General features: G+C 31.9%; 4 protein-coding genes across 4 annotated transcripts; all 4 read left to right on the top strand.

Annotated features, from left to right (window-relative positions):
- The first annotated feature begins 38,696 nt into the window (after window positions 1-38,696).
- LOC135955416 (uncharacterized) lies at window positions 38,697-40,517 on the top strand. Its single transcript, XM_065505766.1, has one exon. The coding sequence runs from the start codon at window positions 38,697-38,699 to the stop codon at window positions 40,515-40,517; it is 1,821 nt and encodes a 606-aa protein (XP_065361838.1).
- A 4,710-nt stretch (window positions 40,518-45,227) lies between these two features.
- LOC135955414 (uncharacterized) lies at window positions 45,228-47,021 on the top strand. Its single transcript, XM_065505765.1, has one exon. The coding sequence runs from the start codon at window positions 45,228-45,230 to the stop codon at window positions 47,019-47,021; it is 1,794 nt and encodes a 597-aa protein (XP_065361837.1).
- Window positions 47,022-49,966: 2,945 nt separating this feature from the next.
- Window positions 49,967-51,760, top strand: LOC135955413 (uncharacterized). Its single transcript, XM_065505764.1, has one exon. It carries the CDS (start codon window positions 49,967-49,969, stop codon window positions 51,758-51,760), a length of 1,794 nt encoding a protein of 597 aa, XP_065361836.1.
- A 2,641-nt stretch (window positions 51,761-54,401) lies between these two features.
- LOC135955412 (uncharacterized) lies at window positions 54,402-56,204 on the top strand. The gene has a single exon (XM_065505763.1). The coding sequence runs from the start codon at window positions 54,402-54,404 to the stop codon at window positions 56,202-56,204; it is 1,803 nt and encodes a 600-aa protein (XP_065361835.1).
- Window positions 56,205-64,102: the final 7,898 nt, after the last annotated feature.

Below are 64,102 nucleotides of genomic sequence, written 5' to 3'. Positions count from 1 at the left end.
TTGGGTATTTATGATTATGACAGGCCGTCTGTAGACCAAGGCTCATGAAATGTGCCTTGCAGGTGGTCCTGGTTTGATTGTTCTTTTCTTGGGTTTTTGTTTTAGCCTGTTTTGTCAATGACACACATTTTATTTTTGCCACAAATGCATCCGTTGATATGTGGTTGGTTTAGTGTGTGTGTGTGAATGTGTTTTAGAAGGTGCAAGTGTTTGTTGTTTAAATTCAGAAGGCGTGTTCTCGAAATATCCAATATTTGTCGCCGCTACTTAAGCATTTGTTAATGTGATTTTAATTACATGTGTATTTATTTATTTGTCTATTTATCGTCACCTTTTGGTTGCTTGCAATTTGTCTTTTTTTTTTTTTTACATAAACAGCAACTGAAAAAGTACTGTATTGTAAGAAAGAAGGTGTAGACTTTATTAAGTCATTATTTAGATTTATATTTATCAGAAATATACATAGTTCGTATTTTAATTCTCATAATTATAGCTGATGTTGTGCAAAGAGTCAATGTCAAACTTTTTTTAAAGTCTGCATTTGAAGGTCAGACATTTTAAATGAACATTTGTTAAAATTTTACAATTTTTTTTAATAAAACTTCTTCATGTTATAGTAAATTTCAGGGCAATTTCTAACTCCAATCATAGGTCATATTATAGTCAACTTCTATTTCCAATCGTAGATCACGTTGTAGGTCATATTACAGTAAATTTTTACTATCAATCGTAGGTTATATTATATGAAATTTTTGCTATCAATCGTAGGTCATATTAGAGTACATTTTTGCTATCAATCGTTGGTCATGTTATACGAAATTTTTGCTATCAATCGTAGGTCATATTACATTAAATTTTTGCTATCAATCGTAGGTCATATTATTGGATATTTTTGCTATCAATCTTAGGTCATATTATAGGAAATTTTTGTTATCAATCGTAAATCATATTGTAGGAAATTTTTGCAAATAGTAGGTCATTTTATAGGATTTTTCGCTATTAATCGTAAGTCATATTATAGTAAAGTTTTGCTATCAATTGTAGGTCATATTATAGTAAATGTTTGTTATCAATCGTAGGTCATATTATAGTAAATTTATGGTTCTAATCATAAGTCACATTATAGTCAATTTCTTGTGCTAGTAGGTCAGATTATAGTTAATTGATGGTACCGATTTTGTGCCATATTATAGTAAATCATAGGCCACATTATAGTAAATGTGTATATTATAGTAAATTTCAAGTATCATTCATTGTCAGAAATAATCGTAGATTACATTATTATATATTACTAGCTGACCCGGTACTATTATGTTTCACTTTGTGAATCTAATTGTAAATGTCTAATTTCATATTTCTGGGTCCATTATTATAGAAAATGCAAAAGAAAGTTAACACTAAAGTCACCTTTTGTGAATTCAAATTCATTCAGAATCATGTGTGCGTAATTTAAAATTTTTAGGTTTATTATTATAAAATATTCAAAAAGTACCATTGCAATAAGGAAATAGTACCTGATTATCACTTTTAAATTCGCATTCACTAAACCATAACCCGTCAAGTTTGAATTTTAGATTTGTATATCATTTCCTATACTATCAACTACTTTTCTTTCTATAACACTTAATATTTAATAATTTATCACAAAACCGAAACCAATCGGTTTTCAATTTTTTAAACCCGAAACCGCGGTTTTGAAATTCTTCGATTTTTTGGAAACTCTAGGTCCATTATTATAGGAAATTCAAAAAAGTACCCATGAGAATAAAGAAAAAGTAACACGAAGTATGCACTCACTTGGGACGATATACGCCTAATTTCATATTTCTATGTCCATTATTACAAAAAACTAGAAAAGTACCATTATAATATATAAAAAGTACCAAAAAGCCCCCACTTGTGGTTTCCCACTCACTCGGGTCCATATAAGCTTTATTTCATGTTTCTAGGTTCATTGGTGAAGAAATTACAAAAAGTACCATACGAATAAATAAAAAGTACCAAAAAGTCTCCCCCTAGAATTCTCACTCACTTTAGAACATATACGATTAATTTCATATTTTTATGTCCATTATTACAGAAAATTCAAAAAAGTACCGCTACAATATATAAAAAGTACCAAAAATCAGGCACTTATGGTCACTCCGGTCCACATGTTTCTAGGTTCATTGGTGAAGAAATTACAAAAAGTACCATTAAAATAAAGAAAAAGTACCAAAAAGTCTCCCCCTAGAATTCTCACAGACTTAGGACCGTGTATGCTTAATTTCATGTTTCTAAGTCCATTGTTATAGAAAATTAAAAAAGTACCATTATAATAAAGAAAAAGTACCATTTCTGTAACGTGGTGGAAGCTCATAATAAAATATTCGTATGTCTATGTCAAATTATAGAAGAACATATTTTATGAAAAAGTACCAAAAATAAACACAATTTTTATCTCTTAATGGTTCGAAATTCCAAAAAGTACCAAACTTATATTTTTTATTTTTTGATAAGTAAAGAATACGATTTAAATTTTTTTCTATGTTTATTGGTTTAAAAGATACATAGGGTGCCAAAAAAGTACCAAAATACAGTTTTTACCCGTTTTCTTCCCTAAAAGTTTCGAATTTCGAAAAAGTACGAAACACCTGTCAGCTTATTTTTTGCAATTTTAAGTTTTTTTGTATCTTTATTAGTTTTGAAGATATAAGGTTTCCGAATTTACTCGTTTTTACCCTTTTTTACCCCCTAAACGTTCGAATTTCCAAAAATCCCTTCTTATCGGATGGTTTTGGGGATGGAGGAACCCACAGTGATTTCGTGATTCTAGCTTCAGCCATTTGGGCTGTGCGATGATGAATCAGTCAGTCAGTCAGTCAGTCAATAACGTTACTCTTTTATATATACAGATAAAGAAATGTTAAATATTATGTACTTTGTTATCTTTGTATCATTTCTTTGCCATGGATTTGTTAAGTAAGTTAATTGCAATATTGTAAACAAGTGTAGGCGGATGATTTCATTGAAATATTGAGAACAGATGTAAAATTTGAAAACGGTATGTTGTCACAATGTTGGTCAATACCGTAACCTTTGAAGGCTTTAAATAACTGAATAATTGAAATCACAGGGAGCATAATTAAAATTTAGAGGGATACAGGATAGAATTCGCACTAGCAAATGCTGTTATGATCGGTCCATACTCATTTACTGTAATCGGTTAATTTTAATTATATTATCCCGGAATGCATTTCATATTAAAAATGTAGAATTTCTGTTCTATAATTCATTTTTCATATCCCTTAACTATTATTGAATGCCAACCAAATATTAAACAATATTAATACGAGCACAATCTATCATGCCAGCGAAACACAAACAAATTAACAAATCTCCCAAAATAACCATGAAAATCTAAACAAACCATATAAAATGCCTTAAAATCAACAACCCAAACGACTTTTCATCATAATGCCAAAATGAAAAAGAAAAAAACAACTGAAAGACAAATGATTAAATAACGACAACACTATGGGATAAAAACGAGTGAGTACAATAATGTTTCAACACTGAAATCAAATCGGAAATAATGAACAACAAATGTCAACTACTAAACGTTTTTAAAAACTGGGGTGTTTTCTCGGCGCATAGATGTCAAAATAGTTAAACAAAATGTTAGAAACGACTAATGATTGTTTAAAAGGATCTGCAACAGCAATAATTATAGAATAGAAAACCAACAATCAAATACCGACATAAATGTAAGGAATCAACCCTGATAATTTGCACTTCAAATAAAAACGAAATGAAATGAAATTTTATTGAAAGTAAATAAAGCACTCATTCACTCACTCACACATGCTCTTTTTAGTGATATGACTTTGCATCTTGTGTCAATGTAACAAAAAGTATCCATATAGTCTAGTACTAGAGAATGAGCCAAACTAAAAAAAAAAAACAGCCGCCACAAAAAGTTGCACAAAAAACACACACATTTACACGCACACCCGGTATCAGCAGCAGCAGCCGCCGCAGTAGCAGTGGCAGCCGTACTCTGTTCTATCTGTCTATCGAGTTGTTTAAATAACGCTGCAATAAAAGGTGAGTGTTTCTTTCTTTCTGTATGTTTGTTTGTTTGTAATGCAAAACCAGGTGATGAATTAAAATTTTGGAAACAGCAGAACAAGGAAATTCACAGTTGCTGTGCTACGATTTTAGGGATTATTATTATAGTTGATTATTGTTGTTGTTGTTGCACGGCATTTAGAGGGTTACGATTATTAAACGCAGTTGTTAAGCGAAAAATATACAAACATACAAATGCACGGCTGGACGGACAGAGGGACAGACAGACATACGCACATGCGTTTTATTTAGAAACAAAAACAAAATAAATTGGGAAAAAAGGATAACAACTGCATTGATGGCTTGTTGATAAAGGACATGTGTGCAACATTTATATTTTAACTTTTCTTTTTATTTCCATCAATAGAGGTGACATATGCCGCATTAATATTATTATTATTATTACTACTACTGCATATGTACTATTTTAAATGTTACAATTACAAGAGGCTCTCTTCATTAGGGGTTTTTAAGGACACTGTAAATTAGCGTGAATGATAAGGACTATTGTAATAATATAATGACTTGAGAACTGTACATTTAAGAAAGCCGTAGTGATATTTGTTTATCGATATTTATTTGTGGTTTAACATGAAATGCTCACACATGTGAATAGGATGCCTTAATCGGAATTATGACGATTCGATTGCTCGTTTTTTCTTTAAAAAACTGTTTTTATAAATTTATTTCACTCCATACTATCTCGCCATAACATTAACAGGATCTATGTTCCAGGGATTCGTCTTCTTCCTTACACGCTCTGCAGATCGTATTGTCAGATCAATTCGAGGCAAATAAGCTTTCAACTGTGTATGTCCAGTTAACACATCTTTACAGTGGTAGTCCATTTGGGTTCAGTATATCCAAATCAAACAAATCTCTTTAGGTTTGTGAATTTAGCCATATGACTTTTGTAATTTTGCCGACTACATATCATTCCATTAACTCATCCTTAAACTTTAGCACTTCCAGGGCGACTACCCCATTCTTGATAATCTTTTCGTGGCTTGGGAACCATATTATCTTAAGATTTTCTTAATTGAAAATCATTACAAGATTTAACACTAACTTTGAACATCCCTAAAAATACCAGTTATAGTTTTATTATCAATCCTCTTCGATCATTTAAAACAATCCGTAATCGGCATGATCTCAATCTGAAAGATTATGATCTGAGAGAAGTGAGTGTTTACCTATAATTCGGCTTCAGAAGTATGACAATCCTGATAACAGGGACATTGCGTACCATTATTCACTATACTTAACTGGCTACTAGTAGATATAATGGACAGAAAGCCGGTATTGAACACGGCCTTTAGACTCAACGCTTATAACGCATGGAATAATAGATCATATGGAAATGCTAGCATAATATGAGGTATTCAAAATCTTCCTGAATACAGCACACCCAAACCCTTCTTCCTGAGGAACTTCGGTTTCTTGGTGCAATGGGGCTATCCATCTATACGGATGGATCCAAAAAAGGAGATAGAGTGGGCGGAGGAGTCTACATTCCTGGGATAACAATGTCCTTGCAGGAGCTGTCAGAATGATTAGGAGGATGAGACTATCGTACACTTCATTTTGTACTTGACCGACACTGGGTAATCTACGTGCCTGGCTTTTAGGAGAGCGATCCTTTAGTAATAACTCCGGGTTATCTGGTAAGGACTTAAGGACCATAGACGCCTTTATTAGGGAAAGAAGGTGGTTGATAAGACCGAGCATGCAAACTGCGTTATTTGAATTCATAATAGCTAATTTTACTCTCACTAAATCCACAGATTTCCCTATTCTTTTACTCTTTCTTCTTTACTTTATTTTTTAACTTCTCAGGTACCACAAAGGGTTCCATGAATGGACCCAAGTGAGCTGTACGAGATGAAACATTTTGGACGGCATAATTTCAGCTATCGTTTAAGGAGCCGTCACTTTGAAAGTCTGATAACAATTCTAAAATTTAAATTTTCCTTGCCTGGTATTAATGCGGAATCATGTCCATCTCTTCCAATTTTTTGTCATCAACTATTCGGAGCATGACTTAAAAATGCGGAATTTGTTAAAATTTTTAGCTTTTATTTTGAAACATTTGTACAATATAAATTTATTCAAGGTATTGGCCATTGTTAGCTATAACCTTTTCCCATCTTTCTGGCAACATATGGATTTCGTACCAAAAGAACTGCTTATCTGTTGAGGTCAAGAACAATTTCGGATACTCAGTTCTGAAGTGAAACGAATCCCAGAGAGAGCATTCTACGTCGATCGAAACAAATAGTAGTCGGATGGGGCAAGGTCTGGACTATAAGGCGGGTGAGGCAAAACTTCCCAACCACTTATTTCTAAATAGTTTTTAACAGGTATTGCAATATGTGGCCTAACGTTGTCATAATGGAATATTACGGTTTCATGTCTAGCCCCATATTCTGGATGTTTTTCGCCCAAATCTCGCATCAAACGAATCAGTTGTGTTCGGTATAGGCTTCCCTGTGATGGCCTGGTCAGATTTCAAGAACTCATAACAGATAGGACCCTTTTGCCCTCACCAAATACAGAGCATTACCTTAGCGCCATGGATATTTGGCTTTGCTGTTGATTCGGCTGTTTGGCCGGGCTTCACATACGATATCTTACGCTCCAGGTTTGCGTAATGAATCCAATTCTCATCGCAAGTAATAATTCGATACAAAAAATTATTGTATTTTATGGCGTTAAAGCAGCATTTCAAACATACAAAATCGTTTTCCAAGGTCTCACAGCTTCAAGTCGTATGGTACCCAATATTCCTTCTTTTGGATGAATCCTGCTGCTCGGAAATGTTTTGAAATTGCTGCTTGAGTAGATCCTAATGATTTAGCGAGCTCTTGAAAACAATATTCATGGAAAATATAAGTCATACATTTGTGCCGGATTGCAGTGATCCAGACCCCTCCTTGATGTACATATAATAAGATAACTAGAGAATATCCCATAAGCTACACAATTTTCAAGTGTACATATCCATTCCCAAAAGATGATGCCTCGTATAGAAAAATTAGTTGTTCTAGGTTGTCCGAACGAACTCGGATAATTCCATTTCGCAAAACACTTCTAAAGGCCAAGGATAGATTACTTTCTTATGATTAAATTCAGTACATATGAACGAAGATATATTATACGATCTTTCCGAGGCAAGAGAAATATAACTAGAATATTTAATGGAATATACAAGAACATGTGACATAGTTAGATTATCAATACTGCAGGCTAAATCTAACACAGGAGTTATTGACATCCATTTGATTTTTCCATGCTGATATTTAACAATTATTTTCGCATTTTAGAATCATAAAAGTCTTTAATGATTTAGTTAATAACCACTTCCTTTAGGACATACATATTTAAGACATTTCCATACCTCTAAAATATAAATAAAATCCTTTACTACTCCATGATCATTTGAAAGTCTAATTTCTACTTTATAACTAACCATAAATATAAAAGAAAGTGTGTGTGAGTGTGTGACTACTAACTAAACAGATTTACAACAATTTCACAAAATTGTTGCTTAAAAGTGTTGTCGACAAATAAAACTAATATTTCAACGACAATTGCAGAGCATTATTGGAGTTAATAACCAAGCAGCAAAAACAACCATCTATGTAAAAAAAAACCTGGAAGTCATACAGTAAGAGTCTATAAACACCGAAGATCATTGTACGATCATACTCGTACAACATGAGTAAGTGTTTTTGTTTTTATACACAAAAACAAAACTAAAGCATGTGGTTTTCAAATGCTTGCAGCAAATACAAAATGCAACATGAAATCAAGAAAATAAAGAAAAAAAAAATGAAATGAAAATATTAGCATTTGTAACGGCAGCCGTTTAGAAAAACACACATACAACCGCCTTACAGCAGAAAAAAACGGCATCGACAGCATTCGAAAACAACAAAACCAACAACAACAGCAAGCTACATTATGCACAGCTGCAACATACTAAATCGTTTGCTAATACGAGCTACAAGTAATAACATTTGCTTTCTTTTCTTTCGTTTCATTTCATTAGTGAGTGCTTTTTTTTTCTATCTTTTAACTTTTTTTTTCTACTCTCCTTATAAAACTAGATCACATTCATGAGATGTTCACAACACTCGTTTGTATGACTATGTATGTTGGCTTTCCACGTGTGTGTCTGTCTGTCTGTCTGTACGTCTGTCTGGCGATCGTTGAAGTTGTTGTGTGTGAAAACAACGCACAAGTGAAAATGATTTCCAGCTCTAAATAACGACAATCTGTGAACGGTTTTTTTTACCCTGCATTGACTATTTTTTCTAATAAATGACCAAATGCATATGTGCGATTTAAGTGGGTTAATTGATAATTTGTTAGTGGGGGAAATAGTCTCTATGAACTATCGGACATGAAGTTAAAATGCATCATTAGGAATAGCAATTGACTACTCACGCCTAACACGGGAATCTCCACACGGTGGCCTAGTATCCTTCAAATGACTGATGCACACTATTCTCCTTACTTCCCCTCTTCTGACCGCCTCCTCTATATTTCTTCTACTCCTTTACTATATCTGATTTTCCTCTTCTTTTCATCTCCATCTGGCCATCTTTTATTTCTTGTCTCTTCCAGGCGGCTGCCTGTTAACCTAACCTAGGAGGGGAATTTTAAAGTTATGCCATTTTTTCAAATATACTTTGACTATTATAAAGGTTATGAAAGGTAATTTCCTATATGAAATGAAAATATCATTAGCTAAATTTAGTAGGTTAGGTTAAGATGTGTTTATTAGACCAAATTCCAATACACTTATACCTATTGGTATACTGTGGTACAACGGAACTCTGTCCTCATTGTAGCACCAACCAGAAATCGCTATTTCCAATTCAATGTCCGATGGTTATGACAGTTCAACAAAGATAGCCAGCTCCAAGAAGATCATTCGTTTACTCGCCTTCACAGAACAATAACATAAGCAGTAGTCAACAGTGTTGACTACTGCTATTTCGCTAACTCTCCATGAAATATTCCAAATATTGAAAAATTTGACGTTTGACCTTCACGATTTAAGGGTTAACATTTTCCGATTTTAGTAAAAGTTTCAGAGTATATTTAAAATTATCTGGACTATAATATTCTGAATAAGTTTTGCTTAAAATTCATAAGAGTAAGGAAATAAGCTCATTCGTCAAAAAATTACCAAATAATTGGTTTTTCTCGAAAATTTCAAAATTTAAATCGCAGGTACGGAAAAACTATACGAGATATTTTCATAATTTTTTCACATTTTTAATCCCTATTATATTCTTAATAAATCCCAATGAAATGATCAAAAAATTCTGAAATTTGTTTAACAAAATTTTTAAAAATTTGAAAATGGAAAGTGCCGTTAAAAAAATTTTATTTTTTTGTTCATACCTAAGAATAGGTTAACGGTATCCTACTAAGACAAAAACTCATATACAAGTAAATATGTACATATTTTAAGTAAAAATGAGCTTTTATTTTAATATATATATATTTATCAAAATATGTTAATTTTGTTCCTACATTTCTTGTTCTAGTGGCCTGAGACACGTTAATGGCCTGGCGAATTTTTAATAACTTTAACATTTTTTGACCAATTTCAGTTTTTTATGTCTCATTAGAACGACAATTGCGTACACATTTCTATTCTTTTAAATTAAATTGCAAGAGTAATTTTTTAATGGCAAAATTTTTACAAAAACTGAAAAAATGCATTTTTTCCCCTTGTAAATGCATCTCAAAACTTCAGAAGGCTTGCGGCACGTCTTAACCCCAACCGATTTACCTAAAAATTTTTCAGGATGATTTTTTTACTAAATCCAACTTTTGTTTATTAAGGGCCACCCTAGTCAACACTCCTTCTCATCTCAATAGCTTTCAGTTAATGTATGTATTTGAAGTTCAATGAGACGATGTCCGACAGACATTCGAAAAGAATTAATCTCATAGTCATTGAAAGTAATAATTTGATTCTCTTTGTTCAGGGCACATTCACTGGATCTTCCTCATTCGCCAAATCTATAGAGCTGGAAACCTGTCAAAGCCAGAACTGCCGTAAACTGGTCAGACTGAGTATTAATTTATATATTTGGAATATGTTGCTATACACATATTCCAAAAATAGTGTAACCTCAACTGCAATGAGCAGTTGGAGACTACCTGTCGATCAGTCTGCTTCGGCATTGACATCTGGTATTTCTTCTCCATTTGCAAGTATATCATAGCATAAGGAATACAGAAATACAAACTCTTGTCAAAAAATTGGTTCATTATAAGGAAATTTCTGTTTAGAAGATTTAAGAAATGCTAAATCCGTCTTGTGAATTACACAACTCGAGAACGATGATTACGATGTAAATTCCGGCATATATAATTAATACTCATGAGCTTTCTTTAAGCTCAAAAGTTATTTTTCTTCGAAAATGTCGAATTTTTTATCATATGCGGGAAGTTTTGCTTTACTTCTTTAATTTTAATTTCACAGAAGCTTATGGTGAATGTGTTCCAATGTGCGAGAGATGGTTAGTCCGGTTCTGAAGTGGTTATTTTTGACACGGAAGACAAAGATTAAGGCGAGCCAAAAAAGTTTGAAGAATTGAAGGCATTACTCCTTGAAGATGGTTGTTAAACTCATCATAAGCTTGCAAAATCATAGGGAGCTACTCACGCATCAATTTCAAAACGTTTGCGAGCAGCAGGATTCATCCAAAAGCAGGGAAATTGGGTACCATACGAATTGAAGCTGAGAGACTTTGAAAGGCTTCAATTCGTCCGAAATTTTGCACCGAATCATTACTTGCATTGAAAAATGGATCCATTACGTTAAGCCGAAGTGTAATAGATCGTATGTGAAGCCCGGCCAACCAGCCGAATCGATTCCAAAGCCTAATATCCATTGCTCTAAGGTAATTCCCTGTATTTGGTGGGGGCAAAAGGGTTCTATCTATTATGAGCTGCTGAAATCTGACCAGGCCATTACAGGTAACCTGTAATGAACGCAACTGATTCGTTTTAAGCGAGCATTGGCCGAAAAATGCCCAGAATATGCGGCCAGCCATGAAACCGTAATATTCCATCATGACAACGCTCGGCCACATGTTGCAATACCTGTTAAAAACTATTTAGAATTAAGTGTTTGGGAAGTTTTGCCTCACCCGACTACAATTTGTTTCGATCGATGCATAACGCTCTCTCTTGATTGGCTTGATTCGTTCTTGTCCTTAAAATATGAGCAGTTCTTTTGGCTCAGAATCCATATGTTGTCAGAAAGATGGGAAAAGGTGGAACAATCAGTTGAATTGAAGTCAACCTTATATCTTACATTCAACGACATTAAGAGAACATCCTAGATCACAGTGTTATCTGAAATGCTCTTGAATGTAGAGGTTTGCCAAGAACATTTAACCAACTGACCAAAAGCCAATATGCAGCAGCAATCTACTGAATCCTTCACTAGGTCTCTCCTTCGTGGTACCGTGAGTCAAAGAATGATAGAGAATTGAGTAATTGTATGGAGACTTCACGAACGACTGGAAGATTTTGAGTACGCTGACGATATATGCCATAGAAGTATCAATGAATGCCGGACTGAAAATTAACATGGACAAGAAAACATAAAACCTTTCCTAATAAACGATGAAATTCTGGAAGATTGTGAATATTTCTGCTATCTTTCCTCCATCATTACTGGGGGTTCAAGTGCAGATGGTCACTCCATCAATAATATCGCAATATACTAATATAAATATTTCTAATTTCAATGTAAAATCAAAACTATTATATTTCTGCGAGTCCTGGAACATGAATCCTAAAGATTTCCAATAATCAAAACAGTTTATAAATCGAATTCTCTGTAGAATACTACGAGTTTTTTTGGTCTCATGTTCGCGAATAGAAATATGAGGCATGAAACTTACCAATATCCGCAGAAGTTCGAAAAGTTCTGTGGAATTGGATCTGACATGTGTAATGAAACCCACAAAGAAGTTGGAGACAAAGTCGAGCAGCACTCGCGAAGGCATGTGCAAACCCAAACTAGGAAGAAGTTTCAATATATTATTTTACACTATTAATACCTGTCATTTCAACAAATAGAATTGGAATTTGTACAAATCTTGTTGCAAAAATATTTAATTATCAAACAACCCACATACATTCCATACTTTATTTAGGAGTCAACTGCAAGTATGTGTTTAAAAGTTTAATTTACTTGTAGTTGGTTTTGTTTTAATTGCTTTCAGTGTCCATAGAGAAATGAAGCAAATGAACAGGGGTAAAAAGAAAACAGCATCTTATTGCACGTGTGGGTTTTTTTCTGTTTGTTGATTATACAAGCCTACAATTATTCCTACACTCTTCATTAGAGAATTTCTTAGTTAAAGTGGACAACCAGGCAGCAAAGCAGCAACAAGATGAAGGCAATTGCAATTGCAATTTTACACTTGCTCATCCGGTTGACGCCATATTATCAATATAAATATACTTGCAATTATGTACATAACTCTATACATATGTTTGTATATAAAAATATCTATAAGCGTCTATTTGCTGTTATTGATGTCTGCAATTGAACAGCTGCATTTATGCAAAATCCCATCTATACCATTTCTATATGTAAAACTGCCTTAGTTTTTCTAGAGTTTAGCCATACATAGATAAAAGAAAACTTCTGCATTAGAAGACGTATAGAAAAAAATACACTCTTATTCGTTGGTTTTGTCATATTTTGTGTTTTTTGTTGGTTGGCTTTATTAAATTGGTTTCAATTTGCTGTAGAGTCGACGGCGACAGTAGTGGTTTTTCAATAATGTTGACATGTGTTTGACAATTGCGAAAGAAAAATCTCTATTAATTTATTGGCTGTTGTTCGTTCATACATATGTATGTATTAATATTCATGTATTTGTGAACGTGACATTTTGGAGGAAAAAGAAAATCTTGCAAAATTTATTCAAACAATTTGTTAATAATTTTGAGACAACTTGAGTGTGCAGATCAGTGATCTTACATTGTCATTGAAGTTGAATTTGCAAGGGGAATAATAATAATATGATGACAAAGATTGTAGATATACATAGTTATAATTTTAATATAATATTACGGAGTCGAGCAGCAATCAGGGTTGTAGTAAACTTAGTCCTAAATAAATCACTAAAAACTTTGAAGTCTGAAGATCTTATAAAAATGACCCAGATGATGACTTGAATTAAGTAGAAAACACTTATCTCATTGCTCGATTTTGCAGAAATTTCCATTACCATTTCGTATATAATTGGCCGAGTTTCATTAAAACTGCGTTGAATTGTTTTCTTCAATGTAGTTGTGGGTTTGTCGGCAAAGAATTTTGACTTCAAATAACTCCATAAAGAACATTCAATGTTTTTAAATCACACGATCTATGCGACCAATTTTGATCATCGAAACGAAAGAGTAGTTTCTTTTTCTTGGAACTACATGTCATCCACATCAATAGCATCCAATTGAGGCATAATGAACACTGAGCTCCAGTACTGGGTGCAAAAGCTTTGGCTTCTATCCTGTTCACCCTAGCCTTACATATTTTAGTAATGGAGGAGTGCTTTCAGACTAACGGGTATATCCCGGATAAAGCCGATTGATTCTACACAGAGAAAACCGATTCGTGGTAGCAACCGAATTTGTAGCCAATCGAATGATTCTACCTTAGTGACCGAATTTTACAGTTGTGGCTACAAAATTTTAGAAGGGGTAACAAAAGTTTGGTTGCTTCAAGCGAAATTCTTCTTAATCAACTGACTTTCTGTTGATAGAACCAAAAAATTCGATGTGTGCAACAGAATCATTCCATTGCCAACAAATTCGGTTGCTACTACGAATCTGTTTTCTCTGTGTAGGAATGTTAGGGGACCGTAGTATTGCTTAGGACTTTTGGAGTCCTTATACCTGATAGGGATCAGACTTCGTGTCAAGAAAATGCCGATCATGGGCAATGGTGACACTGAGCCGGTACCTATCCATTAATATTTCAGACGAAAATTTTCGCCATCCTAATCTGCTCTGATGAGTGCTTCAGAAGGAGATTGAGAAATGTTAGGATAACCAAGCGGCACTTAGGTCCTTATCTTCCTATAAGAAGACGTTTGTTGTCATCATGGACTCATGAAGACCTCGTTGGATAAAGGTGCCTGGCCCGCCTTCTTAGGACCTGAACCTTTCTTTGGAATCCCGCGTGGATACGCTACGAAAAGAATTCGTTCTTGAGTTGAATCCGAATTAGCCCAACTTGGGGTAACTTAAGTGGGCTCAAACAGTAAAAACAGTCATTATTCCATCCAAACGTAGATCCCAAAAGTGGCTTTCACTCAGAAAGGGCGAATTGAGACTACTTACTGAATTATTTACTGGTCATTGTGCCTTATATTTAGTTAATGTTGAGACACAACAGTGTAAGTTTGGGAGCAGGACGACGAAACATATTTCTTTGTGACAGCCCAATGTTGGCATCAAGTATAGCGAAATGGTTGGGAGGGTCTTAATAGTTCCTAAGGATGTATTTGTTATTTAATAAAACCGGTTAATTGGCTTCATACGCTGCCTAAATATGTTATGAAGAAGATTAGGGCTTCAAATATCCTATGGGTCGTTGTGTTTGAAGCCTCTCTAAGAACTACTTGATTAGTCTCCTTGTCGAAGAAGTACTGTCCAAGGATGCCTCTACCCCAAAATCCCCACCAAACAGTGACACGTTGTCAATGAATTAGTTTTTCGACAATTGCATGTTGGTTCTCTCCTATAGAAATAAATCTAACTATGAGAGCCAATTATGATCACCAAAACGATCACAATAATAGGTGATGTTTCAAAGGTCGTCCACATCAATATCATCCAATTTAGGTAAAAGACTGTTAACATGTCGCAATATCGAGCCCCAGTAATAGTCACTGTTTGACAAGCCCTAGTCAAGGAAATATAGTCCAATGATGCTTAAAATTCCTTGTATTTTTTGTTAATCACATGTGGGTTCTCTCAATCCCAAATACGACAATTTTGACGATTAACAAAACCATTTAGGTGAAAATATGCTTCATCGATAATGAGAATGATTTTGTTCAAAACAATCATTATTTTTGCATGAATTTTGGCGCAACCTTTATGACACATTTGACTTCATTATCTAAAGCACTGGTTTCTTGTTTTACATTTAAACATTTTTGTATTACTTAAACATAATTGATTAAGATCAATGATCTTAAACATCCTTAGTTCCCTATATTTCTAAAAATCCGTAAATCTAAATTCCTAAAAATATGTTAAAGATTTTCCACCTTTCTTATCTCTAACATTCAAAAATGTTCCTCATTATCTCAATAAATCATTACTGATAAAAATTCAAACCAAAACCAAAAAAGATGTGGTTGATCCCCATATTTTAATGATCTGCTAAAAAGCAATCATCATTTTAAGCATGTGTTCTATCCATAACCGATTGTGTGCTATTATCGACAGAACCCTCTGAAATAATTACGAACAAATTCAATTTAAAACAAAGGAGATAAGAAAAAACACACGTGTGTTTCATGTTTTATCACCGGCATACGCATGAGTCTTTGAAAGGATCTCTGCGTACAAGGACGTGTGTTGTGTGCAAATGTGTGTGACTGCTTTCACTTTTAAAAAGCAAAAGCTGTTCGAAAACACACTCATATGCCAGCCAGTACGCATGTGTCAACTTTTATAACCTCACATTGGTTTTACAACCCTAAAATGTGTCCCCTTTTTTTCATCCGGCTGTTTAGTTTTTTCCGTAAATTTTTTTTTTGATGAATTTTACAAAACGGGACTTTTAGTTAAAGGCATTGAGGAGAGACATGTGTGAGTTTTAGTGTAAGCACACATATGTTTTACACTCGTCGTCATGTACATATGTATGTATGTTGCTGATCAACGTCATCATCCATCGGTGTCTGATCAACTTCACACATGCTACTTTTTATTGACTATTTGCAGCAGCATTTGTTGAACACATGATTTGTGCCATAAGAACAAAATAAAACATCCAACATTTGCAGCATAAGTTTCAAAACAGATTCACATTAATAAAATAAAAACAATTCAACTTAGAATGTTTCAGTACATTATCAACATCTGCAATTTGTTTTTCATCTGGTTTTTTGTTTTAAAGCCAAACAAAATAAAACAAAAAAACAATTCTCTGTAATTTGTTCAGTTTTATACCCGAAACTTAATGGGCAACCAAATAAACAGATTTATATACTCATTCGTACTCGTATTCGTACAAATGTATTGTAAAATAAAATATTTCCTTTGATTTGAAAATCGGAAGTTCTATAACGTGTCGTCATTTCAAGGGCTTAATGCAATGTGTTAAGTATGTGCTTCACATATGCGTGAACAATTTAAAGTTTTCAACAATTACAGCATTTATTTATCGTTCCTTTTTTATATTTTACTCTATTTAAAACTTCAAGTTTATTACATCTGTTTTGTAGGTATTGATCCGTGATAATTATGTGTGAATGTTAAACATTTTAAGGGCTACAAATTAGTTTTTGTAGAGATAAAACAGATTACAAACATTTGATAATGTTAAATTATGCAGATTAAGCAGACCCTTAGAATACTTCAGTAGTTTTTTAATGAAGTTTATAGGGAGTTATTGTTAAATTAATACTAATTATATAGCTCTTGTTTTAAACGAATAGTTATTAAACCATTTTGCATTTGAAATAAAGAATTTTACTTTCGTAATGACATTACTTTCCCAAATGTCGTAATAAATCTGGTTGTTGTAACAGTTCCATTGTTGTCGAAAGTTCTTTTCTGGGAAGAAAACTTCAGGTTAATAAAGCTGTCACAGGATTGACAATATATTGGCTAACGAGGACGTTATGGAGCGTAAATCGAAGTTTCTAGAGGAAGTGGTTCAAGTAGCTCATATTTGTAATAAAATTATCTGGGATTACATCATTACAGATGTTTAAGTTAGCTGCAAATACTCAATAAGTAGCTCTTAGGATGAGACTTAAAATTTCTTAAGAATCCAATAAATTCTCGCCAACACACAGTGCGGCCAAAGACACCTTTGTCCGACCAAAATTCGAAAAATGTACAAAATGATCCACAAATTTGTATATGGGGGTTTTTGGGGTCGCTGATTACGAATCCGTTATCACAATTCTCAAATTCATAATGGCCGACCTAATATGGCGTCATTTCATACGAAAAAACGTAAAAAATTAAATAAATTTGCTAATTGATTAAAAGTTTTTGTTTTGATATTATTAGGGTATATAATTGAAAATTTACAAACTTACAATGGTGAAATGCAATATGGCGATGTTACATACTAAAATGCATACGTATTTGTGTAGCTCTACCTTAGTTCATGTGTTCGAGAGTTTACTGTATATTTATATATAAAAAGGGGTTTTGTATTTTATGTTATTTCATGTACATCAAAGCGTATCACCTTACAAGCAAAAAAAATGCGCCATAAACCCTCTAGTAAGTATTTTTGCAAGGCACACGCAGAGAAAAAATATAATTGGGCATGGTTACTGTAACCATTTATATAGTGTTACAAGATTTTTAACAATATTATAGTCACAGTAACCATTTACATGATTGTGGTAACCATAATATGGTTAATTTACGATTCACATGATTGTATCAACCATATATATGGTTACAGTAAACAAATATATGTTTGTGGCAACCATATTTATGATGAATAATTTTATCATAATATGTTGTTCTCAGATTATGATAAGCCTAAAGCCGAGAGCACCATAATATGATAAGTCCTTCATCATATAAATAGTTGTCACAAACATATATTTGTTTACTGTAACCATATATATGGTTGATACAATCATGTGAATCGTAAATTAACCATATTATGGTTACCACAATCATGTAAATGGTTACTGTGACTATAATATAGTTAAAAAACTTGTAACAATATTGAAATGGTTACAGTAACCATGCCCAACTATATTTTTTCTCTGCGTGCTGTTACCAAAAAAAAATTACATTTTTTTTGCCGAACGTAGGGCAACTTGCAAATACTTGCAGCTGAATTTTATTTTAATTGTTAAATAATACTTTGACTTATTACCTCCAATAGCTTAGAGAGCTATTGGAGGTAATAATCACTCAATCACATCAATTTTGTTTAAAAAATAAAAAATAGTCCTTACATATCACTTTCTAACAATTTACTATTTAGAAATTTACATTCAGATTTTGATTTTACGTATTGTACTTACCTTTAGCTGTAGAATCCATTTTGTGTCGTTTGATTTGCTTGATTTGCTTGATTACAAAAACTTTGACACATGTTTAACGGAAACTCCTACTAGTCGATCTTTCCTACTGTAGTGTGCCATTCGTTTGAAGGCCTCATTATGAAGGGAATTTGAGGCATTTCTTTAACCAACCCAATGATAAAAAAACCCCAACTAAAAACTTTTTTTCAACTTTTGGCAGGACAAAGGTGCCTTTGGCCGCACTGTGCGACAGGACGATTAGGCCTTAATTAAGTGTTGATAATCACCACTACTCTACGGAGGGTCAACATGGGAGTATGGGTCTTATCATCTATCCTGGACGGTATTAAAGAACGCCTTTGTTTTGGACATTAAAAAAGAGGCCCAAAAGTCTCGATGTCTAAACGACTTAATGAAACGGGCAGACAGTTCTTTCACTTTGATAGCCAGGAATGAAATCCTACCAAAACGACTGAAATGCTTGAATTCGTTTGTAGTGTAGTACTAGTTAAGTTTCCCTTGGATAACGCCAATTTGGCTCTGAATATAATTGCATAAAGTCTCTCTGTTTTGACACGGATAACCATGGATTCAAGAGAAGACAACACAACTATGGGCGGAGATAATGGCCATGAGTTTGGGGGCTTTCAGGATTGAAAACTATTTCGAAAACGCAAAATTAAAAATCAATATTATCGATGAATCTTCGGAAAGAGTCTATTTGAACGGAGCACTAAGAATGGGAAAACTGTGGTATGCGGAAATTCTAAGGAATTTGGTGAAGTTAGTAGCAAAATTAGAGAAACCAAAAAATCGATCTACTTTCTGTAAACAGATGAATTGTTTCTGTTTGGCTAAAGTTTTCCAGGCAAATTTTTGACACAATGGCAATGTACTCGTTCTTTTATCGTTATTTCGTTATATCCCAACGGATATAACGAAAGAAGTAGATTGTAGGATACGGCGCATAATAATTCTGTTCAAGTGCATTTTATGATTCAGATATTAATAAATATCTTTAGAAGATGTATCAAAAAAGAGATTTACAATAGAACGCGAAAATATTAAATTTTGTACCAACAAAGCGTGATATGCGGGTAGTTTTACTTTAGTTTACTTTAATCTTAAAAAAAAAGTAGAAGTTGTGATTTTGACACCAAGATCGCCCATTCCATGCAAAAACATAAAGCCCGTCCAACCAGCCGAATCGACACCTAAGCCAAATATCCATGTCGCTAAGGTAATTCGCTGTATTTGATGGATGCAAAAGGATCCTATCTATTATGAGCTTCAGAAATCTGGCCAGACCATCACAGGAAATGCAACTGATTCGTTTGAAGTGAGCATTGTTCGAAAGACATCCAAATATGTGGCCAGACATGATACCGTATTATTCAATCTTGATAACGCTAGGCCACTATTATTTTTGTATTAAAAACTATTTAGATGAAGTGGTTGGAAAGTTTTGCCTCACCCGCTTTATTGTCCAGACCGTGCGCCATCCGACTACAATATGTTTTCAGCGATGCACAACGCTCTCTCCGGGATACGCTTCAGTTTGGAACAGAGTATCCGATATTGGTTTGTTTCGGTCTTGGCCTCAAAAGACGAGCAGTTCTTTTGGCTCGGAATCCATATGCTGGCAGAAAGAAGAGAAAAGGTCATAGCTAACAATACTTTGAATAGATTTATATCGTACAAATGTTCCACAATAAAAATTAAAAATTTAAAAAATCCCGGATTTTTACTAAAAGAAGATGGATACACAAGAAGTAACAGGACTGGATGATTCCGAAATGATCTTTACAGATTTGGACACGATAGCCCACCATAGCATCAATATTTTGCAGAAGAAGATTGAGGACAGAACATGTTATATTCCCCTACCCTCACTTAAATGGACTAAATGTTGTCAACTATGGATCCACGAAATTAAGTCGAATATATTCCGAATAGCGAGAAGAACTAAATTTAAAACCAGACAGCAAATTTAACTTATACGAAACCAGAGAAGGCGCTAGGAGAGTACAATCAACTGAAGATAATGAGATGGTATCAGCAGTCCCATGGGAGCGAGTGATTGGTATATGGGGGGCACATTTTAATACGTAGGTATGCTGGAAGTGCCGGTAGATAAGATTAATTAAGATTCATAAGATTAAGGAAATAATTTTCCCAGATCTTGTATATCATATTTGAACCCATCGGATTTATAAGTAAATAATAAATTAAACAATTTAATATGGAAAAAATTTCCTTTCCTTCTCTCTCCCCCAAACTTGACACAAATCTCCAACTATAATTTATATATTCCTCCCAATCATTCACCACTCAATTATTAGTTTCACCACAAAATTTATGCTGTCTAACATTAAAATGAATAAAAACTTGATATTAATCAACAATTTTTCGTAGACTAAATTAACAAAAATTTAAATATTATAAATATTTAAAATGTTATTTAACTTGTCGTGCGACATTTGTCACTTTTAAAACGTATTTAAAACTATTTTTGGCCAAATGATTTTAACGATAGAGCTGAGAGATAGATACTCACAGTTACACAGACACACACAAGCAGTTAGCTTTTCTTCCGTTGCAACTGGATCTTTAAGGTTGATCGTGTTCAACGGGTTTTGGATTTAGCTAAGACTCAGACTCAGACTATGAGTATGCAGTTTATGCATTGATGATATAAAATGCGAAAAAATATTTAAAAAAAAAAATAACAGATATTGAAACGCTGACATCGTTAGTCATGTAATAATGAGTTTATGAACGGTAATTGAAGCTGCAGCTGTAGCAGCAACAGTAATGTACATATTGGAGTAATTAAAGTTGCTAATGCACTGTGGGTCTGGAGAGAAGCTAGAATTATTGTAGCTTCGAATAGAGCTAGTTGTTACTCACGTTACTCAATCTTGATCCAGCTTGATTTCATTGTATTTTTAAAAGCTCAAAACAAGTTGGTATAAAACATTTCGCATGCAATATATGAAAAAATTTTAAAATTTTTTAAAGGTGGCAAGGTTTGTGCAGCTTCTGAAGTAATTTATACTTCAGCTTTTTATATAAGTATTTGGTATTGGTGAAAACCTTAGGACTTGTAGATTAATATTTTAGTAAAATTAAATCATTTTATAAACTTTTCTGAAGTCATTTACCTTAAACACTAACAAAATTATAATATGGTGATATTTCATGAAGAAAAATATAAAATTTGAATTAATGTAAAATTGTAACAGTTACAGATATCATAGCTAAATTTAGAACTAATATAGATCCAAATGTCCTTAAATCGATTGCATTGTAATTTTTGTCATTTTTTATTTTCATATACCGAAATTCCTACAACGGATAAAATGTGTACCAAAAACAGAGTTTTTTTAGAAAAGTGCCTACTGTGACGTTATTTACAGTGTGATAGAAAATAGCCTTTGCATGTATTTAAAAAACATATAGGGCTATACAAGTATGGGGACTTTTCGAAGATCGGTGCTTTGCGTTTTTAGAATTTTTTATTCAAACCTAATTTTTTTTTTTCAAAATTGGCCAAGTTTGGATAAGACTGGGGGAGTCAATGTCCGCTTAAATAAGCCAACGTTTTCCTTTACACGCTTTTGCATTAAGTTCTCTTTCCAGAGCATATAACAATTTTATATAGTCCCGAAGAAAACTTTTTTTCTATAAAAGAAAAAATATAGGGGCTTTTTACATGTTTCAACTTTGGATGCGTGTCACTTCTTATAAAAAATGAAACCTAAATATTTCTTAAACTGAAAGAGATAACCTTCACATGTAAATGTATTTTTTGTAGACTTTCTCAAGGTCTATCTATATTTTAGATTTCAGGTCATTCGGATTATAAATTGATTTTTGGCGATTTGTTTAAAAAATGTAAGACTTTGAGGGGCCACCCAATGGTCCCCATTCCGACTACGAAGCTGAACAACTGTAAATCAACTCGAAAACACCTCAGCCGAGTAAATAATACAGCACAAAATATAGAAGTATGCACTTGATCATACAATTTTGACAAAAAATCTTTGTTGTAGCGTCAAAAAAATAGTAAAAAACTAAAATTTTTAAGATACAAAGTGATCTTAAAAAGTTATTTAGAGTGCCTAGACACGTTCAGATTGCATTGATATGTGCAAAAGAGTTGTTCAGCTTTACCGTAGTCACAACTTTGCTAAATATTATTAATGAAAAATTAGGAGTCCCTGGAAGTTATTCTAAGAAAAGTGAAAAACAAATTTTTTCTTCCTATATTTTTTTAAAAAAATTGCACGAAAAAGCTATTTTTTGGGGAAAAAATGTTAACAAAATTTGTTTGGCAGACTCTTAGCTATATGATTGCCATATAAAGTTAAGCGGTATCATCAAGTCTGAATTAGCTGTTGGCCAAAACTGATGCCACTTCTTTTTGAAGGCCCACTGATTTTCAGAATCTTTGGAGGTCCATAAACAAAAATTGGTCACCAAAATGAACAAACTGAGTATAAGGTTTTACTATCCTTTGGTAGTAGAGTCGAACCTATACTGTCATGATCGTGTGTTTTTCCAAAAGTCTTTATTTGTTGCATAGTGTAATTTTGCAAAAAAAAAGACACGAAAAAGCTATTTTTGGGCAAAAAATGTAAACAAAATTTTTTTGCTGGAGTCTTAGCTATCTTATTGCCATATAAAGTTAGGCGGTATCACCAAGTCTGAATTAGCTGTTGGCCAAAAGCTGATGACACCTTTTTTTAGAGGCCCCACTGATTTTCAGAATCTTTCGAGGTCCATAAAAAAAAATTGATTAGCACAATCGCCAAACTGAGTATAGGGTTTTACTACTCTTTGGTAGTAGAGTTGAACCCATACTGTCATGATCGTATGTTTTTCCAAAAGTCTCCATTTGTTGCATAGTGTTATTCCTAAGAAATTTTTGGATTAATCGAACGATCATTATTCGATTGGATACACTGCTGGATACCAAGTTATAACAAATGTGGAACGGGTAAGATCCGGTGTCTTGTCGAACATTTTTTGTATCCTTCCAGCTATCATTCCTGTGTTGATGGCCTCTAGTAAAAAAATATTGGTTTTGAACTAGAAATGTTCATTATAACGAGCCCTTAGCGTCAAATTATCGTAAGTGACATTTTTAAAATTTTTGTTTTATTGCAGAAATTAAAATTTTATGGACCGACTGATATTAGGAGATATTCGCATTTGAAAATTAAATTGTCAACATTTTTACCCACCCTACTCCAGTTTTTTGATAACAGCGTATCCAAATATTTCCCGATTTTCTCCAGTTTTCCTTTATTGCACTAACAATACATGTATGTATCAAATGGAAAAGGAATTGTTTAAAAATAATGTCAAAGTCCAAAGTTATATGCATTTGAATTTAAAAAATTTTAAACAGGGGATTTTTTTCTAATTTTTTGGGAAAAAAGAACTTTTTTTCTTTTTAAGTTATCGCAAAAAATTTCTAAGAGGATGTATAAGGAATTTCTATTTTCTGAAAGCTAAGTTTTCATAAAATATTTTAAAGGTAAAGAAATTTCAAAATTGTTGTTACCGTGAGGACCAGGTCCTTTCAAAAAACAGCTATTTTTTATGTAAAATAAAATTTTAGGGCTAAAATTCTCAAATCGCGTATCCGATATCAAAATAAAGTAACCGATTATAGGTGGCTCAATATGTTTCTAATTATTTTGTAAAGGGTCCCGATAACCCCGACCCTGGTATGGATATTTTAGCGAAAAAACTAAAAATTAACATTTTTGGAATTTTTCAACATTTTTTTGGGAATTGTGGGATTGCTGATAATTAATTTTAAAATTCGTTTATTTTATTTTTCCATTCTAAATAGAAAAATCTACATAACTGTGAAATTTCATTAAAAACAATTTATAAATAAAAATTTAATTTCAATTCGAAAAATTTGTATTTATGCAAAAATTCAATAAAAAATATTTTTTGTCATATTTTTCTATAAAGTATTCCATGAATTTTTAATTGTCAAAAGTTACAAATATTTTTGAAAAATAGACAAATAGCTTGAACGAAATTATATTATATCGCATTATAACATTTTTAATTCTATGTATAAATTTCAAAATTATCAAAAAAAACCTTCTCCTTTAACCTTTTTGTTTTGTCGCTTACGATAATTTGGCGCTAAGTGTTCGATATGTTGCCTTCTGGCTCATCTTGAAGGTCTCATACTGTCGATTTCTGCTTTTTTTGTTGTTGTTTTAACGGTTCCACTATTGAAGAAATTTTATTTCTGGGGAAAAATTTCTGTTTGATATCGCAAAGATGGCAATATTTCTAACTTATGTCAACCCATAGTGCAACAACCATAATACATGCATGCATGAATGAATTGACTGAAAACTAAACATGTTTTAATTTGTTTGAGAAAACAAATGTGTATATTTTATATGAATATGTTATTAAATGTGGCATTTAATTAAATTAGTGTCAATTATCCATGTAGAATTATTAATAATACAAAATGCGAGAATATTTTTTATTTTTATTTCTTCATTTTCGTCAACAACATTTCACAACTGGTGATAATAAAAAGGTGGCATAATGATGTTTAATTATAAGGACACAATGGACACAATCATAAATAAATATGACAACTTATTTGACATGAAAATCTTTGACACTTTTAAGCAAAAAAAAATACAAACATGCTTTAATGGAATTGACAAGCATCAAATGATTTCAGCGGTCACAATCAACTACAAGACACACAACACTACTATCAGTATCCCGCGCACAAATGACAAGACACCTGTATAAATGAAAATTGTAATTAAAAAATACAGATTTTTATTTTTATTTTTATTTATTTTTTGTTTAATAAACAACCTGCCAACCCAACAGCCACTTGTCCACAGTTGTGGTGAATAATAAATCAAAAAAAAATAAAGAATTTAAAAAAGAAACAACAAACTAACCATTATTTAACTGCTAAAAAGCCATGCTGTCAATTCTTTAGATCTTTGCAGAATGCTTCAAGTAATAATAAGAAATAAAAGCATTTAAACAGCAAACAACGAAATAAAATAAATTATGGCATCATAAAAATTAACAACAAATTACCAATCATTACATTACATGCAACCAACAACAACAAACAGCTGAAATGACAATAAAATATCACCATTTATTTTATTGTCTTCAAACTATTTAAACATTTTGCAGATTTCTACAGGAAACTTTTTTGCAAAAAAAAATAAAAAAAACGAATACCAAAATGAATTACTGCCATTAAAATATTTAAAAGATAATTTGATCATAACACTACTAAATATCTTGTTGCAGACATATATCTACCATAACTACGATCACATTCTAGTCATTTGCTGCTTCCTCATCACTGCAGCGCGGAGCAGTCGAGCAGTCTAAAGCACAGGTGTCGATTATGTATCTGTTGGATGTCAACACAGCCAACATGTTCATTTAATGGTCAGTTTATCTCAACTTTAGCGATAAAATTGATTTAGTTGGTGTGCTAATTTTCTAGTTTGTCGACATTTTGTTTTTTTTTGTCTTCTAAACTATTCAATTCAAACAGTTGGAGTATAAATGATCAGAATTAAGAGAACGATTAACCTGTGAAGTAGTTTTTATCTGGTTGTATTTTTTTCCTTGTAAAAGTCATAATTTATTTTAAAAATATAAAAAAAAATATTAAACAAGTACTAATCCACAGGTATTAAATAAATTGTGGTTGTAAAAATGTTTAGCAAATTTATGTGATTCATGGTTGAAAAGAATGGTTTTGTAGTTTTTTTTATTTCTAAATATTTGAATGAACTAATGGAAATTTCTAGATTTTTATTGATCTAATTTTGACTGTTTTTTCAAGGTATTGCACTCTTAACAACAAATTAATAATTTGATCTTTAATTAATTTTTTTTTCAGCAAAAAAAATCACTTACCAAATAATCTATGGAGAAAGGGGAAGAAATTTAAAGGAGTTGTTCCGATTTCAATGAAATAAAACAATGTATTGAAATGATATATTTTGAAATATAGCATTTCAATCACAAAACCATGCCCCATGTAATTCACGAAGTACAAATTAACTTAATTCTAATATACTTTTTTGTCATGAAAAGGAAATGTTGTGGTGGAAAAAAATGTTGTTAAAAACAAGTGAGAGTGCTATATACGGCTGTGCCAAATCTTATCAGCCCTTATCCAAATTATTATTAAAGATAAATATTAACAAGTCAGACAGCTATATTCGGCTGTGCCGAATCTTAGATACCTTTCACCAAATTATACTTAAAAATATGTTTTTTTTTGTAAATATTTTTAGGTCGACAAAATTAAAAATTTTTTTTTCGTAATTTTTTTATAAAAAAGTTTTTTTTTGTTTTTTAATTTTTTTAAAAAAAAGTTATTCCAATTCTTTTTTTTTAATTTTTTAAAATTTTCTTTTTTCATTTTTAAAATTTTTTTTTTTTGGAAAAAAAAATGTTTGATGAACAAAAAATTCGGGTTAAACAATATTTTTCCCGATTTTGTCCCATTATAGGTCCAACTTACTATAGCTTTATATACATCGTTGCAATGGACTTTAAAATATCTATCATTAGATATCAATAGGTCAGAAATAGGCCAAAAATCGAGGTTTTCCCGGTTTTTTCCTTTTCAGTCATTTGTGGGCCTATTTTAAATAGCAACCGATCCGGAAGAATTCCCGACATATTGATGTATGAATCATGTATGTAAGTTATTTAGGGGCTACGGAAAGTTGATTTCAACATACAGACGGACATGGATATATCGTCTTCACTATCTATAACAGGGAAGCGCAAAAAGAGAAATTGTAGTTTGTGTGCATGTATGGGTTAAAAATAAAAAATCCGCAATAACATCAAGCAACATAAAGAAATATTTGTATTTTTACGCTCTATTGTTTGCAACTAAATGAGTTATTTGTATTTTTTACGCTCTTGCTGTGTGTTTTGTTTACTTTCGGGTTGTGTACGTGTAAATTCACGAAAATGTTCGTAATCTCAATAATATGAACGCCTACCAATGATCTATAATGTTCCAGAATATATATACTTTGTGGGGTCGCAAATGGTACTTACATACGGAATGACAAACTTATGGTGGATTTCTTGTCAAGTGAACCAACTTTTAGTTGGTTAGTCGTATTTGATAGTAATTCAGAAATAATTTTGCAACAAAATCGGTCAAGAACTCTCTGAGTTAGAGGGGGTCAAAATTTTTCATTTTTGCAAAACAAGCATTTTTTCTCATCCATGTAACTTCTTTACCTATTGTTCTTTTAATTTTTTTTTTCGAAATTGTTTTTTTTTATTTTTTTCAAAATTTTTTTTTGAATTTTTTGTAAAAAAAAATTTTGGACAAAAATTTACAAGATCAAAATATTAATTTGTTGTTAAGAGTGAAAAAACAGTCAAAATTAGATCAATAAAAATCTAGAAATTTCCATTATTACCGAACCAAAAAATTAAAAAATTTTTTGGTTCGGTACGGACCATCACATGTATGGTCTGGTCAGATTTCATCAGCTCATTTCATTTTGTTAAAACCGATGAAACACATTCACCAAAAGCTCACCGAATTCAGAGAGCTTTCGGTGTGCTTCAGTGGCACCTTCACCTTCGTGATAAGGGTATATATAAGTTTGTAATTCCGTTTGTAATTTCCACAATATAATTTTCCGAGCCTATAAAGTCTATATATTCTGGATCCTTATAGATAGCGGAGTCGATTAAGCCATGTCCGTGTGTCTGTCTGTCAGTCCGTCTGTTTGTTGAAATCAATTTTCTGAAGACCCAAGATATCTTCGGGATCCAAATCTTAAATAATTCTGTCAGACATCCTTTCGAGAAGTTTCCTATTTAAAATCAACAAAATCGGTCCACAAATGGCTGAGATATGATGAAAAAACCAGGACAACCTCGATTTTTGACCTATATCTGGATTACTTAGGCATTAATATAGACAATACGGTTATCAGATATTATAAAAAACCTTTGCAACGACGCACAGTGGTATGAGAATAAAAAAAGATGGAAATAAATCTGTAACTTCTAAACCCTTACGCCGATTTGAATGAAATTTAAGTTTGGGAACCAGGGGTTCCCAAAGTAGGACACCTCGGGTATGTTCAATTTTTAAAATTATCCTATTTCTTCGTTTGTGTAAAAAAAATTACACATATAGAATCTCCTCGTCGAGCACTACATAAAACCTTGTCGTAGCTATCAATTATCTCTTATAGCTTAGGAGATATTCGCATTTGAAAATTTAATTTTCAATATTTTTACCCACCCTACACCAATTTTTTGGTGACCGCGGTTCCAAATATTCCCCGATTTTATCCATTTTTCTTTTATAGGATTAACAATAGATCTATATATCAAATAAAGAAAGAAGTGTTTAAAATTCGTGGCTAAGTCCAAAGTTACATGCATTTAAATTTAAAAAAATTAAAAAAGCCGATTTTTCGCAATTTTTTTGGGAAAAAAGTACTTTTATTCTTTTTAAGTTATCTAAAAAATGTGTAAGAGGATGTATAATGAATTTGTACTTTTTGAAAAGCTAACTTTACGCCAAATATTTTAAATGAAAAAAACATTTATAATTTTTGATACCGACGGGATCAGGTCCATTCAAAAAATGCCTATTTTTGATGTAAAATTCAACTTTAGGGAAAAAATTTTCAAATCGCATACTCGATATCAAAATATAGTAACCTATTTTAGATGGCCCAATATGTTCTTAATCATTTTGTAAAGGGTTCCGATAACCCCGCCCCTGGTATTGATATTATAGCCAAAAAACGAAAAGATCCCATTTTTGGGATTTTTCAAGATTTTTATTGGGAATTGCGGGATACTTGATAACAAATTTCAAAATTTGTTTTTATTTTTCCATTTTAAATAGAAAAATCTACATAACTGTGAAATTTCATTAAAAACTATTCATAAATAAAAGTTTTATTTCAATTTGAAAAATTTGTATCTATGCAAAATTCAATAAAAACCATTTTTTGTCATATTTTTCAAAAAAGTATTCCATGAATTTTTTAATTGTCAAAAGTTATCTACATTTTTGAAAAGTAGACAAAATCCTCTATCCATTATTATATATATAACATGTCTACCTTATGTTGTTTACGTGTCAAATAAATTAGGGAAAACTAAACAACTCGCTGAGAATTCAAAACTTAAACTCGACTACACTTCCTCTTTGCGCATGCGAAATTTCATTCAAATCGGCGTAAGGGTTTAGAAGTTACAGATTTATTTCCATCTTTTATTATTCTCATACCACTGTGCGACGTATATAAGACCATAATAAAATTTTTTAACCCGAATTTTTTTTCTCCAAAAAACAATTAAAAAAAAACAAATTTTTTTTTTTCAAATTTAAAAAAAAAAAATTAAATTAAAATAACAATTCAAAAAAAAAATTTGTCCAAAAAATTAAAAAAAAAAAATTGTTTACCTAAAAATATTTTAAATTTTTATTCTGAAGTATAATTTGGTGAAGGGTATATAAGATTGGGCACAGCCATATATAACTCTCTTACTTGTTCAAATTAACGAAGTAAAGCAAAACTTTCCGCATATGACCATTTGTTGGTAAAATATTCGACATTTTCGAAGCAAAAAAAACATTGTGGTTTACACTATAATGTCGAATATTTTAAATCGGTGGAGTCATTGGATGCCAGTACTTAATTTAATAATACTATTAAATGTCTTTAAATTGTCAAATTGTTTTGAAAAAAATTATTCTTCATTTATTTTCTAACAAATTGAATAATGAAAAAAATTTTGAAAATAATTTGTATTAGATTTGAATTAACAAATATGTAATCAAGGTTGAATGAATTTTAATACGATTTTTCTTCTAAATATCGTAAACAAGTTTTTGCCAATTGGGTAATTCATTACCCACTTTGTAGGATAATTCAATTTCAAAAATATCTCAGCACTGACAATGAGAAATTTCATAGCTATATAACGCTACGCCATTTATAAAATAATATCTAAAATTAAGTTTTTAACCCAAAATTAAGTTTTTAAGCCAAAAATCCATAACTTCTTTATTTCTATATAAAAATGTTTGAAATTTGGTATTTGTATTAAGAATAACATAACCGATCGATCGATAAATATTTTGATGTTCAAATACAGGGTTGGGCCAAAAAAGCATGGACGTTCTAAAAGTATCAACAAAATTGCATGTAAGTGACTGAAATTTAGTTAAAAAATAAAGAATAAAATATGTAATCGGAAAAAAAAACTTGGTCATTCAAATTTCGGATTACATATACAGAGTTTGGCCAAACAATCATGGACTTTTTAAAAGCATCGAAAAAATTAGGTTATTCATATAAATGCCTGAAATTTAGTCCAAAAATGAAGAATAGCATAAGGGATTGAAAAAAATGGTCGTAAAAATTTCGGAATACATATACAGGGTTTGGCCAAACAATCATGGACGTTTTGAAATTATCGGAAAAGTTATTCATGTAAATAAATACCTGAAATTTGATGTACATTTAAGAAAGCCACACTTGATCCATCGCAAAAAATGTGTAAAATATGAAGGCACTAAAATCGTTCTGGTTATTGGAATGGCAGATTTTTAAAATTTCAATAATTTATAGTTTTGAGTGATTTTCGGAAGTGGGCCTTATATGGGGGCTATGACCAATTATGGACCGATCACCATGAAATTAGGTCGTGTGATTTATAGACATAAATTAAAGTTAACTATATTGAATTTTGTGTGTATACCAACATTTTTAAGCGATTTATGCACGTTAAAGTGATTTTCGGAAGCGGGCATATATGGGAGCTATGACTAATTATGGACCGATCGTAACAAAATTTGGTGACATGAATTTTGTTTATATAAAACTTATTTGGAGCGGAATATAAATTAGACCGATAAAGTCCAATTTCGGGAGGACATTTGTATGGGGGCTAGGTGAAATAATGGACCGATTTCAGCCAGTTTCAATAGGCTTGGTCCTTGAGCCGAAAAAATACTATGTCCCAAATTTCATCGAAATATCTTCAAAATTGCGACGTGTACTCTGCGCACAAGGTTTACATGGACAGCCAGCCAGCCGACCAGACGGACGGACGGACATCGTTTAATCGACTCAGAAGACACACAACACTACTATCAGTATCCCGCGCACAAATGACAAGACACCTGTATAAATGAAAATTGTAATTAAAAAATACAGATTTTTATTTTTATTTTTATTTATTTTTTGTTTAATAAACAACCTGCCAACCCAACAGCCACTTGTCCACAGTTGTGGTGAATAATAAATCAAAAAAAAATAAAGAATTTAAAAAAGAAACAACAAACTAACCATTATTTAACTGCTAAAAAGCCATGCTGTCAATTCTTTAGATCTTTGCAGAATGCTTCAAGTAATAATAAGAAATAAAAGCATTTAAACAGCAAACAACGAAATAAAATAAATTATGGCATCATAAAAATTAACAACAAATTACCAATCATTACATTACATGCAACCAACAACAACAAACAGCTGAAATGACAATAAAATATCACCATTTATTTTATTGTCTTCAAACTATTTAAACATTTTGCAGATTTCTACAGGAAACTTTTTTGCAAAAAAAAATAAAAAAAACGAATACCAAAATGAATTACTGCCATTAAAATATTTAAAAGATAATTTGATCATAACACTACTAAATATCTTGTTGCAGACATATATCTACCATAACTACGATCACATTCTAGTCATTTGCTGCTTCCTCATCACTGCAGCGCGGAGCAGTCGAGCAGTCTAAAGCACAGGTGTCGATTATGTATCTGTTGGATGTCAACACAGCCAACATGTTCATTTAATGGTCAGTTTATCTCAACTTTAGCGATAAAATTGATTTAGTTGGTGTGCTAATTTTCTAGTTTGTCGACATTTTGTTTTTTTTTGTCTTCTAAACTATTCAATTCAAACAGTTGGAGTATAAATGATCAGAATTAAGAGAACGATTAACCTGTGAAGTAGTTTTTATCTGGTTGTATTTTTTTCCTTGTAAAAGTCATAATTTATTTTAAAAATATAAAAAAAAATATTAAACAAGTACTAATCCACAGGTATTAAATAAATTGTGGTTGTAAAAATGTTTAGCAAATTTATGTGATTCATGGTTGAAAAGAATGGTTTTGTAGTTTTTTTTATTTCTAAATATTTGAATGAACTAATGGAAATTTCTAGATTTTTATTGATCTAATTTTGACTGTTTTTTCAAGGTATTGCACTCTTAACAACAAATTAATAATTTGATCTTTAATTAATTTTTTTTTCAGCAAAAAAAATCACTTACCAAATAATCTATGGAGAAAGGGGAAGAAATTTAAAGGAGTTGTTCCGATTTCAATGAAATAAAACAATGTATTGAAATGATATATTTTGAAATATAGCATTTCAATCACAAAACCATGCCCCATGTAATTCACGAAGTACAAATTAACTTAATTCTAATATACTTTTTTGTCATGAAAAGGAAATGTTGTGGTGGAAAAAAATGTTGTTAAAAACAAGTGAGAGTGCTATATACGGCTGTGCCAAATCTTATCAGCCCTTATCCAAATTATTATTAAAGATAAATATTAACAAGTCAGACAGCTATATTCGGCTGTGCCGAATCTTAGATACCTTTCACCAAATTATACTTAAAAATATGTTTTTTTTTGTAAATATTTTTAGGTCGACAAAATTAAAAATTTTTTTTTCGTAATTTTTTTATAAAAAAGTTTTTTTTTGTTTTTTAATTTTTTTAAAAAAAAGTTATTCCAATTCTTTTTTTTTAATTTTTTAAAATTTTCTTTTTTCATTTTTAAAATTTTTTTTTTTTGGAAAAAAAAATGTTTGATGAACAAAAAATTCGGGTTAAACAATATTTTTCCCGATTTTGTCCCATTATAGGTCCAACTTACTATAGCTTTATATACATCGTTGCAATGGACTTTAAAATATCTATCATTAGATATCAATAGGTCAGAAATAGGCCAAAAATCGAGGTTTTCCCGGTTTTTTCCTTTTCAGTCATTTGTGGGCCTATTTTAAATAGCAACCGATCCGGAAGAATTCCCGACATATTGATGTATGAATCATGTATGTAAGTTATTTAGGGGCTACGGAAAGTTGATTTCAACATACAGACGGACATGGATATATCGTCTTCACTATCTATAACAGGGAAGCGCAAAAAGAGAAATTGTAGTTTGTGTGCATGTATGGGTTAAAAATAAAAAATCCGCAATAACATCAAGCAACATAAAGAAATATTTGTATTTTTACGCTCTATTGTTTGCAACTAAATGAGTTATTTGTATTTTTTACGCTCTTGCTGTGTGTTTTGTTTACTTTCGGGTTGTGTACGTGTAAATTCACGAAAATGTTCGTAATCTCAATAATATGAACGCCTACCAATGATCTATAATGTTCCAGAATATATATACTTTGTGGGGTCGCAAATGGTACTTACATACGGAATGACAAACTTATGGTGGATTTCTTGTCAAGTGAACCAACTTTTAGTTGGTTAGTCGTATTTGATAGTAATTCAGAAATAATTTTGCAACAAAATCGGTCAAGAACTCTCTGAGTTAGAGGGGGTCAAAATTTTTCATTTTTGCAAAACAAGCATTTTTTCTCATCCATGTAACTTCTTTACCTATTGTTCTTTTAATTTTTTTTTTCGAAATTGTTTTTTTTTATTTTTTTCAAAATTTTTTTTTGAATTTTTTGTAAAAAAAAATTTTGGACAAAAATTTACAAGATCAAAATATTAATTTGTTGTTAAGAGTGAAAAAACAGTCAAAATTAGATCAATAAAAATCTAGAAATTTCCATTATTACCGAACCAAAAAATTAAAAAATTTTTTGGTTCGGTACGGACCATCACATGTATGGTCTGGTCAGATTTCATCAGCTCATTTCATTTTGTTAAAACCGATGAAACACATTCACCAAAAGCTCACCGAATTCAGAGAGCTTTCGGTGTGCTTCAGTGGCACCTTCACCTTCGTGATAAGGGTATATATAAGTTTGTAATTCCGTTTGTAATTTCCACAATATAATTTTCCGAGCCTATAAAGTCTATATATTCTGGATCCTTATAGATAGCGGAGTCGATTAAGCCATGTCCGTGTGTCTGTCTGTCAGTCCGTCTGTTTGTTGAAATCAATTTTCTGAAGACCCAAGATATCTTCGGGATCCAAATCTTAAATAATTCTGTCAGACATCCTTTCGAGAAGTTTCCTATTTAAAATCAACAAAATCGGTCCACAAATGGCTGAGATATGATGAAAAAACCAGGACAACCTCGATTTTTGACCTATATCTGGATTACTTAGGCATTAATATAGACAATACGGTTATCAGATATTATAAAAAACCTTTGCAACGACGCACAGTGGTATGAGAATAAAAAAAGATGGAAATAAATCTGTAACTTCTAAACCCTTACGCCGATTTGAATGAAATTTAAGTTTGGGAACCAGGGGTTCCCAAAGTAGGACACCTCGGGTATGTTCAATTTTTAAAATTATCCTATTTCTTCGTTTGTGTAAAAAAAATTACACATATAGAATCTCCTCGTCGAGCACTACATAAAACCTTGTCGTAGCTATCAATTATCTCTTATAGCTTAGGAGATATTCGCATTTGAAAATTTAATTTTCAATATTTTTACCCACCCTACACCAATTTTTTGGTGACCGCGGTTCCAAATATTCCCCGATTTTATCCATTTTTCTTTTATAGGATTAACAATAGATCTATATATCAAATAAAGAAAGAAGTGTTTAAAATTCGTGGCTAAGTCCAAAGTTACATGCATTTAAATTTAAAAAAATTAAAAAAGCCGATTTTTCGCAATTTTTTTGGGAAAAAAGTACTTTTATTCTTTTTAAGTTATCTAAAAAATGTGTAAGAGGATGTATAATGAATTTGTACTTTTTGAAAAGCTAACTTTACGCCAAATATTTTAAATGAAAAAAACATTTATAATTTTTGATACCGACGGGATCAGGTCCATTCAAAAAATGCCTATTTTTGATGTAAAATTCAACTTTAGGGAAAAAATTTTCAAATCGCATACTCGATATCAAAATATAGTAACCTATTTTAGATGGCCCAATATGTTCTTAATCATTTTGTAAAGGGTTCCGATAACCCCGCCCCTGGTATTGATATTATAGCCAAAAAACGAAAAGATCCCATTTTTGGGATTTTTCAAGATTTTTATTGGGAATTGCGGGATACTTGATAACAAATTTCAAAATTTGTTTTTATTTTTCCATTTTAAATAGAAAAATCTACATAACTGTGAAATTTCATTAAAAACTATTCATAAATAAAAGTTTTATTTCAATTTGAAAAATTTGTATCTATGCAAAATTCAATAAAAACCATTTTTTGTCATATTTTTCAAAAAAGTATTCCATGAATTTTTTAATTGTCAAAAGTTATCTACATTTTTGAAAAGTAGACAAAATCCTCTATCCATTATTATATATATAACATGTCTACCTTATGTTGTTTACGTGTCAAATAAATTAGGGAAAACTAAACAACTCGCTGAGAATTCAAAACTTAAACTCGACTACACTTCCTCTTTGCGCATGCGAAATTTCATTCAAATCGGCGTAAGGGTTTAGAAGTTACAGATTTATTTCCATCTTTTATTATTCTCATACCACTGTGCGACGTATATAAGACCATAATAAAATTTTTTAACCCGAATTTTTTTTCTCCAAAAAACAATTAAAAAAAAACAAATTTTTTTTTTTCAAATTTAAAAAAAAAAAATTAAATTAAAATAACAATTCAAAAAAAAAATTTGTCCAAAAAATTAAAAAAAAAAAATTGTTTACCTAAAAATATTTTAAATTTTTATTCTGAAGTATAATTTGGTGAAGGGTATATAAGATTGGGCACAGCCATATATAACTCTCTTACTTGTTCAAATTAACGAAGTAAAGCAAAACTTTCCGCATATGACCATTTGTTGGTAAAATATTCGACATTTTCGAAGCAAAAAAAACATTGTGGTTTACACTATAATGTCGAATATTTTAAATCGGTGGAGTCATTGGATGCCAGTACTTAATTTAATAATACTATTAAATGTCTTTAAATTGTCAAATTGTTTTGAAAAAAATTATTCTTCATTTATTTTCTAACAAATTGAATAATGAAAAAAATTTTGAAAATAATTTGTATTAGATTTGAATTAACAAATATGTAATCAAGGTTGAATGAATTTTAATACGATTTTTCTTCTAAATATCGTAAACAAGTTTTTGCCAATTGGGTAATTCATTACCCACTTTGTAGGATAATTCAATTTCAAAAATATCTCAGCACTGACAATGAGAAATTTCATAGCTATATAACGCTACGCCATTTATAAAATAATATCTAAAATTAAGTTTTTAACCCAAAATTAAGTTTTTAAGCCAAAAATCCATAACTTCTTTATTTCTATATAAAAATGTTTGAAATTTGGTATTTGTATTAAGAATAACATAACCGATCGATCGATAAATATTTTGATGTTCAAATACAGGGTTGGGCCAAAAAAGCATGGACGTTCTAAAAGTATCAACAAAATTGCATGTAAGTGACTGAAATTTAGTTAAAAAATAAAGAATAAAATATGTAATCGGAAAAAAAAACTTGGTCATTCAAATTTCGGATTACATATACAGAGTTTGGCCAAACAATCATGGACTTTTTAAAAGCATCGAAAAAATTAGGTTATTCATATAAATGCCTGAAATTTAGTCCAAAAATGAAGAATAGCATAAGGGATTGAAAAAAATGGTCGTAAAAATTTCGGAATACATATACAGGGTTTGGCCAAACAATCATGGACGTTTTGAAATTATCGGAAAAGTTATTCATGTAAATAAATACCTGAAATTTGATGTACATTTAAGAAAGCCACACTTGATCCATCGCAAAAAATGTGTAAAATATGAAGGCACTAAAATCGTTCTGGTTATTGGAATGGCAGATTTTTAAAATTTCAATAATTTATAGTTTTGAGTGATTTTCGGAAGTGGGCCTTATATGGGGGCTATGACCAATTATGGACCGATCACCATGAAATTAGGTCGTGTGATTTATAGACATAAATTAAAGTTAACTATATTGAATTTTGTGTGTATACCAACATTTTTAAGCGATTTATGCACGTTAAAGTGATTTTCGGAAGCGGGCATATATGGGAGCTATGACTAATTATGGACCGATCGTAACAAAATTTGGTGACATGAATTTTGTTTATATAAAACTTATTTGGAGCGGAATATAAATTAGACCGATAAAGTCCAATTTCGGGAGGACATTTGTATGGGGGCTAGGTGAAATAATGGACCGATTTCAGCCAGTTTCAATAGGCTTGGTCCTTGAGCCGAAAAAATACTATGTCCCAAATTTCATCGAAATATCTTCAAAATTGCGACGTGTACTCTGCGCACAAGGTTTACATGGACAGCCAGCCAGCCGACCAGACGGACGGACGGACATCGTTTAATCGACTCAGAAAGTGATTCTAAGTCGAAAGAAAGTGATTCTAAGTATACTTTAAGGTGGGTGTTAGACTAATATTTTTGGGCGTTACAAAAATCTGCACAAACGCATTGTACCCTCTCCACTATGGTGGTGTAGGGTATAATGACAAAAAAAAACCTTTGACTTTACAGCACTATAAATAACCATATAGTTACTTTATAGCCAAAATAATAATGATACTGTATATTCTGAAGTGTTAAGAAAAATTTACCATCAAAATTTTATAAAAATTAAAAAACCAAAAAAAAAAAAAATTTTGGCCGGAATTTACCACCGTGCACTGTCATATTTGGCCAGTTATTCTAAAGTGTTCCACAAAAAAGCACCTTAAATCAATTAAATTAAATTAAATTCAGGAAAAAACCAAAAAAAAACAGCGACACACGACCTACAGACGAATAAACAAATGATTTCCACCTCTTAAAACACAATGTATTAAGTTTAAATGAACAAATCCTATTACTTAACTAACTATCTGCAAAATCTAATGCTCACAACAAAAAAAGAGGAGGGAGCACTAAATGGAATTCAATCTGATAACTAAATAATATTGCATTTAATATTAGGAATCTTAGGAAAATTAATTCTAAAAAGTCAATATAAAAGCTGTATGGTTTAGCAGACAGAATTTAGTGTAACAGAAATGAAGCTTACAACACAACATCTGACCATAATATACCTAATAGTGGTCACAAACAGCTGTAAAATAATTACAGCTGCAAGTGTTAATACTACAGATTTAGTCAGTTATACGGGAAATACTAATATTACAGATTTAGTCAATTTTATAAACAAGGAGAAGAAAATTGAGGTAAATGTTTTGGTTAATTTTGACGAAAACTACGATACTAGTGACTATTTTTTGGAAGTGGTAAAAGCAATAGAAACACCGAAATTGATTGTAAGTAAGCAGACATACCGCAAAAATAGTAAGCCTTTATTTGAGAGATTTAATAGTAACAGCCTGACTATAGCCTGGCTAACGACAAACCAGCTAAATGTTACTTTAGAAATATTGGATCATATACTGTGGAGAATACATTTTAAGGATATACTGCTCGTTCATCAATTGGAACCAGGAGAGAAGTCGTATTTAAACAATACTCAGTTATTGGAAATATTCCAAAAATGTTGGACAAAAGGTTTTATTTCGGTGTTATTATGGTCCCGTCACCGGCTATACACTTATCATCCATATCCCAGCATTAAAGTGGTGCATGTCAAAAATGCAGACGAGTTTCTGGATAAAACACATTTAAATAATTTCCAGCTATATAGCTGGCGTATGCCATTTTTCGACTTTCCCAATTTATGCTACTCCTATACAAATCGCAAAGGACAACTTGTACGCACTGGCTACTTTTACAAATGGGTACAGCTCTACTTGGAATATTACAATGCTACCATTGATCATTATTTCATCGATATGTGGGCTCAAAATTATACTCAACTGGAAGCTATTGAAACTCTCAATGAAATGGGTTACAGCCTCTTGCCGATATTTCTTTCGAGAAATGCTAAATATTATGAAAAGAGCGATGTGCTGCATTTGACCAAAGTTTTACTGATGGTACCCAAAGCCAACGAGATTTCAGCAAGTTTATATCTGGCTTTGCCCTACAATGGTTTCATATGGTTCATCATTATTGTCAGCTGTGTCCTGTTTTTCATTATAATCTATTTAATACAGCGTACAAATAATCGGAATATTGTTAAGGATTTAAGTAGAATGGCTTTGCAGGCATTCAGCATAATCATATTCCTTTCAATTGATTTAGGCGGCAAAAAATCTCTGAAACATTATTACTTGCATCTACTGTTTTTATTTACCGGAATCTTTCTGACCAACTACTACACTTCTAATTTATCCAGTCTGTATGCGGCCAAGGTATACGAACCAGAAATTAGATACCTCAGCGATATCGGTCGTACGAATTTGAAAATATTGGAGCACTCTGTTGATGTAGAATTTATGCTTAACCTGAACTTACCTAAGCAATTTAATGGACGTTTTATTACGGGTAGCAACACTGAACTACCCAAATATCGTCTAGCTCTCAACATATCCTACATGTATACGACCCACGAAGAGTTTGTGGATTTTCTTTTATTCCAGCAACAATATCTCAAGCATCCAATTGCCCGGAAAATGGAACAGGAAATGTATTATCGTGCTCATTATGTTACAGTGCCACATCGATCGCCTTTGATCGATCATTTCAATAGGTATTTGTCACGCATTAGAGATAACGGCATGTTGGAGAAGTTTGTCAGAGATACGAAATGGGATGGCGTTATGAGTGGTTATTTAAAATTAATGCGTGATCCTGAGGAAAGAAAAGCTCTAACATTGGAATATTTTCGCTATGCTTTTGTTCTTTGGATTTTTGGCTTATTTAGCGCTATGGTGGCATTTTTGTTTGAGCTGAGAATTTGTGCTTTTAAACGAAAGAGGGATAACTGATTAGTTCAAGAAAGTCATGTCATTATTACAGTTTTATTGGTATTAAAATATGATATTAATGTATTTGAATAAATAAAATTCGTGTTAATAAATGTGCATATTTATTTGTTTTATTCAGTTTGAAACAATTTAAAACAAGTAAGAAACTATGGTTTCTTTTAAAATTTAACCCTCTAACCCGCAAACATTAAACATTTAAAAAAAAGTTGTCGAATAATTTTTTTTTGTGTAATTATGACCCAATAAACTCAGAATAGCTATCAGAAACTAATTTGCAAATTAAGTTTAGGGACCAGGTGCAAAAAGGTGAAGAGTGCCTCAGGGCATTGTTGCCGGTTTAAGGGTAGAAAACAACAAGATGTAAAAATTAATTATTATACAAATTTATTGACAAACTAAGAAACAAGATACAAAAAGTTAGAAAATATGTTTTACTTTCTACGTTGATACTCATGAAAACAATTTTTGGCATTTGAGCAGCATAAATGAAGATCGCATTTTGAGCAAACACACTGGCCCATAATCATAGTCAAAAATAAAGTACATTTTAAGAGAATTAAACTTGAATTTACTTAAGAGTGGACTTTAGGTCTATCATAGACAAGTAAATACTTCTGACGCTGAAGTCGACTCTAAATATAAAACTAGCTGAAGTTGTTTTTAACTCGTTTAACAACAGCATCAGCTGTTGTTCGCCGAGTAAAAAAGTTCGTCACAAAGTAAAAAATGTTTAAGTTACAAGATATTGGTAGAGATTTTGCAATTATTGAACAGTTATCAATAAAATTAGTACCAAAATATCGTAATTTTTTGTTGTTGTTGTTAAAAAGAACCGACTTTAGTGTTTGACTATGATTATGGGCCACTGTGTTTGCGAGCTTTTGCATAGTTTGCACCATCTTTTTTCCTAACCAGATTGGAAAGTGGTCGATATTGTCATAAATGACGTCATTAACAGGATGTTTTGCTTTTTCGCCAACTTTTGAACTTCCTGGTTGTGAATCTTCTTGTGGAGTACCAACTGATCATGAGTCCAAGCGGATAATTTAATCCGTTTGTGGTCTCTCTCTGCCATTCCAAAAAAGTAAAAAATTATGAAATACAACACGCCGATAAATTTAGCCGCAACCCGCAACAGTGCCCTGAGGCACCCCTTAGTTTTTGCATTCTCAATACACTTTTTGTTAATTATTTAACATTTACAAATTCATAGACTGAAAGAAGAATATCTAACCTTTCAAAAAAATTATTTCGAATAGATCGGACGACTAAAAGTTAGTAAAACTTTGATTTAAAAAAAAAAATCCCACACAAAAGTTCACGTGCTAAAATTTTGACATCACTCACAAAACAGCTGACAGAACAAAAACTAAAAGTCGGAATGCATTTCGACCTTCGAGGGAAATGTTAACAAATCTGTAACTAAAGTCATCGTTAAATTCAAAAAAAAAAAATTGTAATTACTTTTTGAGATAATTGTTGTCTTGAGGCACTCTTGCGGGTTAGAGGGTTAAATTATTTATTTTCATGGGTGATTTTCGGAAGTGGTCTTTATATGGGAGCTATGATTATTAATGGACCGATTTCAGTCAGTTTCAATAGGCGTCGTCCTTGAGCAGAAAAATTATTGTTTCAAAAATAGAGTTTTATTCATAGAGGCCGTTCTGCCGTTATTTACCATGTGATATCTTATTGACTTTTGCTATATTTAAACTATGTATAGAACCTTTTAAAAATAATATTTTTTTTTTATAATAATTTTTCAAAAGCACTTGTTTCCTTGACCAAATGCTGTCGTTTTTTCAAATCCTCATTAAATCGACCCAATAAGTTGACATAATATTCTGCCATTGATTGTTTTAACATTTTTAAGATAGTCAATGTGGATTATACCACAAAACGGTTGCCATAACTTTATTGGCTGACAAAACTACCTTGGCCTTCTTTGGCGCCAATTCACCTCCACAATCCAGGTTTGGTTTACGATTGAAAAATTGGTCCATTTGCAGTTGAAAAACCCCAAACACTTTTGCAAAGTTGTCACACGATTGCGTTTGTAATCGATTGTGAGTAAACGCGGCAACCATCTTGAGGAAAGCTTTGTCATACCCATTCCGATCGGCCAACAACATATCATGGTCTAGAGACCTCAACTGGGCGTCCAGAATGTACGGCATCTTCTGTGCTTGTACGGCCACAACCATTGAAATTGATGGTGCAGAGTTCCCATAGTATTTATCAAACTTAGCCTTGATATGAGTGTTGGTTTTTTTAAACAAAAAAAATGATGCTGACTTTTTTCCATTTTCTCCTCAAGTCACGCGGTAGTCTACCTTTTTTTGATAGGAGTCAACTGACAGGACCAGTATTGCCCATCCATTTAAGAGACGGGAAGTTAAAAAATTTACTGGCTCTTTGACTCGCCCTCTTATCTTTAGACTGCTGACATACCTGTTGTTTGAATCTTACTTTACTTTATATGGCTATTACAATCCAGAGTCGGATCGAGCCTGAAGCAAAATAGAATGTCGGCCATTCCTGTTGGAAACACCAAGTATTTTCAGATCTTGTTGCACCTGGTCATTCCAACGGAGATTGGACAGCCCTTTTCTGTGTTGCCCATCGGTGGGTTCTTCCCTGTATATCTGTAGCGTCATTATCCACTCGCCAAACGTGTCCGACCCAGAGCATTGTCGTTGGACTTTAATGCGTTTGACTTAGAGTATCCAAAACCGAAAACCGGTCAACCGATTTTTTCATCTTTGTAAACTCCACCGGTTTTGGTTTTTTTAACATTTAGGTTTTTTTACCAACCGGTTTTTGTAAGACGGTTAACCGGTTTTAATGAAATACATTTTCTAAAGCTCGTTCAAACATATTTATGAAAAACTTTGATACCATTTTTAAAAATATTGATTTATTTTATAGAAAATTTTAACATTTGACAACATTTCGTAAAAGATATAAAAAAATTGTATAAAGAATTCAAAAATGCTAAATTTGGATCAAATAAAAATTTAATATAAACCGGTTAACCGGTTTTTTTTTGAATACAAACTCCGAAACCGCTTAAACGGTTTTTTAAAAGACAATAATCGAAACCGGTTTTTTCCAAAAAACACTTTTTCGGTTAAACCGGAAACCGGTTTTTAAAATTTGTCGGTTTTTTGGACACTCTAGTTTGACTACATCTACGTCGGCATATAGCTCGTACAACTCATGTTTCAGTCTAATTTGGAATCCGTCATCAACGTGTATAGGGTTGAAAATCTCTTAAAGAATTATTGATTTCTAGCCCGAGTTTTTTGTTGTTAGTAACACTGGCTCCTAAATTAATGAAGTCTTTAACAACCTCAAAGTTGTAGCGACGTTTTACTCGTTTTAGTTTCGATCACTTTTAAATCCATATTATTTGACTGCTTTTCGAGTTCTGCAAAGGCTGTACTTACTGCTGTCGATGTCGTCAGCATATGCAGATAATATCCGTGATTTTAATTTTTGTTTCTTGCAATATTTGCTCCATCACACGATAAGGCATCGTCTTGCCTAAAATCTCTATCTCTGTTTTAAAGGGGTTAAGATGTTTGCTCCTAGTTTGGCGGTGCTTTGGGTATGACGATCATTGCAGGAATACCAAGCTCATCCATGGCGATATAAAACTTTTCTCTTATCAGGCTCTTCGTTCCCGTCTGGTTGTTATAATAGAAATATTACTGTAAAATTTACAGACACTTCCAAAACGTGGAACTCTAATAAAACGTTCAAAATAGGTTTAACAAGTAAGAGTGTTAAATTCGGCTGTGCGAATCTTGTATAACCACCATCAATATGTGACAATAAAGTATTTTAATATAGATTAGGGTTGGTCGATTTAGCAATCGATATTGTGCCATCGATTTTTTGATAGCTTTTGACATGATAAAAAAATTCATTTTCGAGGCGCCCAAATTTCATGTGACAATTTGACTTTTTCTCAACTTTTATTTTTAAGGTTTCTGTAGCAGGTAATATCAAAAAATCGTCTGATTTTTTTTTTTTTTAAATATTACATTTCCAAGGTAAAATTGTACGCTAAATTTCTTGAGGTTTTGGAAGAGTTTTTGTCGAAAAACATTCTTTTACGCGTTTTTTAGTAGGCACATATGTTAAAAAAGGGAACTAGGGGAAATCATAGGCCGATATTGCCCATTTTCAATACCCACCAAACCTTATCAAGAGAAAGTATTTGTAGAATTTTAGCCAGCTAGCTCCTTTTGTTTGTGCCCTATGCTGTTTTCAACAGACAGACAGACGGACCAAGAATACTACCAATATTTCGATATGTTACAAACGAAATGACAAAATCAATATACCCCCCATCTTTTTTGATGATGGGTTTAAATTGAAAATCCCCAAAATCAATGTATGCTATGTAATGTTATGCCCACAATACTCACATAACTCTTATGAGAATTGAGCTATTAAGCTAATTTGATTTAACATATTATGATTACATATCATTTCATATGTTTATTGATTTCTTTTCATTTATTTTAACACCTTCGTTATGATTATAACGCCTTTCTTAGGAAAATATGTTGCGTGTTGTAAATTCAATTAATATTACAAAATATTTAATAAACATAATGGAGACTTATAAAAGTATACAAAGTAACTATAATAAAAAGGATTCCAAATATTAGAATCCTTACTACAATTTAGTTTAACAAAATGCATTCCATAGTACGCATTACATTATTATTTGGTTCACTAAACATTATCAACATAAAAACAATCAGTGCTAAAAGTTTGAATATTGCAGATGTCATTAATGATATTAATGGAAATGCCAAAGTGAACTTGAATGTGTTAATAAATTTGGCGGAAATCAATCAAAAAACTAAATCAAACTTTGTGGAAATAGTGAAACAAATAAAAGTACCACAATTAATTATAAATGAAGATCAAGTTACTCTTGACTATCTCCAGGCTATTAAACCTCTTTATGAGAAGCATAACAGTGAAAGCTTAACAGTAGTTGGATTAAACAGAAGTAGTTTAAATAGCTCTCTGGAATTATTGGATCGTATACTATGGAGAAGACATTTTAAGGATATAGTGCTGGTATATCAAAGAGATCATAAGGAGCGCTCAGAATTATTTAACACACAACTTTTACAAATATTTGAAAAATGCTGGTCGAAAGGTTTTATATCGGTGTTGTTGTGGTCTCAGGGTCAACTCTACACTTATCACCCTTATCCAAATATTAAAGTGATACATCTCAACAATGTGGCCCAGTTTTTGGATAAATCCCATTTAAATAATTTTCAACAACGTTCATGCCGGGTGCCATTTTTTGACAATCCCAATTTGTGCTACTCCTATACCAATCGTCATGGGCAACTTGTTCGTACCGGTTACTTTTACAAATGGGTACAATTGTATTTAAAATATTACAATGCTTCCATAGAGCATTTTTTCATCGATATGTGGTCTCCTAATGTCAGTCTAGCGAAAAGTCGTAGAGTACTTAGTGAGATGGACTTGTGTATGGTGCCAATATTTGTGCGCAAGTTTGGTGAATTTTTAGAAACAAGTAACGTCATGTATTTGACCAAGGTCTTGTTACTGGTACCCAATGCCAAAGAAGTGTCACATAGTTTATATCTTGTTTTGCCTTTTAATGCATTCATATGGTTCATTATTATTGCAAGTGGTTTCATGATATTTGCTCTTATGTATTTTATGGCGCGTAGCTCTAAGCAAGTAATGGATATAAGTAAATTGGCCCTGCAGGCTTTTAGTACAATCATATTTCTTTCGACGGGTTTTAGACATGAAAAATCACTAAAACATTTTCTACTGCATCTACTGTTCCTGTTTATGGGTGTATTTCTTACCAACTACTACAGTTCCAGTTTGTCTAGCCTGTTTGTCTCCAAGGTTTACGAACCCCAACTTAAATATCTCAACGACATTGGTCGCACGGACCTAACGCTACTGGAATATAGTGCTGATGTAAATTATATGCTTGAAATCGACATACCCAAAGTAATAAAGCAACGTGTTCGCTTGGGCAATAACACTGTGTTGTTTAGAAATCGCCAGCAGCTCAACATGACCTACATGTATACCATTCATGAGGAACATATGGATTATTTATTATTTCAGCAATATTATCTGAAGCATCCGATTGCCAAGAAACTCGACCAGGTATTATACAATCGTGGTGTTTATTTGACACTTCCCCATCGATCTCCTTTAATTGATCATTTCAACCAGTATTTGCTGCGTATATGTGAGAATGGTCTGATGCAAAAGTCCAAGATAGATACCAAATGGGATGGTGTATTAAGTGGTAACCTGAAAATAATGCTTGATCCGGTTGTTGAGAAGCCTTTGGGTTTGGAATATTTACGTTATGGCTTTATTATTTGGATTTGTGGTTTATTGTGTTCTGTGGTGTCGTTTGTAATTGAATATAAAATGTTTGCCTTTAAATGTGGCAAGAGAAAATCGTAATTAAAACTTATTTACATATGTTTATTTTGTTTGAGAATTTATGGATATTAAACAAATTATAATTAAAATTTAGCAATTCTTAACACATCAGTTTGTCACTTTGATCAATACTTTACTATTTTAACCCTCTAACCCGCAAGAGTCCCTCAAGGCATGCATTACAAAACACCAATTATCTTAAAAAGTAATTACAATTTTTTTTAAATTTAACGGTGACTTTAGTTACAGATTTGTTAACATTCCCCTCGAAGTTCGAAATGCATTCCGACTTTTAGTTTTTGTTCGGTTTTGTTTTGTTAGCACATGAAATTTTGTCGCCCGATCTATTTGATATATTTCACGTCAAGTGAACGAACTTTTAAAATCAATGTCTTCCGATTGCACCAAGGTTAGACCTATTGGATAGTAATTCAGACACAATTTTTCAATAAGACCGGTCAAGAACTCTCTGAGCTATAGGGGGTCAAAATTTGACATTTTGGCTAAACATGTGATTTTTCTCATCCATGTAACTTATTACCTATTATTCTTAGCAAAATGTGTCCCAAATAGTTTAAATAGCTATTTCTTCAATCTTTCGAAAAAAAATATTAAAAAAAAAAAATTTTTTATATTTTTTTTCAGAAATCAAAAACTTTTTTGACTTAGTGGGATGCGAGTGATCTATCTATCTATCAAAATAAATATTTTGTAACTCAAGCCATACAATTTTTGTGTTAAAACATTTATTTTGATAGATAGACCACTCGCATCCTACTAAGAGACCAAAAAGCTCTTAAAGGAATGAACCTAACCTTTCATTTGAGCAGAAAAAAAAAATTAAAAAAAAAAGTTAGATTTTGCAAAAAAAAAAAAAATCGTATATCTTGAGTTAAAAAACATTTATTTTGCTATATATCCCACTCGAATCCCACTAAGCAACCAAATAGGTCTTAGAGGAATAGACCCAAGCTTTCTTTTAAGCAAAAAAAAAAATTAAAAAAAGGGCCTATTTTAGATTTTGCAAAAAAAATAATCAAAAATTTCATATTTTAAGTTACAAAACATTTATTTTGATAGATATCCCACTCGCATCCCACTAAGCGACTAAATAGGTTTTCAAGGAAAATATCTAAGCAAAAAAAAATATTTTTTTTTTTTTTTTTAATATTTTTTCGAAAGACCGATCTTGTTCAAAAATTGTGTCTGAGTTACTATCCAATACGTCTAACCTTGGCGATCGGAAGACATCAATTTTAAAAGTTGGTTCACTTGACGTGAAATCCCCCATATATATATTTTTATACCCTTCATCTTCGTGAGAAGGGTATATATAAGTTTGTCATTCCGTTTGTAATTTCTACATTTTTCATTTTCGACCCTATAAAGTATATATATTCTGGATCCTTATAGATAGCGGAGTCGATTAAGCCATGTCCGTCTGTCTGTTGAAATCAATTTTCTGAAGACCCCAGATATCTTCGAGATCCAAATCTTCAATAATTCTGTCAGACATGCTTTCGAGAAGTTTGCTATTTAAAATCAGCAAAATCGGTCCATAAATAACGGAGATATGAGCAAAAACCGGGACAACCTCGATTATTGACCCATTTATGATCTACATATATCTGGATTACTAAAGTCATTAATATAGACAATATGGATATCTAATGATAGATATTTCAAAGTCCATTGCAATGATGTAGATAAGGCTATATATATAGTAAGTTGGACCTACAATGGGTCAAAATCGGGAAAAAAAAATTTTAACCCGAATATTTTTTTCATCAAAAAATTTAAAAAAACAAATTTTAAACAAATTTGTAAAAAACTTTTTTAACTATTTAAAAAAAAAAATTATTTTAAAGTATAATTTGAAGGGTATATAAGATTCGGCACAGCCGAATATAGCTCTCTTACTTGTTTTTGTTATATTTTTTGTTAGATACAAAAAAAAATGATACGAATGGCAAACGGATTAAATTATCCGCCTTGACTCATGATCAGTTGGTACTCCACAAGAAGATCCACAGCCAGGAAGTTCAAAAGTTGGCGAAAAAGCAAAACATCCTGTTAATGACATCATATTTTCGAACTTTTTGTTTTTTTTTTATTAGTTTGTTAATAAAATCGAATCATAATTATTTTTACATCTTATTGTTTTTTACACCTAAACCGGCAACAATGCCTTGAGGCACACTTCACCTTTTTGCACCTGGTTCCTAAACTTAATTTGCAAATTAGATTAAGATGGCTGTTCTGAGTTAATTGGGTCATAATTATCCTAAAAACAAAATTATTCGACAACTTTTTTTTGCTTTTTAAAGTTTGCGGGTTAGAGGGTTAAATGGATGTTTTTGTCAGTTATGGAAATAAATTAACACTGATTCGCTCTCACACATAAACTTTGTAGTTTTTTTTTTAAAGTCGACTAGGGGAAATCATGGACCGATATTGCCCATTTTCAATACCCACCAAACCTTATCAACAGAAAGTATTTGTGGAATTTGTCGTGTTTTCAACAGACAGACGGACCAAGAATACTACCAATATTTCGATATGTTACGAACGAAATGACAAAATCCATATACTCCCCCCCCCATCTTTTTTGACGATGGGTATAAACATTTTATGTTATCAATTTGTCTTGAAAATCCCCAAAATCAATGTATGCTATGTTATGCCCACAATACTCACAGAACTCTTATGAGAAATGAGCTATTAAGCTAATTTGATTTAACATAATCATAATTAAATACATATTTTTATTGATTTCTTTTCGTTTATTTTTACACCTTCGTTATGATTACTACGCCATTATTAGGAAAATACGTTGCGTGTTATAAATAGAATTAATATTACAAAATATTTAATAAACATAATGGACACTTATAAAACTATACAAAGTAACTAAAATAAAAAGGATTCCAAATATTTGAATCCTTACTACAATTTAGTTTAACAAAATGCATTCCATAGTACGCATTACATTATTATTTGGTTCACTAAACATTATCAACATAAAAGCAATCAGTGCTGAAAGTTCAAATATTGCAGATGTCATTAATGATATTAACGGAAATGCCAAAGTGAATTTGAATGTGTTAATAAATCTGGCGGAAATCAATCAAAAAACTAAATCAAACTTTGTGGAAATAGTGAAACAAATAAAAGTACCACAATTAATTATAAATGAGGAGCAAGTTACTCTTGACTATAGCCAGGCTATTAAACCTCTATATGAGAAGCATAACAGTGAAAGCTTAGCAGTAGTTGGATTAAACAGAAGTAGTTTAAATAGCTCTCTGGAATTATTGGATCGTATACTATGGAGAAGACATTTTAAGGATATAGTGCTGGTATATCAAAGAGATCATAAGGAGCGCTCAGAATTATTTAATACACAACTTTTACAAATATTTGAAAAATGCTGGTCGAAAGGTTTTATATCGGTGTTGTTGTGGTCTCAGGATCAACTCTACACTTATCACCCTTATCCAAATATTAAAGTGATACATCTCAACAATGTGGCCCAGTTTTTGGATAAATCCCATTTAAATAATTTTCAACAACGTTCATGCCGCCTGCCATTTTTTGAATTTCCCAATTTATGCTACTCCTATAAAAATCGTCATGGGCAACTTGTTCGTACCGGTTACTTTTACAAATGGGTACAATTGTATTTGCAATATTACAATGCTTCCATAGAACACTTTTCCCTTGATATGTGGTCTGGTAATCTCAGTCTAGCGAAAAGTCGTAGTCTACTTAGTGCGATGGACTTGTGTATGGTGCCAATATTTGTGCGTAAGTTTGGTGAATTTTTTGAAACAAGCAATGTCATATTTTTGACCAAGGTCATGTTACTGGTGCCCAATGCCAAAGAAGTGCCACATAGTTTATATCTTGTTTTGCCCTTTAATGCCTTTATATGGTTCCTTATTATTGCAAGTGGTATCATGATATTTGCTCTAATGTATTTTATGGAACGTAGCTCTAAGCAAGTAATGGATTTAAGTAAATTGGCCCTGCAGGCTTTTAGTACACTCATATTTCTTTCAACTGGTTTTAGACATCAAAGATCCCTAAAATATATTCTACTGCATCTACTGTTCCTGTTTACGGGCATATTTCTTACCAACAACTACAGTTCCAGTTTGTCTAGTCTGTTCACCTCCAAGGTTTACGAACCCCAACTTAAATATCTCAACGACATTGGTCGCACGGACCTGACGATACTGGAATATAGTGCTGATGTAAATTATCTGCTTGAAATAGACGTACCCAAAGTAATAAAGCAACGTGTTCGCGCGAGCAATAACACTGAGTTGTTTAGAGGACGCCAGCAGCTCAACATGACATACATTTATACCGTTCATGAGCAATTAATGGATTATATATTGTTCCAGCAATATTATCAAAAGCATCCCATTGCCAAGAAACTCGACCAGGTATTATACAATCGTGGTGTTTATTTGACACTTCCCCATCGATCTCCTTTAATTGATCATTTCAACCAGTATTTGCTGCGTATATGTGAGAATGGTCTGCTGCAAAAGTCTCTGGTAGATACCAAGTGGGATGGTGTGTTAAGTGGTAACCTAAAAATAATGCTTGATCCGGTTGCTGAGAAGCCTTTGGGTTTGGAATATTTACGTTATGGCTTTGGTATTTGGATCTGTGGTTTATTGTGTTCTGTGGTGTCGTTTGTAATTGAATATAAGATGTTTGCCTTTAAATGTGGCAAGAGAAAGTCGTAATTAAAACTTATTTGCATATGTTTATTTTGTTTGAGAATTTATGTATATTAAACAAACTATAATTAAAATTTAGCAATTCTTAACACATCACTTTGTCACTTTGATCAAGACTTTACTATTTTAACCCTCTAACCCGCAAGAGTGCCTCAAGTCATGCATTACAAAACACCAATTATCTCAAAAAGTAATTACAATTTTTTTTTTTTTGAATTTAACGGTGACTTTAGTTACAGATTTGTTAACATTTCCCTCGAAAGTCGAAATGCATTCCGACTTTTAGTTTTTGTTCTGTCAGCTGTTTTGTGAGTGAGGTCAAAATTATCCGCCTTGACTCATGATCAGTTGGTACAGCAAATCCCGGTATAACGAATCTCACTTTAACGAAAATCCGATTTAACGCACGGTCGAATTCGTAACATTGACCACCTTATATAACGAACGTTTCAAAAATTGTATGCTCGATATAACGAATGATGAGAAAAAACAAACAATATCAAACAAACGACCAAATTTTTAGCATTGACAACCTTATATAGCGAATATTTCGAAAATTGTACGCTCAATATAACGAACAGAAAGTATAAAAACAAAATTAATAAATAATGTAAAAATAAGAAAATAAGTCGTTACAATACCGTTTTCAATGGTTAATAATAGGTGCTGACATTTTTTCTATAGTGGTTTTAATTGCTTGTTTTCACAATATCGAATGAAAGAATGCTAACGATTCTAAGCGAAAGAAAACTGATTGGTTCACATAAATATGGAGTTAGGGAACCTAAAATCAGCTTTCTTTCGCTTAGAATGCGAACGAAATCTTTCATTCGATATTGTGAATCAGGCTATAATTCACGTGAATTAAATATGGGAAACCGTAGAAGAATTCCATTGAAAGAAAAACTAAAAATTTTGATGAATGAATGAAATATTGAATAACAAAATTCTCAACATGTATTTTGAAGAAAATGAAAACAAACATTTTATCGTGACTAAGTGTTTCCTGTAAATTATCTTTACACAAATTAAGTGGAATCTAGAATCTTCAAAATCTGTTTTTTTAAAATGTTTGTCCCTGAGTTTAATTTTCATTTTCCGAATCGAAATCCCTTACAATGAAGGCTTTATTAATTGTGGATAATGCACCAAGCCATCCTCCAGAAGAACAATTAGTAAAAACTACTATAGATATACAAATTTGGACGAACCTAATTCCAATATAGAAAAAGTTGTCCAAAATTAAAAAAAAAAAACATCTCGATATAACAAATTTTTCAATTTAACGAATGGGCCTGACAACATATCGTTCGTTATACCGGGATTTGCCTGTACTCCACAATAAGATCCGCAGCCAGGAAGTTCAAAAGTAGGCGAAAAAGCAAAACAGGCAGTTAATGACATCCGTTATGACAATATCGACCACTTTCCACAACCAGAGGAGCTGCAATCTGCACTAATAACAAACATAACGCGCAATAGCAGAGTTGTCAAAGGTGGTGAAAGGAGGAGAAAAGCTTTTAATTGACAACTCAGCAATTGCGCGTTATGTTTGTTATTAGTGCTGGTTGCAGCGCCTCTGGTGGTGAGATGGCGCATTAGTCAAGCTAACAACCTTTATTTAATTATTATACTTCGGTTGCGTTTTAGTGTTATACCACCAAAGGAGGGCGCTGTGATAAATATTTGTTATTAGTAAACTAATAATTATTATAAACTGATGTTGTTGATTGGCAGCGGCTGGGAATCGAACCCGGGCCACAAATACCATATCATGCTTAATGATCAAACACGCTAACCAATTAAGCCAGAGAACCCTTTTTAGTTTGTTAATAAAATCGTATCATAATTAATTTTTACATCTTATTGTTTTTTACACCTAAACCGGCAACAATGCCCTGAGGCACTCTTCACCTTTTTGCACCTGGTTCCTAAACTTAATTTGCAAATTAGCTTAAGATGGCTGTTCTGAGTTAATTGGGTCATAATTATCCCAAAAAACATTATCCGACAACTTTTTTTTTGCTTTTTAAAGTTTGCGGGTTAGAGCGTTAAATGGATGTTTTTGTCAGTAATGGAAATAAATTAACACTGATTCGCACTCACACATAAACTTTGTAGTTTTTTTTAAAGGGGACTATGGGAAATCATGGACCGATATTGCAGAAAGTATTTGTCGAATTTTAGCCAGCTAGCTCCTTTCGTTTGTGCCCTATCGTGTCTTCAACAGACAGACAGACGGACCAAGAATACTACCAATATTTCGATATGTTACAAACGAAATGACAAAATCCATATACCCCCCATCTTTTTTGATGTTATCAATTTGTCTTGAAAATCCCCAAAATCAATGTATGCTATGCTATGTTATGCCCACAATACTCACAGAACTCTTATGAGAAATGTGCTATTAAGCTAAATTGATTTAACATAATCATAATTAAATACATATTTTTATTGATTTCTTTTCGTTTATTTTTACACCTTATTTATGATTTCTACGCCTCTTTTAGGAAAATATGTTGAGTGTTTTAAATGGAATTAATATTACAATATGTTTAATAAACATAATGGACACTTATGCAATGTAACTATAATAAAAAGGATTCCAGATATTTGAATCCTTACTACAATTTAGTTTAACAAAATGCATTCCATAGTACGCATTACATTATTATATGGTTTACTTAACATTATCAACATAAAAACAATCAGTGCTAAAAGTTTAAATATTGCAGATGTCATTAATGATATTAACGGAAATGCCAAACTGAATTTGAATGTGGTAATAAATCTGGCGGAAATCAATCAAAAAACTAAATCAAACTTTGTGGAAATAGTGAAACAAATAAAAGTACCACAATTAATTATAAATGAGGAGCAAGTTACTCTTGACTATCTCCAGGCTATTAAACCTCTTTATCAGAAGCATAACAGTGAAAGCATAGCAATAGTTGGATTAAACAGAAGTAGTTTAAATAGCTCTCTGGAATTATTGGATCGTTTACTATGGAGAAGACATTTTAAGGATATAGTGCTGGTATATCAAAGAGATCATAAGGAGCGCTCAGAATTATTTAATACACAACTTTTACAAATATTTGAAAAATGCTGGTCGAAAGGTTTTATATCGGTGTTGTTGTGGTCTCAGGGTCAACTCTACACTTATCACCCTTATCCAAATATTAAAGTGATACATCTCAACAATGTGGCCCAGTTTTTGGACAAATCCCATTTAAATAATTTTCAACAACGTTCATGGCGCCTGCCATTTTTTGACTTTCCCAATTTATGCTACTCCTATAAAAACCGTCATGGGCAACTTGTTCGTACCGGTTACTTTTACAAATGGGTACAATTGTATTTGCAATATTACAATGCTTCCATAGAACACTTTTCCCTTGATATGTGGTCTGGTAATCTCAGTCTAGCGAAAAGTCGTAGTCTACTTAGTGCGATGGACTTGTGTATGGTGCCAATATTTGTGCGCAAGTTTGGTGATTTTTTTGAAACAAGTAATGTCATGTATTTGACCAAGGTCTTGTTACTGGTACCCAATGCCAAAGAAGTGCCACATAGTTTATATCTTGTTTTGCCTTTTACTGCCTTCATATGGTTCATTATTTTTGCAAATGCTGTCATGATATTTGCTGTCATGTATTTTATGGAACGTAGCTCTAAGCAAGGAATGGATATAAGTAAATTGGCCCTGCAGGCTTTTAGTACAATCATATTTCTTTCGACTGGTTTTATACATCAAAAATCACTAAAACATTTTTTAATGCATCTACTGTTCCTGTTTACGGGTATATTTCTTACCAACTACTACAGTTCCAGTCTGTCTAGCATGTTTACCTCCAAGGTTTACGAACCCCAACTTAAATATCTCAACGACATTGGTCGCACGGACCTAACGCTACTGGAATATAGTGCTGATGTAAATTATATGCTTGAAATCGACATACCCAAACTAATAAAGCAACGTGTTCGCTCGGGCAATAACACTGAGTTGTTTAGAGGACGCCAGCAGCTCAACATGACCTACATGTATACCGTTCATGAGGAATTTATGGACTATTTATTATTTCAGCAATATTATTTAAAGCATCCCATTGCCAAGAAACTTGACCAGGTATTATACTATCGTGGTATGTATGTGTCACTTCCCCATCGATCTCCTTTAATTGATCATTTCAACCAGTATTTGCTGCGTATATGTGAGAATGGTCTGCTGCAAAAGTCTCTGGTAGATACCAAGTGGGATGGTGTGTTAAGTGGTTACCTAAAAATCATGCGTGATCCGGTAGTAGAGAAGTCTTTGGGTTTGGAATATTTACGTTATGGCTTTGTTGTTTGGATTTGTGGTTTATTGTGTTCAGTGGTGTCGTTTATAATTGAGTATAAAATGTTTGCCTTTAAATGTGGCAAGAGAAAATCGCAATTAAATTAAATATAGTAATTACTTGCACAAAACTTTGATCATGATTTAACCAAATTGATGTTTTTGTCTGATTTGGAAATAAATTAACACTGATTCGCACTCACAAACAAACTTTGTAGTTTTAATTTATGCTATTGTAATGAATATACTGGAAGAACTATTTTAATTTCATAATTTTTTTTGTATAAAGTGTCTCCTGATCGAAGATTGAAACCATAGGCTTAGGTTTAAGTTTTGAACCACTTGGATATGAGAAAGCTTTCCGCAATATGGCTGTCGCTTTTACTTATAATCGGGTGTACTAAAGAGTACAGACATGAGAAGTTTCCATGGCAAAAATCAATGAATAAGGCTAAGAAATGCACCCAATACACCGGATTTAGCCCAGAGTAACTATTTCTTGTTTCCAAGCCTGAAGAAATGTCACGGCGGAAATGGATTTGACTCCAACGATGAAATCGTTTCACAAACAAGGGATAAAAAATTGAAGAAACAGAGCTCAAGGGAAACTATGTTGAAAAATAAAATAATTTTTTATCCAAAAACCATCGTATTTTCAATAAAGTATACTTGAACCAAATTTAAATTTTTTTTTTTTGGAAATTAATTTTTTTTTCAAATTTTTATTTTTAATTTTTCGAAATTTTTTTTAAATTTATTAGAGAAAAATAATTTATGACAAAAAAAATTATTTGGTTAAAAAAAAAATCGTGTTAAAAAATATTTTTCCCGATGTTGACCCACCCATTGCACTGTGCATTGTGGGCGTTACTAAAGTTACACAGACTTCTCACACGCATAGAAAACACAATTCAGTCTCATATGAGTTGTCACAGAAGAAGGTTGTGTTGTCGCTCGTTTCTTGCTTTTGTTTATGAATAAATGTTAATGCAGAGGTGGATAATTCATATTATTGTTGTACCTTATTTAGCATCTACACTACATATTAAGTAGTTTTTAGAATTATAAACTATTTTAAATATTTTTTCTCTCACCTTTTGATGCTTAATTCGGTTTTTAGAAGTTTCTTGTAAATTATTATTTTTTAATACACAATAATTGCTAGACAAATAGGTTAGTTAACATGTTCAGTTTTCCATTCCTGTTTTGTAGTGAAGATGAGAGTACAACTATTTCTCATTTCTTGTTTTTTCGCTCATACACTTATACAAGTGCAAAATGTAGTAGTATATGTCTGCCGATCGCGGCACTATAGGTTAAATGACTACTTTTTCTGTGCTAAATTAATAACGACTACAAAATCATGGTATTCAAACCAAAACCTTAAAGAATTTCGAAAGTAAGAATAATTCTATTAAAAAAATGGAATTTAACCCACTAACGACCAAAAATTAACCCATTTACAATCATTAATGCAAACTTAATACATAATTTATTTTAATTTACTAAAACTTTTAGTAATTGCTTAAAGCTAATTCATTTTGTAAATTTAAATCAAAAAGGTCCTCTTCACTTTCATTAATTTCATTGTGAAATTTTTCCATGGGTTCACTGCAACATAACAGTTGAATTACTTCTGGTGGAAGTGTGGAACGTTTCCGGTTTTGTCAAGCCAAATTTCAAACAATAACCTAAAAATGATAATATTATTCGAAAACGGCTAAAAATGCCTATTATATGTAAATGAAAATTGGTTTATAACATTTCAATATATTCATTTCTGATTGCATTTAATCTACCGAACTTTGCCGAAATTTTAAAAGCTTCCACGAAGTTACATTTTGAAAACAATCGCAGCACTTTTAAGGTTATATTAAAAAAATGGATTTATTTCAAGCAAGTTAAACAATTTTATCACATTTTTTAACAAAAAACATTACATACTTAGTGTATTGTTCTCCATTTTCACTTTCTTATTTATAACTCGCGAAATTATTTAAACATGCAATTGCAAATTTGAAAGCAATACAGGCTTTTCAACAAAATACAATGTCCTTGACTGCGTGTTGTCAAATGGAATTTAATTCATTCAAACTTTGAATGATTAAATTTTTGTAAAATCAAATCATTTCCAAAATTAATTGAAAAAATGTTCTTAAACCTTTTTGTACTAGATTTTAATTGAAGAACAATTTAATGATTTAATAAATTTTTGAAGTTATTTTGTTATGGATTTGAAGAAGAAATTTAAAGAAATAATGAATTCTCTTTTTAAATTTTCATACGAAAAACCCCAGATAAATAATAATAATAAGCGTCTATTATTGCCAAGATATATGCAAAAAACTTTTCACTGTTTTTTGTAAAAAAAAAAGTTCTAACTAGTTTTTTATGTATTTTCGTCAGTTTTTAATTCCCGGGATTCCCGACTAAAAATCGCGGGAATCGGGTAGTGAAAAATTGGCAAAATTCCCGGGAAATTTGTACCGGGAATTCCCGGGATAAAAACCCTAAGTATTGGTTACAAAATGGCATTAAAAAAGTACAATATTTGCATTATTGAATAATAATATTGAAAAATTGGACTTTAGCACAGTTTTGGTAGCCGTTTAACCTATAGTGCATTGTAAGTTCAACTTACTACAAGTCGTTGCAATTGTCTTTGAAATATCTATCATTAGATATCCATATTCTCTTTATTAAGGACTGTAAGGAAGTGGAGGAATTCCGAGCCAAAAGGACTGCTTATCTTTTGAGGCCAAGATCGAATCAAGCCTATCTGGGATACTCTGTTCCAAGGTAAAGCGTATCCCAGAGAGAGAGCGTTCTGCACCGATCGAAACAAATAGTAGAGGAAAAAGTCTGGACTACTTCTTTTTAAATAGTTTTTAATAGTCTGGCAGCATATACTGGGGGTTTTTCGTCCAATGCTCGCTTCAAACAAATCAGTTGCATTCGGTGCAGATTCTCTGTGATGGTCAGCAGCTCATAATAGATAGGACCCTTTTGCTCCCACCAAATACAGAGAAAAAGTCTTTCAAGATATCACAGCTTCAATTCGTATGGTACCAAATTTCCCAGCTTTTGGATGAATTGCTGATTGAGTAGCTCCCAACGATTTTGAAAGCTGTTGTTGAGTTTGACAACAATAATCATGGAGTAATGCCTCCAATTCTTGGTCTTCAAACTTTTTTGGCTGACCACTTCCGAATCGCACAAACCATCTCTCGCTCGTTGAAACCAATAGATTAAGCAAATTGAAAACTTTTATCGATGCACTCCTTAAATTATTAGCATTTCCTTAAGCCACTGTTTAGTAGCAGTTCTTTTGACATTAATAAAAACGATAAAAAATTTAAAATTCGTGCAACAACTTCTATCACAGATTTGGGCGTTGAACAACCACTGACGGTGATAATGACAAACCAAACAAAGTTTGAAAGTTGTTGGCTAAATTATGGCCATAAATGAATGACTTAAGATTGGAGTTAGATCTAAGAACACCAATAAAAGCAACAATAGTAACAAAACCAGCAGCAACATCAAAAAATAAAATAACAACAATCATCAAAACAACACCATTACAAAACATGTGGCGATGCATGACGGCGCTGCAGGTGCATGAATGTATTATTTTTCTTTTTTTTTATTGAAAAGAATTTAAATTTTTACAATATATTGTTATTGTTGTTGCTGTAGTATTTATTTTTTCTATCAGCGGAACAACAACAACAATAATAGCAACAAAAAAAACTATCTTAAAATCACAATCACACTACATGTCTCGTTTGTAAAAGAGGGCGCCACATTTAAAGAAAAAAATGTGAAAAATACAAAAAAAAAAACCAACAACGCCAATAACAATAATCAACAATAGCGAAATAACAACAAAAAATTATATTAACAGCTGCTTTATTTGTTGCTGCTGTTGAGATTATTGTTGTTGTGGACGCAACTGCAGCAGCAGCAACAACTGAAATTGTGGCCACTGCTGCTGCTGCAGCCCCAGCTACTACAACTGACGATTGCAGTTGAATGTTTGAACGTAATTAAAATATCAACACAAATTTTTTGAACGTCAGCCAATAACAATAGAATTCTGGCTGCTGTGACTGGGAGTGTGATGGTTTCAGATTCATGAATTTCATTTTATTCCCCTATTTCTTTTGTTGTTGTTGCTGCTGCTATTATTTTCATCATGCCAAACGCCAAATGATGAGATTTTTTCTTCTTCTTCGTATTATACAAAATACAATCTTTAATTGCAGCTGTGCAATAATTTTGTTGTTATTTATACCCACCGTGCACCATACAGAAGACATGATGGGCATTTAATGTTGTCGACATGAGGAAAAGTTCAACAAATCAGTCTTGATTGTGATATGATAAATATGTAAGTAGGTTAGGTTATGCTGACTTTTACCGGTTCATACTGAGAGGAGTTATAGCCAAAGGGATTTTTTACTGGTCACTATGGACTTAGATACCAACAGTACGCTGTTTAGCTGCCTTGGTGGAGCCATATTGGATGATTTTAACCTTTCACATTAGATGATTTTGAGCTTCATTCGTGAATCCAAATGTCTAGCCATAAATCACGGGTCTTCCAATAGGAACTTCCGAACATTCACATTATATTGAAGCTACATCTGTCAAATTAGCTGCAATTTATTCAGTTTGTTTTACCACATGACCATGGACGGATATAGCGTTCAACAATACGTGCAAACTCAAAATGAGTTTCTGTTCTTGTCGTTTTTCATCAAAAAATCATTTTCAGTGATGAGATGAGATACAAGAGCGTCGAATGCAATTTGAAAAAGTCACTGTTTGGTGTGGATTTGGTCTGGCGGAGCTATCGATCCATGTTGGCCAGGTCATCACCGTGAAGAGCTATCGCTATAGGTCGATGATTACCAACTTATTTTGGCCTGAATTAGATGATGTGGACACCAACGACATAGGATTTCAACAGGACGACGCTACTTGCCACACAGCTCATGCCAAATTGGATATTCTGCACGAGTGATTTCAGGGCATGGTCAGCTAACGTGGAGGCGATGTTAACTGGCAACCGAGATCGTGCGATTTTACCCCGTAGACCTTTTCTTTCTTAAGTCGCAGGTATATGCGAATAAGCCACAGACCATCGCACAGTGGTATAGAAAACAAATAGAGGGAAATAAATATGTAACTTCTAAACGGTAAGTCCCGGCGCGACCAAGGGTCCTCAAAGTTGGACACCTCGGGTATGTTACATTTTTAAAACGATCCTATTTCTTCGTTTGGGTTCCGATTTCCAAAAAGAATCTCCTCGTCTGGCACTATATCTCGTCGTAGCTATCAATTATCTCTTATAGCTTAGGAGATATACGCATTTGAAAATTAAACAAAATGTTTACCCACCCTACTGCAGTTGATAACGATTTTCTCCAAATTTCCTTTATTGGACTAACAACACATGTATGTGTCAAACAGAAAAATAATTGTTTAAAAATAATGCCTAAGTCCAAAGTTATATGGATTTGAATTTAAAACATTTTAAAAAGCAGATTTTTCGCAAATTTTTGGGAATAAAGTACTTTTTTTCTTTTTAAGTTATCACAAAGAATTTCTAAGAGGATGTTTAAGAAATTTATACTTTTTGAAAAGCTAACTTTTCATCAAATATTTTAAATAAAAAAAATATTGGAAATTTTTGATGCCGAGGGGATCAGGTCCATTCAAAAAACGCCTATTTTTTATGTAAAATTCAACTTTAGGGCAAAAATTCACAAATCGCATATTCGATATCAAAATATAGTAACTAGAGTGTCCAAAAAAACCGGCAAATTTAAAAAACCGGTTTTCAGTTTACCCGAAAAAGTGTGTTTTTGAAAAAACCGGTTTTGATTATTGTCTTTTATAAAAATCGGTTAAACGGTTTAGGTTTTTGTCTTCAAAGAAACCGGTTAACCGGTTTATATTAAATTTTTATTTAATATGAAAAAGGTCTAGGAATAGGAAATGTGTTAAGAATTGTGTAATAAATCTTACACAGAAAAAACTATTTCTTAAACCGTTTCAATTAAAATATTTGTCACATATTGAACTGGTTTCAATTATTTCATAATTAAATCAAGTATTCGTTTGCTCAAAAACTAAATTTCTTCATATTTTCTATTGAATTTTGAGTTTTGAATTTGATTATTTTTACAATTGAATATACAATTTTCGTTATTGGTTGAATTTCAAATAAAAAAATTATTGAATAGATAATTTTCGTAATTGAAAACACATTTTTGTAATTTTTTGTGTTTCAATTACGAAAATCATCTATTCAATAATTTTTGTATTTGAAATTCAACCAACAACGAAAATTGTATATTCAATTGTCAAAATAATCGAATTCAAAACTCAAAATTCAATAGAAAATATCAAGAAATTTTGTTTTTGAGCAAATGAATACTTGATTTAATTATGAAATAATTGAAAACAGTTCAATATGGGATAAATGTTTGAATTGAAATATAATTTTTTCTGTGTAGGAAATTTAGCATTTTTGAATTCTTAAGGTATCAAAGTTTTTCATAAATATGTTTGAATTTGCTTTAGAAAATATATTTAATTAAAACCGGTTAACCGTCTTGGAAAAACCGGTTTGTCAAAAAACCGAAACCGGTGGAGTTTCCAAAGATGAAAAAACCGGTTGACCGGTTTCGGTTTTGGCACAATATGTTTTTAATTACTTTGTAAAGGGTTCCGATAACCCCTATCCTGGTATGGATATTATATCCAAAAAACTTAAAATTCCCAGTTGTGGGATTTTTCAATACTTTTTTTTGGGAATTGTGGGATTGCTGATAATAAATTTAAAAACTTGTTCCATTTTAAATGGAAAATTCTGCATAACTGTGAAATTTCTTTAAAAACTATTCATAACTAAAAATTTTATTTCAATTTGAAAAAATTTTATCTATGCAAAAATTCAATAAAAACCATTTTTTGTCATATTTTTCAAAAAGTATTCCATGAATTTTTTAATTGTCAAAAGTTATATACATTTTTGAAAAGTAGACAAAATCCTCTATCCATTGATATATAACATGTCTGCCTTATGTTTTTTAAGTGGCAAATTAATTAGGGAAAACTTAACAACTCGCAAAGAATTTATCTAACATAGAAATTATAGAAAAGAATGTTTCCTACCAACAGCATTTTTTATGAATGTAAACAACAGTGGTATGTATGTCATTCCGTTTGTAATTTCTATATTTTTCATTTGCGACCCCACAAAGTATATATGTATATTGTGGATCGTTATAGATAGCGGAGTCGATATAGCCATGTCCGTCTGTATGTTGAAATCAACTTTCCGTAGCCCCCAAATAACTTACAAATATGATCGGAAATTCTCCCGGCTCGATTTTTGGTCTATATCTGGATTACTAACTCAATAATTTTTTTCAAATAAATTAGGGAAAACTTAACAACTCGCAGATAATTTACCTAGCACTGTTATTTACATTCATAAAAATGTTAGGTAAATTCTCAGCGAATTGTTAAGTTTTCCCTAATTTATTTGACACGTAAAAAACATAAGGTAGACATGTTATATATCAATGGATAGAGGATTTTGTCTACTTTTCAAAAATGTATGTAGATTTTGACAATTGAAAAATTCATGGAATACTTTTTTGAAAAATATGACAAAAATGCTTTTTATTAAATTTTGCATAGATACAAATTTTTCAAATTGAAATAAAATTTTTATTTATGAATATTTTTTAATGAAATTTCACAGTTATGTAGATTTTTCTATTTAAAATGGAAAAATAAAAACAAATTTTGAAATTTGTTATCAAGTATCCCGCAATTCCCAAAAAATCTTGAAAAATCCCAAAAATGGGATTTTTTCGTTTTTTGGCTATAATATCCATACCACGGGCGGGGTTATCGGAACCCTTTACAAAATGATTAAGAACATATTGGGCCATCTAAAATAGGTTACTATATTTTGATATCGA

Source organism: Calliphora vicina, chromosome 3 (genome assembly GCF_958450345.1).
Source record: "Calliphora vicina chromosome 3, idCalVici1.1, whole genome shotgun sequence".
Taxonomy (NCBI): Eukaryota; Metazoa; Arthropoda; class Insecta; order Diptera; family Calliphoridae; genus Calliphora; species Calliphora vicina.
This window is presented reverse-complemented; position numbering and strand designations above follow the sequence as displayed.

Bases quoted from the DNA above. Each gene is read 5' to 3' on its own strand.
- LOC135955416 (XM_065505766.1), top strand. From the start codon at position 38,697: ATGAAGCTTACAACACAACATCTGACCATAATATACCTAATAGTGGTC.
- LOC135955414 (XM_065505765.1), top strand. From the start codon at position 45,228: ATGCATTCCATAGTACGCATTACATTATTATTTGGTTCACTAAACATT.
- LOC135955413 (XM_065505764.1), top strand. From the start codon at position 49,967: ATGCATTCCATAGTACGCATTACATTATTATTTGGTTCACTAAACATT.
- LOC135955412 (XM_065505763.1), top strand. From the start codon at position 54,402: ATGCATTCCATAGTACGCATTACATTATTATATGGTTTACTTAACATT.